The 72,089-nt window shown below is 34.4% G+C and overlaps 4 protein-coding genes and 1 long non-coding RNA gene across 6 annotated transcripts; 3 read left to right on the forward strand and 2 right to left on the reverse strand.

Annotated features, from left to right (window-relative positions):
• The first annotated feature begins 2,857 nt into the window (after positions 1–2,857).
• On the forward strand, positions 2,858–8,735 carry LOC134690653 (protein toll-like). The gene is made up of 2 exons (XM_063550647.1): positions 2,858–2,978; positions 6,453–8,735. The coding sequence occupies exon 2, from the start codon at positions 7,212–7,214 to the stop codon at positions 8,577–8,579; it is 1,368 nt and encodes a 455-aa protein (XP_063406717.1). The 5' UTR covers positions 2,858–2,978; positions 6,453–7,211; the 3' UTR covers positions 8,580–8,735.
• Positions 8,736–10,865: 2,130 nt separating this feature from the next.
• LOC134690654 (putative uncharacterized protein DDB_G0286901) lies at positions 10,866–21,694 on the reverse strand. Its single transcript, XM_063550648.1, has 6 exons — positions 21,518–21,694; positions 17,247–17,330; positions 16,454–16,594; positions 13,296–15,545; positions 11,939–12,031; positions 10,866–10,993 (listed from the first exon to the last, which is right to left on the reverse strand). Exons 1-6 carry the CDS (start codon positions 21,564–21,566, stop codon positions 10,980–10,982), a joined length of 2,631 nt encoding a protein of 876 aa, XP_063406718.1. The 5' UTR covers positions 21,567–21,694; the 3' UTR covers positions 10,866–10,979.
• Positions 21,695–24,719: 3,025 nt separating this feature from the next.
• On the reverse strand, positions 24,720–34,674 carry LOC134691670 (uncharacterized). Its single transcript, XM_063552232.1, has 3 exons — positions 34,359–34,674; positions 26,806–26,955; positions 24,720–25,056 (listed from the first exon to the last, which is right to left on the reverse strand). The coding sequence occupies exons 1-3, from the start codon at positions 34,612–34,614 to the stop codon at positions 24,902–24,904; spliced, it is 561 nt and encodes a 186-aa protein (XP_063408302.1). The 5' UTR covers positions 34,615–34,674; the 3' UTR covers positions 24,720–24,901.
• Positions 34,675–38,083: 3,409 nt separating this feature from the next.
• LOC134690657 (uncharacterized) lies at positions 38,084–52,769 on the forward strand. Its single transcript, XM_063550650.1, has 3 exons — positions 38,084–38,513; positions 46,376–46,531; positions 51,235–52,769. Exons 1-3 carry the CDS (start codon positions 38,321–38,323, stop codon positions 51,369–51,371), a joined length of 486 nt encoding a protein of 161 aa, XP_063406720.1. The 5' UTR covers positions 38,084–38,320; the 3' UTR covers positions 51,372–52,769.
• A 3,789-nt stretch (positions 52,770–56,558) lies between these two features.
• On the forward strand, positions 56,559–61,623 carry LOC134691671 (uncharacterized). Of its 2 annotated transcripts, none has more exons than XR_010102175.1 (4): positions 56,559–56,985; positions 57,504–57,659; positions 58,712–58,862; positions 60,717–61,623. It is a non-coding gene; the product is annotated as an uncharacterized LOC134691671 (long non-coding RNA). The 2 variants fall into 2 exon arrangements; XR_010102176.1 differs by having other exon boundaries at positions 58,712–58,857.
• Positions 61,624–72,089: the final 10,466 nt, after the last annotated feature.

The following is a 72,089-nucleotide window of genomic DNA, read 5'->3' on the forward strand; positions in this document are numbered from 1 at the left end:
TATGATATGTAGACTGTCGAACTGTAGCATAAGATGTATGATCTGTAGACTATTGAACTGTAGTATGAGATGTATGATAAGTAGACTGTTGAACTATAGTATGAGATGTATGTTCTGTAGACTGTAGTACTGTAGTATGAGATGTAGGATATGTAGCCTATTGAACTGTAGTATGAGATGTATGCACTGTAGACTGTTGAACTGTAGTATGAGATGTATGATATGTAGATGGTCGAACTGTAGTATGAGATGTATGAACTGTAAACTGTTGATCTGTAGTATGAGATGTATGATCTGTAGACTGTTAAACTGTAGTATGAGATGTATGATCTGTAGACTATTGAACTGTATTATGAGATGTATGATCCGTAGACTGTTGAACTGTAGTATGAGTTGTATGAACTGTAAACTGTTGAACTTTAGTATGAGATTTATGAACTGAAGTCTGTCGAATTGTAGTATGTGATATATGAATGTAGACTATTTAACAGTAGTATAATATTTATGATTTGTAGACTGTTGAACTGTAGTATGATATTTATGATTTGTAGACTATTGAACTGAAGTATGAGATTTATGATCTGTAGACTGTTGAACTGTAGTATGAGATGTATGAACTGTAGACAATGGCAATGCAGTATGAGATGTATGAATTGTAGACTATTAAACTGTAGTATGAGATGTATGATCTGTTTACGGTTGAACTGTAGTATGAGATGTATGAACTGTAGACTTTTGAACTGAAGTATGAGATGTATAATCTGTAGACTATTTAACTGTAGTATGAGATGTATGATTTGAAGACTGTTATGCTGTAGTATGAGATATATAAACTGTATTATGTTGAACTGCAGTTTCAGATGTATGAACTGTAGACTATAAAACTGTAAAATGAGATGTATGGTCTGAAGTCTATTGAATAGTAGTATGAGATGTATGAACTGTACACTGTTGAACTGTAGTATGAGATGTATGAACTGTCGACTTTTAAACTGAAGTATGAGATGTATAATCTGTAGACTATTTAACTGTAGTATGAGATGTATGATTTGTAGACTGTTAGGCTGTAGTATGAGATGTATAAACTGCATTCTGTTGAACTGCAGTTTCAGATGTATGAACTGTAGACTATAAAACTGTAAAATGAGATGTATGGTCTGAAGTCTATTGAACAGTAGTATGAGATGTATGAACTGTAGACTGCTGAACTATAGTATGAAAAGTATGAACTGTAGTATGATTTGTAGACTATAGAACTGTAGTATAGATGAATTAACTGTAGACTGTTGAACTGTGGTATGAGATGTATGCTCTGTAGACTATTGAACTGTAGAATACTGAACTGTAGTATGAGATGTATGCTCTGTAGACTATTGAACTGACGTATGAGATGTATGAAATGTAAACTGTTGAACTGTAGTATGAGATGTATGAACTGTAGAATGAGATGTATGCTCTGTAGACTATTGAACTGACGTATGAGATGTATGAACTGTAAACTTTTGAACTGTAGTATGAAATGTATGAACTGTAGAATGAGATGTATGAACTGTAGACTATTGAACTGACGTATGAGATGTATGAACTGTAAACTGTTGAACTGTAGTATGAGATGTATGAACTGTAGAATGAGATGTATGCTGTGTAGACTATTGAACTGACGTATGCGATATATGAACTGTAAACTGTTGAACTGTAGTATGAGATGTATGAACTGTGGAATGAGATGTATGCTGTGTAGACTATTGAACTGACGTATGAGATATATGAACTGTAGACTGTTAAACCATTTGTTCACTATTACTCATGATGTTGTTACTGAGAGAGAAAACGAAGAAAAGAAATGTCATGATCTTTACAATTGATATAGTTATTCGTGACCGTCACAATACCGGATCACTATTTAACTATGGCAATTAGTTCACGAGTTGTTTTGAATATGCATTAATAAATATAAAGAGTGTACCCGTCGTATACTTCATATAATCATCCGTTTTTCATTTTAGCAATTCATTAATTAAATAAATATTATATGTGTTAGTTGTATCCGCACTTGAAGTAGTCCTTAACATAAATAAATATTATATTTATCTTAAAGGAAGATTACAAATTGGACGTGTATATTAATGACGAATTCAACACATTGTTATTAATCAATTTAAGTCTTCGCTGCGGGTTTTCAACAAAACACAAAAACATTATTACACTCTTGAAGGTGTCATTTGACAAGATATGCTATGGAAATGAAGACATATACATCATCACGATACATAAGTGTTTTAAAAAAAGTAATTAAAAGACACATCTTGTCTTACCATTTCCCATTGTGATGCATACATGTTGCTCGCACTTGTCCTATATCAATGCGCATGGATACTTCATCAATAGATAGATGCATGTAAAGTTGTGTATTTATATTGGGAACGTTATAGGATTAACAGGAGTAATTCTAAGTTAGAAACTGCCAAATATCCATACATTTCTTTTCACAAAAATAAATGTAAAATGATTTATTTGTCTTTGATTGAATTGTTTCTTATTTGTTAAAATAAACATTTGATTGCCTTCCTGATGCCAATACTACTTACATAATTAAAACAAACGTTTCTCACCGACAAAAGTATGTTACACCCACTTTTAGAAAACAGTACGGGGAATATATAGTGAAAAACAAATTATAAAAAAGGTTTGTAAATGAATTGTGTGGTTTTTTTTCTGGATCTCTATTTTTAAAATAACGTTTGCTTCTCTGTGTTTAAAAAAAACAACATTATGGATGACGTAATGACGTAAATTGAATATAAATAAATATATGTATCTTTTTGTTATTGTAGGCCCGTTTCCTGTGTGTTACATGCAAACTGTCACTCTTTATAATTGTCACTTTCTAATCCACTTTTCAGTCTAGATTTTGTGATTAACACAAAAACACGATACCTTTAATGATTTCGTTTTTGGAGACTAAATTTGTCATGGAGGTAAGACTAGTATTTAGCAGCATTGTCGTCTTTGGAAATAGATAAAGCCTGAACATGTATAGGCCAATTAAACTGTTTAAATTGTCATTTGCATAAAACCTAACAGCTTTAATCTATTAAACAATTAGATATATATGAAGTGACATTTTTCAGAGTAAATGCTAGTTGAAACTATGTTCCATACACACAATAACAAAAGGTATGAATGCCAATGAGACATCTGTCCACACAATGGTTTGATTTATAGACAAAACAGTAAACGACAACACTGAAAAAAATGCCGGTTCTCAAGCAGTTGTTTTGTCTGTTTCGTTGATTGATAGCGTTTGTTTTTGTCAGTTTTTATAAAAAAACCTTTTTGAAACTTCCTTCGAGTTTAGTATTTTTGTTATAAAAATTTTTCATCTACAATTTCAAACTCAATATCAAATTCAAGTATTTATTGAATAGACGATTGTTACAGTCAGATGGACGCTGATATTGTGCAATGTTAAACAAATTAGGTAACGACAAATTGTAGGACCATAGATGTATATATGCGTATTACAAAAACATTTTGTTTGGTTTACATTTGTATATCCTAAAATTAAACTTTATAAACAAAACAACATCATTGTTAAAATTAGAATATGTCATCCTGTTTGAAATGAGTGCAGCCAAACTTCCAAACAGGATATTAATATATATGAAAGAAATAAGTAAATGTTGAAGTAGTGTGTGGTATTCATATCCTTGATTTAATCATTTACTAGTTATGCTTGAATTACGTTCATTAATTCTAAATAGTTATCAAAGGTACCAGTATAATAATTTAGTACGCTATACTCGCGTTTCGTCTACATAAGACTCATCCGTGACGCGCATATCAAAATATTTATAATGCCAAACAAGTACAAAGTTGAAAAGCATTGAGGATCCAAAATTCCAAAAACTTGTGCCAAATACGGCCAAGGTAAAAGAGGGACGAAAGCTACCAAAGGGACAGTCAAACTCATAAATCTAAAACAAACTGACAACGCCATGGCAAAAAAATGAAAAATACAAACAAAAAAACAATATTACACATGACACAACATAGAAAACTAAAGAATAAACAACACGAACCCCACCAAAAACTAGGGGCGATCTCAGGTGCTCCGGAAGGGTAAGCAGATCCTGCTCTACATGTGGCACCCGTCGTGTTGCTTATCTGATTACAAATCCGGTAAATAGTCTAATTCGGTAGGTCACATTCATGAAAGGGTTAGGGTTAGTTGATTGTAGTTACGACGTAAGGAACATATCCGATATAATTTGTGAAACGGTTATTCCATAACGGTCAACCAACTCGTGATGGCGTCCGTAAAATTTACGAAGGGATGTAATCTGTGCCTACGATCAGAAAATCCTTAGTTTTTCGAAAAAATCAAAGTTTTTTTAAATAGGAAATTTATAAAAATTAACGGCCTTATTTATGCACAAAAAATGAACGCAAAACTTATACATGAAACATAAACAAACGACAACCACTGAATTTGTAGGCTCCTGACTTGGGACAGGCACACACATACATAATATGGCGGGGTTAAACATGTTAGCGGGACCCCTACCCTCCCCTTAACTGGGACAGTGGTATAAGAGTACAACATAAGAACAAATTATAAAAATCAGTTAAAAATGGCTTTACCACAGGAAACAGAAATATCAACATCTATGACAAGACAGCTTTGATGTTGATATTTGGCTGTTGTCAAGTAGTTTCATTTGGTGAATATCATCAATACATTTTGTGAATTTCTGATCCTTTAACGAACAAAATAACCATCAAAATAACAGTAGGTTTTGTCAATTTTATCATTTTGAATTTAGACAGAACTTCACTGCATTGCCATACACTTTTCATCACAGTACAGTACAGTAATACATCTGATATCAAAAAGGGTGCAATTGGTGCCTATAGGAGTACCTACTATGTGTTTTAAAAATAAATTGCCGAAACGTACATAAATATTGTCTAGGAGAAAACTGACAGCTTTCATCATCTCGTTACTTTTTATATCGAGCATATACATCTTTTCATTGGAGGAGTGAAGACGACTTTAACCATTCGTAAATGTTACGGACACCATCACGAGTTGAGGATGCAATCAACAGTTTTTCCTATGACGTCATATTTTGAGGGACCATCTATAATTGACCCTTAGTGGTGTTAACGTTAATGAAGATACTTGTATAAAACTAGATATCATTAGAATCAGAATTTTCTCTAGTTTATGATGAAATAAAAATAAATTGTACTTTTAATAGTACCAAAAAGTTTTATCCAGAGAAAATGGGAAAAACATTGCCTAATCTATGCATAAAAAACATGAAATCAGGCCATGTGCACACCCATGCAGACATGATACATGCACATTTTTCATACTCAAAACTATGCATTTCATAGGTTTTTACCTGGTCTTTCTAAAAATTTATGCTTCAGGCTACATTCGCCTGCTCCGAAAAGAGCTACATTGGGTGCAAAATAAAATTAACGGTACTAATTTTCTTGCACCAGATGCGCATTTCGACAATACATGTCTCTTCAGTGATGCTCGTGGCCAAAATATTTGAAATCCAAAGCTTATATAAAAGATGAAGAGCTATAATCCAAAAGGTCCAAAAAGTATAGCCAAATCCATGAAAGAAATCAGAGCTTTGCACGAGGGAGATACATTCCTTAATTTATAATAATTTCTATCATTTTGTAACAGCAAATTTTAATAACACAAAAAATCCGTATTTTCATGCCAGTACCGAAGTACTGGCTACTGGGCTGGTGATACCCTCGGGGACTAATAGTCCACCAGCAGTAAATAAGTTTTGCACTTTTCACTGCCAAAAAAACAGGATGTTTACAGTTTGTCTCCCCTTAAAACATGTGTATTTAATCTAATTTTTAAAAAATATTTTAATCATTCAACCTGTTTTAATTGAAGCTAATAAACTTATTTTTACAATCAAATATAAAAAACATGATACTTTTTTACCAATTATGTTGATAAAAAGGGACTTTCCTCTAAGTCTATTTTTAGTTGGGGAATAACCCCTTGTTTTTTATACGAAACTGTTTATAGCACCTTGATTAACCGTTATGAAATAACCGTTTCACAGATGATATCGGAAATTCTATCATTACCATAATCAGCCTGGATATGCATGCTTCATGTCATGTACATCATGTACATCATCATCCCTTCATTTCTATAAATAGTAAAGTAAATGTAACTTGTTCTTACATTCAAATACAGCTGACAATTGCACACAAATCTGCAAAGCAAAGCATGAAGTATATGCTAATACAAATGAACACGGAACACTTAAGCACAGCAATACTTTTGTATATACGTACATTACTGTAGCCATCAAATAAAGAAATCAGGTACACCTTAAAAAAAAATCGGGACCAAATTGTTGCTCATTTCTTTTAAACTTTTGAATTAATTTTGTTTTCAGATTGCTTTGCTACTACTTTTAGTGATACCATTGACATCAAATGCAACTATAAAGGATAAGATGATTGTACCAGGACATTTTAAGTGGATAACAAAAGCGGTTTCGAGTAAAAACCTTATGTGTCCACTTACTTGTAAGACAACGACTGTACAACTCAGACCATTTGGTGGTTCTCCTATTATCCAATGTTGTACAGACCGATCACTTCCCATTTGGAAGATCGGTAAATTTAGAAGTTCAATCTGTAATCTCAATCTCAATGGCAATGGTAAAACTGGACAGTGCTCTACGAAAACAACATTCTATAAGTTAATTTTCAAAAATACAAACTCTACATTTATTCCAAATGGTTTTATGTATTATAATGAGACCGTTGAAATAGATTTTAGCAACAATGAAATTGAAAATATAACTTGATCAGATTTTGAATGCTTTCCTATTCTCGATACTTTGGATTTGTCAAGTAATAAAATTTCACAATTGGAGAATATAACATTCTTCAAACTACAGAATTTAAGAAAATTAGATTTATCATATAATGTCATACAGTATATAGAACCGAGAACATTTAGTTACCGACCCGGTTCGCTCCTGATTATCAATCTTCGTGGAAACATACTGAAAAGTATTGACGTTACAAATCTATACTTAGGTTACCGGTTTTCTGAAATTGATGTCGCCAGGAATAAAATCTCGAAAATTACAAATCAACTACAGTGGAAGAGTCCAAAATTAATAGGTGGCGGAAGCATAGATTTTATGAATAATAATTTTTCACACTTACCGTATATTAAAAATACAGGAATAACAAGTAAAACAATCTTAAGTGTATCATTCAGATATAGCCTCTATTTGGGAGGCAACCCTTGGTTTTGTGATTGCAAGTTTGCTTGGTTTATTCCGTCATTAAAATTAGCCAGCAAACATTTTAACGTAGGAAGTGACTGGGAATGCAAATATCCAATCAGTCTTAGGGGAGTATTGGCTGTTAATGTACCAGATGACCTTTTTGTATGCAATATATCAGTAGAACAAAAATGCCCACTAAGCTGTAACTGTTTTGAACAACCTTCCAGAAAACGTGTTGTTGTGAATTGTAGTCGTAGTACAAAGTACAAAATTCCAAGTGCATTCCCTCAACAGGATAATTTAGATATTGATCTTAGTCATAACTTTATAACGTTTTTCGAAAAGAGAGCATATTTGAATCGCACAGTCGCGATCAATTTATCATTCAATAAAATTAAAGTTTTAGATCCTCTCGTCTATGGAATTGAAACACTCAAACTTATCAACGTTGAAAACAATCAAATAATAGATCTGCATAGAAATGTACAGTATATGAAAAATGGACGAACAATTGTCATAGGCAACATTACAATTGAGTGTTCCTGTAGAAAGAAATGGATTGCAAATTGGTTGGAATATCAGAACAGGTTACTAGTAAGACATAATCGGATCGTATGTCGACAGAGGAATGATGAGTTAATAACATTATATATGATCAATAACTGTAGTTTTCGAAAGAAGCATTTAGCCTACGAGCAGTATCTAATTGTGGGTTTATTTTTAATTGTACTTATAGCTACATTTACTCGACTTTTTTTCAAATACGAAATATACTTATTTTTAAGGAAATGCAGACATAGATTTAAGTTAAATGTTATCAACCCTGTCGAGCAGTCGTCTACATTTGATATTTATATTTCATTCAGTGAAGACAAAGAAGACATCAGTAAATGGGTGATAGGTGTTTTAACGACACATTTAGAAACACGTGGTTTTAAAATTTGTTTACCGCCTAGAGATTTTGATTTGGGTGGAGTCCATGTTGATCAAATAATGACTCACACCGCCAGTTCAAAGAATTATGTAGTTGTGTTAAGTGATGATTATTTAAAAACACAATACCAAGTTATTGAATGGGGTCATATCTGGAACAATTACAAACGTAACATTAACAGTAACATTTTAGTCATTAATTATGACATGTTACATAGTAAAAACATCAAAGATCAGATATTAAAAGCTTTTCTGAGACTTAATTTTTCCATTGACTTTAGTAACTTTGATAAAAAATTATTGACGAAAATAGAAAACGAACTTAGAGTCAAAGCTCCGTGTTGAAGGCCGTACCTTGACCTATAATGGTTTTCTTTTATAAATTGTTAATTGGATGGAGAGTTGTCTTATTGACACTCATACCACATCTTTATATATCTATTTGGTGTAAGAGATGAAATGTTGTTATATCTTTAACATTTGAAATAAATGTAGCATTTTATTGCCTAAATTATGTTATGAATAGAAAGTGGTTTTATGTTAACGCTAATGAGACAGTTGTTTTTGTTGATTTTTTTTTCATTTTCAATTGTTTATTTTGTTTTTTACATTTATTTTGTTTTATTTTTTATAGTCGATATGATTTAAATGCTGTGGGTTTTTTTCATTTTCAATTGTTTATCTTTTTTACGTTTAGGTTTATTATTTTTTATAATAGATTTGATTTACTTTCATCACTAAAGGCCGTACAGTAACCTAAAACTGTTTTTGATCAACTTTATTTGTTACATAGTAAATAGTTATCTCATTGACAATTTCATCAGATTTTTAAAGACAGATTAGGAACTTTCTTATATGATCTACCGAATGAGACTTTCAACTGAGTTTGTACTAACATTAGCAACACGACGTATCCCACTTGTGGACACAGGTTCTGTTTCCCCTTCAAAAGCACATAAGATCAATCATAGTGTTTAGAAAGTTTCATGTTGCTTAGTCTTTGTTTTTTATGTAATGTTTTTTTGTACTGTTCTTTGTCTGTTTGCCGTTTTCTTCTTTAGCCTTGGAGTTGGCAGTTTGTTTTTTACGTTGTAGTTTTATGGTCACTTTGATATAAAAGAGGGACGAAAGATACCAGAAGGACAGAAAACTCATAAATCGAAAATAAACTGACAACGCCATGGCTAAAAATGTAAAAGACAAACCGACAAAAAATAGTACACATGACACAACATAGAAAAATACAGAACAGGCAACACGAACCCCACCAAAACAATGTGATCTGGAATGGTGAGCAGATCCTCCTCCACATGTGGCATCCTTCGCCTGTTGTTAAGCCTGCTCAGACTATTCTGAGATCTCCAAATATTGTTTAATTAAGCTGATTTTAAATGATTGTTAAATAACCACAAAACACGATCATGTTAACAAATGTCACCGTAAGACCTTTAACAATAAAAACTTAACGTATAGTAAGATATAAAAGTCATCAATTTGACATAAGTAACATCACAGAAATACTGATCTCCGAGGATAATTCAAAACGGAATGCTGCTGTTCAAATGGTAAAATCAAAAGCTCAAACACATCGAACGAATGTAAAACAACTCTCATATTCCTGACTTGGTACAGGCGTTATTTATGTAGAAAATGGGGTTCGAACCTGGTGTTATAGCTAGCTTAACCTCTCACTTGTATGAAAGTCGTATCAAATTCCATTATATCACGATGCGTGAAAAAAAAGATGATTTGTGTAAAAATGTCGAAAACAGAGGTACACAATTGTGTTATAATCTTATTCTCTATAAGACCAAACAAATATTTAACAAATGTGTTTGATTTACAGGCGAACTTGATGCGACTGCCATACAAGTGAAAGGTTTAGATAGCTATCAAACCAGGTTTGATCCACCAGTGTCTACATAAGAAAATGTCTGTAGCAAGTCAGGAAAATGACAGTTGTTATCAACTCATTTAATGTGTTGTATGTTCTATTGATTGTGCATTTGAAGACAAAATTTTCGTTTTGAATTTTCCTCGGAGTTCAGCACTTTTGTGATTTTACTTTTTACTCAAAATATGTTGTAATATACATTGCTAAACATTTTGTGCAAATACAAATAATGTGTAAAGTGGTACTTGAATGTATACGTGATTGTACTCTGAAATCAGAACTTATAACCAAATTAAATGAAATGAAATGTCACAAGGGTTAACCCACGATTTTTTCTTATAATGTCCTGAACAAAAATAAGGAAATGGGAATTGTTATCTTATTGTTCGTTTCTGTGTGTGTTGGTTATTGTCGCTTTGGTTTATTTTTGCAAATTAGTGTTTCTATTGTTTCGTTGTTTTCCTCTTATAGTTGATGTGTGTCCCTCATTTTTAGTTTGTAACCTGGATTAAATTTCTCTTGGACGGTTTATGACTTTTGGTCAGCTGTATACTAATGTTTCCTTTATCTTAAGAATTACATTGTGTTACATTTCTATCTCACAAAACAAACAGTTTGTTGTCTCATTGAAAATCATACCACATCTTCTTTTTTGGTACGAAATCAAACTCCATCGGTTACTTACTCAGATTGAAGCTGTAATAAGGTGTTTTCAAAACTTTTTTTAAAGCAGAGTATACAGTTTATGTTTTTTATTTTATTTTATACATTTTTCATGATAAGTAATTTGTTCACGTCTTTGAATTGTAGACTGGTGACTTGTTGTACAACATGGCCATTACCAATATACATTATGGTTTGGTTGCTGAAAGAAAATAAAACGAAATATAAAAGTTAATATTCTCTTTCAATGATATTATTATTTGTATCCATCAAAGGTTTTTATCACTTAGTATTATTCATTGAAATAGGCCTTTTAATAAAAATAAAAAATAATAATGATAATATTAGTTCACTCTTTTGTGTGTCATATAATTTGAAACATACCACTGGTACATGTGGTATACACAAATTACACAGATTTCGGCCTGGTATTAATAGTAAGGGCTTTTCCAAAACTAATGCTGTGGAGTGGGAAGGAATGCACTTTTATTCAAATTTGATGGGTGGTTGTTATTTAAGAAAGATTGCTTGAACATTTAAGTGAAATATCCTATTTTGAATATATGCATGGGGGGGGGGGGGGGGGTCAAATAAATGTGCCTTCCTTCTACCCCCTATTACATTTAATTTTGGAACATACCTTAGTGTGATGACTTGATTTGTTATGGAAATAAAGACATTGACATCATAATAATACATATTTATTCATATTTTAAAATGTGCAGCGTTTGTGTAGTCATCGATGTATTACCAAAGTATTTATATACATTGGTGCAGTACAAATGTGAAAATGTGTAGGCCTCGTGTTTGTTGTGTGATTCTTTGTTTTAGATGCATTGGCTTCAAACCCGTTTTTTTAACAGAATACATGACTTTATCTGTATCATTAATGACTTTTATGTTATACTTAATCTAAAATATAAAGTTTAACAGTTAATATATATACACATGATACAGTAACACATTGAGGCAGTCACCAAAGGATTATATCAAAGTCTTTTGTCTTTTTTCATGACTGACACTATTTCTGATTCATCATGAAATCATGTTCAATTTCAAGTTTCTTTTCGTGCAAGAATGCACGAATTTGTAAGACAGTACTAAATGATGTTGTTGTTGTTGTTGTTGTAGTAGTATGGCTACTTACCACTACAAATAGAATAGTCACAAATTGGACAGAAATCCATATCATATGACTGACAATCTGCTGGACATGTGGCACCATCATACGGGGGACAGCCTAATGAAATAAAAAAAAATAAAAAAGTATATTCGTTAGAGGTATAAATGACAGTTTCCTATTGTAACATGATTGCTGTTAATTGCATTTAATGTTATGAACTCTAGCTGTTCTATATTGAATGAGTGAGAGAATAAAAAACTAAAGTCTCGTGAAGTGTTGTCAGTCATACCACATCTTTGTTTTCTTGTTAAAGAACTTTTCAGCATTTGATTAGTAAATATGTATTGATACTTTTGATCTGCATTACAAGTAGTGTTCTTGTCTTTTATTTTAAAGTTCATCCTTTGAAATGTAATATAAATGTCACAGTCATAAAGTCTGCAGACCTTAATTATGAGAATGATGGTGAGATCAAAAATATAAAAAAAAGCGCGAAGCCGAATGTTGCACAGGGTATTTAATTATACCAGCCGTTCAGTCGATAAGTGTGACGATTATAAAATTGTGAAGTTAAACTCTCTTTATGTTTGGAATTTTTAAAAGTATGGAAGAACCTCCGAAACAAAAGATTTTTTTTTGCTTTAGCCGGCATGCATTTCATTGGTATGTTTCACCTTATTATTATAACCTTTAATATGAATTCTCAAGAGAAGTTACATTATCTACAAAAAAAAGTATCAGCAAATACGTCTAAGAGATGAAATTGTAACTGATAAATTTTTATTTTAATAATCTATCTTTTGATTTTATAAAAAAAAAAAAAAAAAAAATGCGTCATCATCTTACATTTTCTAAATGTTGTGCTGTTTTCACACTTCTTGAGCGGTGTGATAAGAATATTTCTCCTCACTAGTGAAAAATCTGTTCTCGGCAAATGATTAGTTTAAATTTAATTGTGACGTTAAATTTTCTTGGTTTCTTCTGATATTCCCTATTGTGACGTCACGAAAAAAGGCGCCAATGTCTGTGATGTCACATATAAATCACACAACTGTCTTCAAATATTTGATAATGAAGGGTAAAAATCATTCTACCTCTACATTTCGTGTATTACAGTATTTCTCCACTCTCAACAGTTAAATTTTTAAATATTTAAAAAGCTCGGCAAGCCTCGCACTTTAAATATTAAAACTTAACTATCTCAGCTGGAGAACTATTGTAACACACTTGTTGCAGTTGTGGAATCTATATTTTAATTTATCGATATGTTTGATACATCATATTGTTACTATCAGCTAATTTTGACAAAAAGTGTCTTTCGGTATCTCATTTAAATATTTCTTAAAATATTCAAAAACCTTATTTTCACATGTATACTGACCTGGTGTTGTTGTTTTGAGGATAGTGTTTGCCATCGGTGTCGTAACTTTATGTTTGACTACTGCGTCAGTATTTGTAACGACTGTAGGTGGCGTTGGCCCGGCGGTGTTGCCAGGCATTGTGGGGGGTGTCGGTCCAGCAGTACTTCCTGGCATTGTAGGTGGCGTAGGTCCAGCACGTGTTGTTTGAGCATGCGTAGTTGGAGGTATCGTTGGAGGAGTTGGTCCTGGACGATGTGTTTTCACCAATTTATGTGTTGTAGATGGTGCTTTGGTCGTTGGTGGGATGGTTGGAGGTGTTGGACCAGGACGATGTGTTTTCACCATTTTATGTGTTGTAGATGGTGCCTTGGTAGTTGGGGGTATAGTTGGTGGAGTTGGACCAGGTCGGTGAGTTCTATGAATTTTATGTGCTGTAGATGGCGCTTTGGTCGTTGGTGGGATGGTTGGAGGTGTTGGACCAGGGCGGTGAGTTCTATGATTTTTATGAACGGCTGTTGTTGGTTTTGGTGTTGTGCTAGTAGGCTTGTTGGTCGTTGGTTTTGGTCTCTGAGTTGTTATTATTTTCTGTACAGGCTTGGTCCTGTGGATATGATGATGATGGGGTGTAGGTGTTGGTTTTTGGGTCGTTGTCGGTTTTTGTGTAGTTGTAGGTTTTTGGGTCGTTGTCGGTTTTGGAGTAGTTGTAGGCTTTGTGGTCGTTGTCGGTTTTGGTGTAGTTGTGGGTCTTTGGGTTGTAGTCGGTTTCGGTGTAGTCATACGTTTAGAAGTATGGATTTTAACAGCTGATGTTGACGCATGAGCACTGCTTGATGATTGTTTGTTTGAATTGTTACTATTATTAGCTGTATTTGAACTTTGGTTGGTATTTTGATTAGATGTACTATTCTTTGAAGCTGCATTTTGATTTGCTGTATTTGAATTAGAATTTACGTTCTGTGCGGTTTGTTTGTTGTTATTTGACATTTGATTTGCTGTATTGCTGGTATTTGTATTCGTTGTCGAAGAATTTTTATTAGATGAGTTTGCTGAATTCGCAGTATTTGTGATAGAAGAAGAATTGCTTGTATTTGTACTGTTCTTGCCAGAACTGCTGTTGCTTTGGTTGCCTGGATTGGAATTTGTATTTTTGGCTCCACTATTGTTCGTGCTTGATTGCGAAGCATTGTTGCTGCTACCGGAATTTTTAGCTGACGAATTGAGTTTACCAGAGTTATTAGCATTAGACTGTGTAGTACTGTTGCTACTATTTGAGTTATTACTTGAAGAGGTCTGCTTTCCAGCGTTATTTCCCTTATTTCCATTGTTATTCAGACTGTTGTTAGTAGTACTACTGTGTGTTTCAGTGTGTGTACTAGTATGTGAACTGGTATTGTTTCCTCCCTTTCCACCATGACCATTCGTGCCATTAGTATTTGTATTGCTGTCAGTAGAACTGCTACTGCTGCTGCTTGAACTACTACTTGAGCTACTTGAACTAGATGAATTTTTACCTCCATGACCCCCTGCGCCACCAGTGTGTGTTTCTGTGTGTGTATTACTTGTATGAGACTCCGTATGTATGGTACCCCCATTAGACCCATTAGTATGTCCTTTAGTGCCATTATGACCACTGGTTCCATTGTTATTAGTAGTAGTACTTGTTTGACTACCATTTTGGTCGGTATTAGTTACAGTATGTGTATTGTTGTTTCCATTACCCCCATTGCCGCCGGTGTGTTTCCCACCGTTAGTATGGGTTTCAGTATGTGAACTGCTGGTATGTGTCTCAGTATGAGTTGTTGTTCCATTATTCCCATTGCCATTCTTAGTACCCGAAGTTCCGCCATTATTCGAGGAAGAGCTGGAAGAGCTATGACTCTCGGAATGCGAGCTGCTAGATTGAGAAGATGAATTCCCATTGCCACCAACTCCGCCAGATACAGTGTTAGAAGAGGAACTATTATTGCTACTTGTGTTGGCCATATTCGCTTTCGAGTTACTTTGGTTTTGCTTGCTTCCATTGTCATGTGTATTCATATCTTTTGTCGTGTATTGTGTTTTGGTTGTTGCTTGCATCGTCGTCGTCGGCATTGTTGTTGTTTCGGTCGTAGTCGACATTGTTGTTGTAACGGTCGTCGTCGGCAGTGTTGTTGTGATGGTCGTCGTCGGTATTGTTGTCATCTCCGTCGTTGTCGGTACGGCTGTAGTTTCTGTCGTCGTTGGTAATTCTGTTATCGGTGCAATTGTCGTAGTTTGATCATTTTCTCTACCTTATAAAAATAGAATAAATCTAATAATTTAAAATTATGATATCACAGATTATATCTGACCATATCTCTTTCTGGTGATATTTACATAACAATTTATAAAACACAATACTCAATTATGTATTCTGTTATCTATCATTGTATATGTTAATATCTTTGCCTTACTCTTGATCTTTCTTTTCATTGATTTGTTCCAGTTTTAAAATGTATATCTTTTGGTCTATTCATTCCTTTTACTTTCTGTTCTGTAATTAGTTCATCTTTTATTCATTTCGTTCAATATTAAACTAATATTCATTATACAAAGAATTCATTTCTTTGTTACCAGTTCTTAAACGTTATCACTGGTTATGTGCAGTTTGTTATAGTTTGTTAACACAGGCACTTGTCTCCAAAACAAAATTCCTATATACCTTAATATAACATTAAGGTATATAGGAAAAAAAATTGGAGACAAGTGCCTGTGTTTGTTAAACGTTATTTGTAAGTAGACAGAAATGCATCGTTTAATCAGTGTTTACTGTCTCTGTTTGGACTGTCACAAAATGTATGCACGTGTTGTTGTTATTTAAACTTATTTTACGGAATAACGCATCTTTAGAAGAGTTACAGACACAGAAGACATCGTTCCTCTATGCATATTTAATTTCCTTGTCAGTTCGTCGTCTAGATCTTCATCAGATGAATGTATGAGGATACTGCATGATGTTAAAGCCTTTTTTTTAAATAACAGCAATGAAAGAAAGGAGGGTATGCCGTAATACCTAAATTAGAGTAATTTTAGACATTATTTTGAGTAATGACAATCGAAAACATACCTCTTATTTAGTAAGAAAGGGCTTGTAAGCCTGTTTAGACAAAAAAAATATAACAGATTCACAGAGTAATCTACCCCTTAAATAACTACTTACCGATTGATTCTTTACACTTCATGCATCCTTTAAGAGGGTCAATGGTGACGTTCTTTGCTCCACATCTGAACATGGTAACAAGAGAGTTCATTTCACAAGGACTATTCATCATATTTATCAGGGATAACAATTGTACAATATCTGAAATGAAGAGCAAACATTAAAACACAAAAAAAAACGGTTGTCAAAGTTTTCATTTGTTAAAAATTGTACCTGACTATTTCTTTGAGTTAAATTCCCAGTTACCGTCCTCCAATTAAATCTGTGTGTGTGTCGGGGGATTAAATAATGCAATTGCTTTTATTTAACTAGATGTCATGCTGTAAAATTGTTTGATTAAAAATGATCCAACCACTTTGAATGCGGCTGTTTTTATTTAATGTTTTCACTGCTTAGTGTTCAATGCTAGATCTCTGACCAGACATTAATGAAATAGTTTGTCTCTAAATAAACAGATGGTCAATTATGTCATTGTACTGTCACTACCATGGTAATTACATTTATTAATGTTGACTTCTTTTTCATTTGTTTGTTTAAATGTGTAGGTTAAAGCAGGAAATTGGAAACCTCAGGTAACGGATAAGGCAGGTTGCACTGTAGTAAGTCAATGATCTATAAATGTTTTTAATTGTGAAACAAATGTTATTTACAGTGTAGGTAATTTGTATCTAATTTTTATTTTTTTATTTTCACTGCTAATTTCAGCGGTATTTTGGCTTAGATACGTATCAAGTCTTAGAATGAGAACACGTTTAAATGTTCTGACCAGAGATCAATATAACAATAAACGTACTATTATTATTATTGTTGCATCCACATCCACATCCTCCTTCGGGTTTCATCAGGTGACATAGTACGTTTCCACATAAATCCACTTCTGAAAAATAAAGATATACATCAGGTGACATAATACATTATTATACTGCATTATAAAATGCCATACGTTCATCGTCTTATTAATCAGGAAAGACAAAATCTTAATTTGACCATGATATTTGATTACAGATTAATGTCTATCACGAGTACTATTGATTTACTGATAAAAGTAAAATGTGGATCAAGAATACTTGAAAATATATCGGTACAGATAAGCTAGTCAGTTTGTCGTGGACCACAGAAACTGATAGGAACAAAATATGCATTACGAATACTTGAACATTTATCGGTAAAGATAAGTGGTCAGTTTGCCTTGGACCACATCAGCTGATGAATGTAAAATAACCATCACGAAAAGCAACAAAAGTGAAGTGGAATGTTTACATTTTTATCACCAATATAAATGTTGACAGAATTAGAGAAAATGACGTTATATTGACAGACAGTCACAGATACGTGGAAATATCTTTATCTATATTTGTTCCCACAAATCATAATCTTTCAGTCAGTTTAATTGAAGTCTGTAGCTGGCATGTCAGTTAACTGCTAGTAGTCTGTTGTTATTTATGTATTATTGTCATTTTGTTTATTTTCTTATGTTACATCTTCTGACATCAGACTCGGACTTCTCTTGAACTGAATTTTAATGTGCGTATTGTTATGCTTTTACTTTTCTACATTGGTTAGAGGTATAGGGGGAGGGTTGAGATCTCACAAACATGTTTAACCCCGCCGCATTTTTGCGCCTGTCCCAAGTCAGGAGCCTCTGGCCTTTGTTAGCCTTGTATTATTTTAATTTTAGTTTCTTGTGTACAATTTGGAAATTAGTATGGCGTTCATTATCACTGAACTAGTATATATTTGTTTAGGGGCCAGCTGAAGGACGCCTCCGGATGCGGGAATTTCTCGCTACATTGAAGACCTGTTGGTGACCTTCTGCTGTTGTTTTTTTATTTGGTCGGGTTGTTGTCTCTTTGACACATTCCCCATTTCCATTCTCAATTTTATTTTTATTGTTCCAACCTGTCTCTTTGCACTCATGATGTACATCTAAACTTAACATTGGTTGTCGTTTGTTTATGTGGTTCATAAGTGTTTCACGTTTCTTGTTTTATATAGATTATACCGTTGGTTTTCCCGCTGGAATGGTTTAACACTGGTAATTTTTGGGCTCTTTATAGCTTGCTGTTCGGTGTGAGCCTAGGTTCCGTGTTGGATAAAATTGAAAATGGAAATGGGGAATGTGTCAAAGTGAAAACAACCCGACCACAAAGCAGACATCAGCAGAAGGTCACCAACAGGTCTTCAATGCAGCGAGAAATTCTGCCTTCACCTATAATGGTTTACTTTTATAAAAGTATTGTTGCACAAAATGTTGGTTATCGTTCAATCTCGAATTGTTCATGAAAGATGCTGCTTTTTGCTGAAAATTTTTGGTTGATGATTTTTGTTATAGTTCAAACGTTGCATACCCATATTATTTGCTAAATAGTGGCGGTCTGTCTGAATTGTACTAGACCGATTCTCAGAGCTGAATTTGTCACACTGATTTAGACACGTTTTAAGTTTGGTTTTTTTTTTTTTTAACTTTCGGTGTAAAGCGTTGCCTGACCTTTCACGATCAAGTTTGATGAAAATTCAATAAAATTCAAAGTTTTCATGAACAAATTAACGCTGTTATGGGAAGAACATACTTTTATTTTACTGTACTATCAGATTCACCAAAGATTAAATTTCAAATATAATCATGATATATTGTAATATGACCATTATAGGTACAAACAGCGTGTTTTTTTACTAATTTTTCCATAAAACATGCATTGCGCCTTTTGTGTTTTTTTTCGTAAAGTGCTGCATATTTTCTGTAAATTAATGGACAGTAATGTTAAGGAAGTTAAACCATTTTGACAGACGTATTTTTGTGTTCGGATGTGTTCCGAGTTTTGAAAATTAAGCGATTTTTTAAAGATTCTGACCTAGAATTTACATTAAAATTCTTTCACGATCCGGTACCAGAGCTTTCACGATCGTCTCGCAATACTTGACCACCGTTAGATATTCTTTCACGATCATTTCTCTACTTTAACCAAATGACATCCGTGCTGATAGTAACTTCGGAACGGCTTATATCTGCGTAAATCCAGACCAAAGGAAGAGACTGGTCCATTGAGCCGTATTAAACTCTGAGACAAATTAATACAAAGTTTAAAATATTTGTGATATGAGGTATAAATGTAATACCGTGCATTAGCTGATTTCGGCATATCAACAAAGTAACACAAATAAAATCGTTCTTGTTATTGTTTTAGCCTTCTGAAGGGATAAAAATGAAGAAAAAAAATATAAGTTCAAGAGTTAAATAATAACTGCAAACCCGTGATTTACAATATTTGGCCAATTTCGTTAAAAAAAAATACATCATCAGATAAAATTTGTTTTATTTAATATAAAAAAGAAGATGTGGAAGTATTGCCAATGAGACAATCCCATACCGCATAGTCAGCTATAAAAGTCCCCGATGAGACAATGTAAAACAATTCAAACGAGAAAACAAACGGCCTTATTTATGTAAAAAAATGAAGTCAAATTTATATCAGATTAAAATATTTTTGCTCTGCTTGGTTCAAATTCAGTTAGATTTTGGAGGAGAACCTCTTTCCTTTATTCAAAATAAGCTATTTTTGGAAGGCATGCGCGAAATCACCGGACATTGGAGGAACTCTCAGAATAGGGTTTCCTAATTTTGGACACGCATTACACAAAACCTTGAGGGTGACCCCATACAAACAGAAGATTTTATAAAATAAAAGTATGTTATGAATGTGTTCACACAATATTATCCATTTACTGGTTTTATCTGTTGAATGAAGTGAAGTCTATAAGTTACAGGTTTAAACATATTTTATTTGCGTAAATGTGCAAAAGGGATGAGACACAAGTTAATCAAACTTATAAAGTCTTAGTATAAAGTCTTAGGTGTGCGGATACACCGGACTGCACCGTAGTGTTGTGTACTTCCTTTTAAATTTGTCTTTGAAACAATTTTTTCCATAGAAAACGCCATTCATTAAAAATATCCAAATTTTGAGATCGTTATCAAAAAGTGACTCATACGATTTCGCGCATGCTAAGTCGACGTTTGGGTGTTGTTGGTTTTTTTCAACATATTTTAATTGAGTTTTACTGATAATTGCTAATAAATTTCTGCAACTTAAGTATATCAACAGATTTTGGTGTAGCGTAGCGTCAACGAGAAATTCAAGAGGTGTTTTAGGACAGGTGCAAACAACTGCTGCGGGTTTAAACGTTTTAATGGTACCAAACATTCATCCTTATCTGTATAAAAAATAGTGTAAACCTCACAACATAGAAAGACACACTCTAAAATATCAATGGAAATGGCTTAATTGAGTCAAAAGACAAATTAACACAAGTGAATGAATAAATTTGATTTATGATACAAAATCAAAATGAAGAGAAAGATTAAAAGGGTGTGGGTGTGTATCTTGGGGGGTGGGGGCATATAATTATTCTTATTCTAAAACCAACTATGTTTCCCATATCACTTTTCGAGACACGAATCGGGCTATACATCAAATCATCATACATGTAGATATCAGGATTGAAATTTTGTATTTGCGCGAGACACGCGTTTTGTCTACTAAAGACTCAACAGTGACGCTGGAATAAATTTTTTTTAAAAGGCCAAATTAAGTACGAAGTTGAACAGCATGTAGGACGAAAAAGTTCTTAAAAGATTTGCCAAATAGAGATAATATAATCAATTTAAGAGGTAGGAAAGGCCTTATTATTTCAAAAAACAAAGTTTTCTAAACAGTTGATTTATAATTATGACCATATCTATGATAGCAATGATAATTCATGTCAACGCAGAACACAACACAGAAGTGTTGACTACTTGGCTATAATACCGTATAGCGGGTTATTTTCGCGGAGTAAAATTGCTAGCTTATTTTCGCGGATGGAAACAAAATCGCCAAAATATATTCCGCAAAATTAAAAATGTACATGCAAAGGTATTGATAAAAGTTTTGAATCCGCCAAAAATAATAGCAACTAAAATATTACGTATACCTTATGCAATGAAAATCGCGAAATTTTACCCCCGACAAAATAACCCACTATACGGTATCCATAATCTCTTTTTAAAATTATGTTTTTTCTTACCTTGCAACAACAATCCCGAAAAGAGAACAATTGCCAAAATCAACTTCATTGTTTCGATTTTTTGCAAAAACTGGTCTCTTGTTGGTCCAAGTATCACTTGATGTTTGACCCATTCACGTTTGTATCTCTATAAATATATCTCTAATGTTGACCGCAGTGTCGTAACGTTCAACAGGTGCGTGTAAAGATACAGAGGTGTATCTCTTATTGTCTCTGGAAATACAGCGGGTATCTGTATGTTATCAATAAGTACTTCTATAGTACTTATGTGTACTTTTATAGTTAGAGATGTTAGGTCAGAAGGTGACCAAGGACAAAAAAATACTACATTACAAAAGTCAAAAGGCATAAATTAACCTGAACATGTTTTGTAAAGGAGAATAAAATTGAGAATGGAAAAGGCTTTTTTACGACTTCCAGGTCAAAAACTCTTTATATATATTAACACAACATTACGAGATTTGTTTTTTAAACACCAGGATAAAATTATTTGTTTTCCATTATTCTCACACAGACATGTTTTGCATTTTTATTTTCCTTTATTTTTTGGCATTTAATTTTTATACAAAATACATTATATCTCAATATTTAGTTCAAATATTAACAATAAGAAGTGAGGGGAAGCATAAATACCCTTTTTTATTATAAAATCGTATTGACAAGAGCAAAAACAAATGTATGTACCTGTCCCAAGTCAGGAGCCTGCAATTCAGTGGTTGTCGTTTGTTTATGTGTTACATAAAATTGAAAATGGAAATAGGGAATGTGTCAAAGATACAACAACCCGACCCTAGAACAGACAACAGCAGAAGGTCACAAACAGGTCCGCAATGCTACACATATACAAATATAAACCAGTTGTTGGCATGACACGGGTTATGTTCTTCTGATATATGTTATAATTGTATGATACTAAACCCCTCACGGGGAGGATTGTGCCTGATATTCATATGATGAAGACATAACTTTTCAATCAGTTTTAAGTTTGAAATTTGGAGCAGGCATGTCAGTTAACTGCTAGTAGTCTGATGTTATTTATGTATTATTGTCATTTTGTTTATGTTCTTTGGTAACATCTTCTGACATCACACTCGGACTTCTCTTAAACTGAATTTTTATAGCTGGCTATGCGGTATGGGCTTTGATCAGTTTTAAAGGCCGTAAGGTGACCTATAGTTGATAATTTCTGTGTCGTTTTTGTCTCTTGTGGAGAGTCGTCTCATTGGCAATCATACCATATCCTCTTTTATAACTAATAAGTTAAAGTACTAAAGCATATTACTAAGAGAGTACAAACTCGAACAGCCATCTCCTCTGTAAAAAAACATACACACAAAACCAAAGACATACAACAACAAAATACACGTATTCCAGATAGCCAGAAATGGTACAAACACAGACATACAATATATAGAAATAAAAAACACTCAATTTGCTTATATGTCTATATACACGAGACGCGCAACTGTCGTACCAATTTAAAAGTATCATATATATATATATATGTGGTGTAAGTGCCAATGAGACAAAACTCCATCCAAATAACAATTTATAATTGTAAATTATTAAAGGTCAATGTACGGCCTTCAACACGGAGCCTTGGCTCACACCGAACAACAAGCTATATAAAGGGCCTCAAAATTACTAGTGTAAAGCCATTCAAACGGAAAACCCAACGGTCTAATCTATATAAAAAACGAGAAATATCTTTGTTTCATAGTTTTCTTCTCGGTCGTATAATTTTTGAATGAAAAGGAGCTGTTATGTGCTGTGGTATAACACAACTCACTGTGCACAGAAGAAAAGGTCTCCAGTCAGTTTAAATACATTATAAAAAAACAATTTAAATATGTATACATTGTTTTTTAGCCGTGGCGTTGTCAGCTCATTTTCGATCTATGAATTTAACTGTCCCTCTGATATCTTTCGCCTTCCTTTTAATGATTTCCAATGCGACAACTTTCCACCCAAATACCGATAAAGTGTAAGTAAGCAATTATAGGCAACCGCATGGCCGTCTATAAACCGACATGCAAATTATGTAGCAATTTAAATGTGAAAACATACGTCCCAATGTATAACAAAAGACACGTAACGACAACCAATGAACTACAGGCTCCAAACTTCAGATAATATTATAAAGAATGCGGAGGATAAAACATGTATGTTAGTGCTTAACTCTCCCTCAACCTGGGGTACTATTGTTACAGCACAACGTAAAAACAAACTACGCATCAGCAAGGGAAAAACAAAACATAATAAACAATTCCGAAAACACAACATTAAAAACAATTCAGAAAACACAACATTAAAAACAATTCAGAAAACACAACATAATAAAAAATTAAAAAAACACAACAGTAAAAACAATTCATAAAACACAACATTAAAAACAATTCAGAAAACACAACATTAAAAACAATTCAGAAAACACAACATTGAAGACTGAAGACTGAGCAAAACATATCCTACCAAACACCAAACATCAAACACCAAACACCGAACATCAAAATAGAACAAATGACAGAGTTCAAAAACCTGGACAAAATATGGTGGGTTAAGTGTTTTGTTTGTTAGTATCTTTATTGATACCGATGAGTGTTTTTCTTTATCATGTAAGGAGTTAACCTTATATATGACCCTGGAAAAATATTTAACCCTCTAAAGACACAGATATCAAAAATTAAACGAGATAATTTGAACAGATATAGTTACGACTTAGGATTTTCTTATCCCAGGCATAGATTACTTTTAAAAGTCGTATTTGACACAACCTTTTGCAATTTTGGGGTTGCAATGCTCTTCAACTTTGTAGTTGTTTTTAGTTTTTTTTGGAATATTTTGTATCTGAGCGGCACTCATGAGTCTTATGTACACGAAACGCGCGTCTGGCGTATCATGTTATAGCCTGTTATCTTTCCAAATTAGGTAAAATGTCAAACAAAGGTGTAGAAACCGAAAAAATGAGATATATTTTTAAATAGCCAGTCAAGGTCGTTAAAAACTTCAATATTTTAATTTAAAATGTAACTTATATCACAGTATCTTATGTGTCATTTCGCCGTTTTAGAATCTTATGCATTCTGGGTAATCAAAAGCGTACAGCATAGGTTGTGATTGGTTTAAAACGTTCTTACAATGGAAATTCAACCAATGATGTTACGTTATTTGTATTTAAGTGTTCGAACAATGAGATTACCCATAGTCCTTTATAATTTTATTGATCACATGTTAGCTGTACATATTCTAGGCGCCAAACCATAAGCACTTGTAAGGTTTATATTAGGAATGTTTTATCTGAGACAAGTGCCTGTGCGCTAAACACATTTCGAGAGTTCTAAGTTACTAGTATTGTCTCTCTCTCTTTTAGAAACGCTCAATTCGTCAAACGTCCTTTCTTCCCGTAATAAATGCAATCAATAGCAGTAAACCGGAAATGACGTGGACCGCACCACTAACCGTCACCATGACGAACGACCATGCTAGTCCCTCTTTTATAATGGCGCCATATATCATAATAGATAGAAATGTACATCCAGCTGTAATGAAGAAAAAAAATCACAATGTAAATATTTTTTGCAAACTCATCATGTGATCTTTAGTGAAAGTGTCTATTGGGCAATTATACCACATCTTCTTGTAATTACAGACAGGGAATATTTCTTACACGTTTCTGTGTGTGTTGCATTGTCGTTTGGTTTTTTATTGCACTTCAGTGTTTATGTGTGTGTTACTTGTCGTTTGGATTTTATGCTGCTTTTCAGTGTTTCTCTTGTTTCATTGTTTTCTTCTTATAGTTGATGTGTTTCCTTCAGTTTTAGTTTGTAACCAGCATTTTTATCTTTCAATGTATTTATGACTTTCAAACAGCGGTATACTACTGTTGCCTTTATTTACATATGCGATTATTTGAGGCAAATATACGATCATTTATAATAGAATATATGCATTTGCAAAACTATAACACTTAGGCATATAACTGCACTTTTAAATAGCAGTCTACCATTTATTATAAAAATCGCCATAAAGTATATTAATGATTTTTTTATTGAGAACATCTGTATAACTTGTGTTTCTTTTAACATACTTACGGGGCGCCGAATGGGATTCTTGTGGTTTTGTACAAAATTCAATTCTGTCATAATAAAATCATTTTTGTCTTACAAAACTATGTGCTACAGACTAGTTTTGTGAGAACTTCAATTTTGAGATGACAAAATTCATTTGTGTAGACAAAATTGTAAAAAGGTATGCAGATATAAACATATTTGCATACAAAATTGACTTTTGTTACCTGATATGGAAATTAAATCACAAAAGTCAATTGTGTGAGGTAAGATTCAATTTTGTGAGACAAAATTAAGTTTTGTGAGACAAAATTGACTTTTGTGAGACAAAATTCAAGTTTGTGAGACAAAATTCAATTGTGTGAGACAAAATTCAATTTTGTCAATTTTGTTGAGACAAAAGTAAATTTTGTTAATTTTGTTTAGACAAAAGTCATTTTTGTCAATTTTGTTGAGACAAAAATCAATTTTGTCAATTTTGTCAATTTTGTTGAGACAAAAGTCATTTTTGTTAATTTTGTTGAGACAAAAGTCAATTTTGTCAATTTTGTTGAGACAAAAGTCAATTTTGTCAATTTTGTTGAGACAAAACTCAATTTTGTCTCACATTGGTCAATTTTGTTGAGACAAAAGTCAATTTTGTCAATTTTGTTGAGACAAAAGTCAATTTTGTCAATTCTGTCTCACAAAAGTCATTTTTGTGTAACAAAAGTCGATTTTGTATGCAAATTAGTTCACAGAAACCAAACTAAACTAATTTGAATACAAAATTCACTTTTGTCGCCCAATTTTCAAATAAGGTAACAATAGTCAAGTCTGTGTAACAAAAATGAATTTTGTCATGACAAAAGTGACTTTTGTCCGCTTTTAGATAATTTTGTATGACAAAATTTTAAATTAGTAGTATGATACAAATTTTGTTAAACTGAACTCATTTTTGTTGAACAAAAGTCACTTTTGTCCGTACAAAACCACAAGAGTCCCATTCGGCGTCCCGTAATACCACCTAGTTTTTGTTTGTGTCCTTTTTTTTTCTCATGATATTTATAGTCTTTTTATTTTCTTCGCTGCAAAAACCACTGTCACTCTAATATAATTATAATCAATTTAACTATTGTTAGTTTATTGTTTTAATTATTTATGCCATCACAATTTGATGTAAATGTGTTTGTGCTAATAAATATTGTCTATTGTCTATCTTATGGTATAAACTGTACTTACTAACAATAAACGAGGCTATGGCCGAGGTCAGATAGAGATATTTATTTGCTGATAGTTTCTCTATAAGCATAAACAAGATGAGTGATACAGTCGCTATAAAGGATGACATAACACCGAGGCAGGCGAAAAATCTCACTGCTTGCATCCAATCTGAAAATATAAAATGTCAATATTCCTAAAGTTGTTGTATCCTTACAAGAAACGGTAATACAATTTAAAATTGAGAATGCAAATGGAGAATGTGTCAAAGAGACAACAACCCGACCCAATAAAAAAACACCAAAAAACAACAGCAGCAGAAGGTCACCAACAGGTCTTCAATGTAGCGAGAAATTCCCGCACCCGGAGGCGTCCTTCAGCTGGTCCCTAAACAAATATATACTAGTTCAGTGATAATGAACGCCATACTAATTTCCAAATTGTACACAAGAAACTAAAATTAAAATAATACAAGACTAACAAAGGCAAGATGCTCCTGACTTGGGACAGGCGCAAAAATGCGGCGGGGTTAAACATGCATGCAGCTCATGAAGTTGCCAGACAAAACATAAAGACTAGCCAACTTAGAAGTAAGAGGGATTATGATTTGAGGGTAAATCTACGCCCGTACAATGTAGGAGAATTGGTGTACCAATTGGACACTGCCACAACCCCGGGGAAATGTACGAAACTTTTTCCTGTATGGAAGGGCCCCGGAATTGTGTTTCAGAAGCCTTAGGTCTCCGCATACTTGTACAAGGTGAAGATGAAAAAGTCGTTAGTAACAGCCAATCACGATAGGTTAAAGATCTGTTAAGATCGAGTACTCCCTCCTTGGTTAGTTAAGGAAAAGAAGAGATTGGCACAGGGGAACGAAGGGGTAGAGAAGAATACCTTAGATAACCCAGAACAAAACCCTAAACAAACCCTAAACAAACCCAGGATGATAATCCACCCTCACCAGACCCATTACAAGATTCAGACGTAGGGCAAGGTGGGGAGGGCACTGAAATATCTCCAACTCAGAGCATAGAGGGGAAACCGTCAGGGGTACATAATTTTGAACCCAGCCTTTTAAGCTCTCAGGAAGAAATGTACTGCATCTGCAGGGGCCCAGATATAGGGGATTTTATGATTGGGTGCGACGGGTGCACCGAATGGTTTCATGGGAGGTGTGTGGGTATTTCACCGCAAGATGTTGAAGAACTAGGGGAATACCTATGCAAAACATGCAAAGATGTCCAGGTAACAAAGGGTGTGACCTCAACTCCCATTAAACTCCGTAGGAGCGTACGCAACCGGCGTCCTACAAAAGAGTGAGGTGGTGGTTGATGAGACAGAAATAATAGGGGGGTTGGGTAAGGGAACTTTGGGTTGGGTAGGGGAACTTGCTTACTCGTTTGAGGTGATGAGTAAGGTTGGGTATACCTGTATTTTTCAGAACTTCAAGTAAAATGAGCAGTGCAAGCGACGAAGGGAGTTCCAAAAGAAATAATGATTGGAAGTTTGGGAGAGAACAAGCTGAGAAAAAGAAGAAAGATGCAGGGCACAGAGGGGCAGGGTCCAGACGACCCGCCTCAACACAGAGACTTTCCAGGAGAGATCTTGACCGTACTGGTAGGAGGGCGAGAATCTTTAGAGAACAGTCCCAGAGCCCCGAAGAGAATAGCCGGGGAAGGAAAAGGGGTAAGGCTCCTGAAAGATGGTCCGAGGCACGTTTGGCCAGGACCTCGTCATGTAGTGAGTGGACAGACACTCAAAGGGATTTGGAGAGAGACGGATCACCGCCAAGAAGGGTCATGATGAAATTCGTGTGTATTCCCAAGGATCACGAGGGAAAGGCAAGACATGCAGAATCAAGGCCCAAGTCCCCTGTCCAGCGTTGGGTAACAGTTGATCGCGAGGACCCTACAAGGACGATGAGACCTGCAGGTGGTTTTTCTAAGTCAGGCTCTAACTCAGTCAAGCAGAGAGCCAAAAACCCAGAGAAGAGGGTAAAGGAAAACTGGAAAAGAGCTGAGCGTAGGCGAAGGGCATTACTTAGAGAAGAAAAGGGGCCAAGTCAAAAGTCCCAGAAAAACAGTCAGGAAAACAGACGGACCATGGGGCAGCCTTATGGGAATAGTAGACCTTCAATTCTAAGCCCAGCACTGTCCCGTAGAGACGAGGACAAACCAGCCAGCCAGGAGACGGGTGGATTTATGTTGTGTCCGGTTGATGGCTGCAATGTTAGGACCCAACATAGAACCCAAAATCAGGGGGAACACCTTGTGGAAATTTTTCAGGAACTGTCTGGAGGGCTTAGATCTAACCTTTTGGTTAGAGCTCGGTTTGAGGCCCTCCAGACACAGTCAAAAATGATTCTTGGAAGAGTGGACATTTGGGGTTTAGCTGCCTGGGTCAATAGACAGATTAAAAACTGGCCCAGGACCGTTGAGGAAGTGGAGATTGGACCAAAGAGGGAAGTATGTGCTGCTGGTAGATGGACTTTGCCATCTCCGTTTACACTAGTGCATGTTAATTCTCCAGGGGTATTGATCCACTGGAGGATACAAATCCTATTATGTCCTGGATTGGAGAAAGAAGAAGTCAGGAGCTTCGGGAGATGTACCCGGTGGGATCTATCTTGTCACAGGGGAGAATTGGGCCACCATTGAACCACAGTCAAGCTTCTGCTAGTATGGGAACATCCCAAAGGTTCGAAAACAAAGACAAATCTTCCGGGTAGGCCTAATCTTAGGCAGTACATGGAGATGAGGCTGCCAGGTAGCCAGCTATATGCCATTGATGTGAGGGGAGGAGTAATCAATTTCTGTGACCCCAGAACATGGCCATCAGATGAAGAGCTCGAGGTGCAAGACCAGAACTGGGTGGTTGCTATGGGGTGCATCCGAAGAAGGCCCGGGAACTGGATGATGCAAGGTCTTTCAGACTTAAGACCCTTCTGAAGACCGGAAAATTAAGGGTACTTGGAGAGGTTGGTCTGGATTTCTCGACGGGAGCCCCTCAGCCTCAAATCCAGATCAGCACCTTAAGATGGATACTGGCAATGGCATCACAGGGAGGTGTTCCTGTGGTACTCCATGTAAGAGGGGGCAAGGACGATGTTCATAGTGCCCAGGCCCATATCCAGTGTATGAGGCAGTGTAGGGCTATTTTGAACAAGGGTCATCCTATCCATCTACATTGTTTTGATGGAGGCTGGGAACAAGCACAACTATGGATGGATAATTTCCCAGGGGTGCATTTTGGATTCACAGGGTCAGTAAACGAATTCAGTGAAGACCAGAAGTTGGCTGTAGTGAGGATACCCCGGTTTGCCTCCTCCTAGAATCAGATCCTCCATACTTTAGACCCGCTTGGGTGCCACGAGCAGGGTATGGTCACCCCAAGTATCTGGCAGAGGTGGCCAGAGGCATAGCCGCAATCAAGAAGGGGGCGACGGTGGATGGGGCCCTCCAAGAGGGTGGTATGAATGCCCTTGGGTATTATGACCTAAGTACGGGGCGCCGAATGGGACTCTTGTGGTTTTGTACTCAAAATTCAATTTTGTTCGGACAAAAGTGACTTTTGTTCAACAAAAATGAGTTCAGTTTAACAAAATTTGTATCATACTACAAATTTGAAATTTTGTCATACAAAATTATCTATCAGCGGACAAAAGTCACTTTTGTCATGACAAAATTCATTTTTGTTACACAGACTTGACTTTTGTTACCTAATTTGAAAATTGAGCGACAAAAGTCAATTTTGTATTTAAATTAGTTTAGTTTGGTTTCTGTGAACTAATTTGCATACAAAATCGACTTTTGTTACACAAAAGTGACTTTTGTTACACAAAAGTGACTTTTGTTACACAAAAATGACTTTTGTTACACAAAAATGACTTTTGTTACACAAAATTGACTTTTGTTACACAAAATTGACTTTTGTTACACAAAATTGACTTTTGTGAGACAAAATTGACAAAATTGACTTTTGTCTCAACAAAATTGACAAAATTGAATTTTGTCTTAACAAAATTGACAAAATTGAATTTTGTCTCAACAAAATTAACAAAATTGAATTTTGTCTCAACAAAATTGATTTTTGTCTCACGAAAGTCAATTTTGTCTCATCAAAGTCAATTTTGTTGTTACAAAATTAAATTTTGTCGTCACAAAAATGAATTTTGTCGTCACAAAATTGACTTTTGTCTCAATAAAATTGACAAAATTGACTTTTGTCTCAACAAAATTGACAAAATTGACTTTTGTCTCAACAAAATTAACAAAATTGACTTTTGTCTCAACAAAAATGACAAAATTGAATTTTGTCTCAACAAAAATGACAAAATTGAATTTTGTCTCAACAAAAATGACAAAATTGAATTTTGTCTCACAAAAGTCAATTTTGTCTCACAAAAGTCAATTTTGTCTCACATAAGTCAATTTTGTCTCACAAAAGTCAATTTTGTCTCACAAAAGTCAATTTTGTCTCACAAAAGTCAATTTTGTCTCACAAAAGTCAATTTTGTCTCACAAAAGTTAATTTTGTTTCACAAAAGTCAATTTTGTCTCACAAAATTGAATCTTACCGTACACAATTGACTTTTGTGATTTAATTTCCATATCAGGTAACAAAAGTCAATTTTGTATGCAAATATGTTTATACTTGCATACCTTTAAGACAAAATTGACTTTTGTCATGACAAATATGTGAATTTTGTCTACAAAAATTAATTTTGTCATGACAAAAATGAATTTTGTCTACACAAATGAATTTTGTCATCACAAAATTGAAGTTCTCACAAAACAAGTCTGTAGCACATAGTTTTGTAAGACAAAAATGATTTTGTTATGACAGAATTGAATTTTGTACAAAACCACAAGAGTCCCATTCGGCGCCCCGTACTAAGTGTGTAGTGTGACAGTTATTATAGACAAAATAATGAAGTGTTTGTTCTTTTACACCGTTGACTGCTAAGATGCCACTTCAGCATTTAAGGATCTTTCAGGGAACGATCTTCAGAATTTGTACTTATACTTTTACTCACTTTTGAACATATGAAAATTATTTTATTCCCTGTCTGTTTTGATTATACACCTTAATTATCGCTATTTGTCCGCCATTACTGGATATGACACAAGTTCCCGTAAAATCTTGACGTCATAAAACAAAATATCTGACGCCACAATAGAAAAGTGATTGTTGTATGCGTCAAAAGTTCAAGCGACCGGGTCAGCCAGGATTAGCGATAAGGTGTATTATATCGCTCGGGCAAAAATAATCACGGATATAATGCCTAACCTATAGTTGAAAAAAAAAAAAGTATAGCTTGCATTAAATATTTCTTAAATAAATTTCGGATGTATATTCTGCTTTATTCAAAGTTATTTTCATATTGTTGTCAATTAAATTCTGTAGGCTTGACTCCTTACTAATATTTTAATTTACATCTCAGTTATATATATGACATTTTTAACGCCTTCACGTTTATTAAAAAAACAAATAAGTATATTGATGTAAATTGATAAAGTAAACCAGTGTAAGTTGAATAATATAGCAAAACTACATTTGATGTATAACATGCCGTTGTCCCCTTTTTTCTTTATTTATTTCACGAGAATGAGGCAATGGTGCTTTTCTCAAAAAGACTCTTCGGTACCGTCAGCCCAGTAGTCCGAGATATGATATTGAAATATTATTTTACCATCAAACGGTCCCAAAATCCTCACACAAAGTTGAATTTGGACTACTTAAATGTTTAGCAGTGGCGGATCTAAAAGGGGAAAAGAGGGTAGGGGATGGAAACCTTCATGTTTACGATCAATGCTTTTTAATGGGACATATGATTGGAACGTTTTCTTTTAATCTTGCCCCCCTCAAAACCCCCATTTCCTCTTGCTTATAAATGGCTGGATTCTTTTTCTTCTTATAGCTCTTAAATTGCTTCAGTACATCGCTGTCGTTTAACGGGGTTACATGTACCAACAAAGGCGATAACAAGTAATGCTGCCACATCACGTACATTTACAATTATAGTTCATACAACCGAAAATTCTATAAAATTGAGTCGGTTATGTGGACATCATCTTCGCTAGCATAGGCGTTTACGATCCACTTTCCTCCTCTTGGTCGTAACTTGATGACATTTGCATTACAGTAATAGCAATTATGCAGTCTTGTGTTACTGTGTATCATATTTCATCTCCATTTCGTGTTTTTTGTACATAAATTAGGCTGTATTGTACTCGTTTGAATTTTTTTTACATTGTGTTACGCCGGGCCTTCCATAATAGCTTGCTATACGGTATAATTGGTTTTGATCATTGTTGAAGGCCTACGTCGACCTACGTCGATTGTTTCAGGCCTACGTCGACATTTCGTCGATTGTTGAAGGCCTACGCCGACCTACGTCCGTTGGTAAAGCATACGTCGACCTACGTCCATTGCTGAAGGCCTACGTCGATTGTTGAAGGCCTACATCGACCTACGTCCATTGTTTGAGGCCTACGTCGAACTACGTACATTGTTGAAGGCCTACGTCGATTGTTGAAGGACTACGTCGACTTACGTCAATTGTTGAAGGCCTATGTCAACATACGTCCATTGTTGAAGACCTACGTCGATTGTTGAATGCCTACGTCGACCTACGTCGATTGTTGAAGGCCTACGTCGACCTACGTCGATTGTTGAAGGCCTACGTCGACCTACGAACCGCCCTCGCGTCAATCAAAAAGATGAATAATAATACACAAGACACAAGTCAACGTAGAAAATTAAAGACGGCTAAGCAACACATATCTCCGGTGCATCTGAGGGATAAGCAGATCCTGCTCCACATGTGGCACCAGTCTTATATACAAAGTGTAACCTTTCCACACACAATTTTACCATTATTTCGCACAAAGCATAACCTTCTTGCACACTGAGTGTAACATTGTTTCACACAAAGCGTAACACACAAATTTTTTGAAAGTTTTACTTTATTTTTTACACAAAGTGTATCCTTCTGATATTTTATACAATGTGTATCATTCTTTTACACAAGGTGTAACCTTCCTACACACAAAATGTAGTCACCTTAGATCACCTTACACATGGTGTAACCTAAATAATAATTAAAGTCCCTCCACCTCTTCATACCTCTTCCCGCCAAATCAATATCTGCACAGATACTACTTATATCAATAATTAAAGTCCCTCCACCTCTTCATACCTCTTCCCGCCAAATCAATATCTGCACAGATACTACTTATATCAATAATTAAAGTCCCTCCACCTCTTCATACCTCTTCCCGACAAATCAATATCTGCACAGATACTACTTATATCAATAATTAAAGTCCCTCCACCTCTTCATACCTCTTCCCGCCAAATCAATATCTGCACAGATACTACTTATATCAATAATTAAAGTCCCTCCACCTCTTCATACCTCTTCCCGACAAATCAATATCTGCACAGATACTACATTTGTACTTATATCAATAAGTAAAGTCCCTCCACCTCTTCATACCTCTTTCCGCCAAATCAATATCTGCACAGATACTACTTATATCAATAATTAAAGTCCCTCCACCTCTTCATACCTCTTCCCGCCAAATCAATATCTGCACAGATACTATTAATGCATCTTCTCCAGAGTCCTTCGTCAAATCCTTGAATCAGCAAACCAACTTCGTTCCTCGACTCAGCAACATATTCAAAATGTATAGCTCTCCAGTAAGGAGTCGATAATCCTATTACTAGAATAAGGAAACCACATATTTGAAATATCAAAGATATCTTCACAAAACTTTGTACTTTCTCATGGTCGGCCATTTTGTTTCGGACAATTGTAAACATAGATTTATGAATAATAATGCAATTATTAGTACATGCATTGTCATGAGGCGTGATATGAATACAAAAAACTAATATATTGTCTAATAATTGTGTATATGTAAGTTACAGCCCCGAGGGCATTAACGTGTCTTGTCATTGGTTAATACTAATTATAAACACAATATCTATAGAAATCAATTTTATTGTGACAGTTATTAAATACTATAGAATATATAAAGAAACGTGATGTTTATTACCGTCGCCTGTGATTATTATGATCGACCAAGTTAGAGCCAAACCACATTAGAATTTAACAAGTATTTGGTAAAAAAGGTTCATTTCTATAAACATTCCTGTGGACTTCAATTCTTGCAGGTTCTGACCACTTTGATTTGCATTCAACATTAAACACAGAAATGAAAGTAGATGTGCATTGTATCTGTCAATGAGTCATTAGGGAGCAATCATTTAACTTCTGAGTCATTAGGGAGCAACCATTTAACTTCAAAAGGATGTGTGGAATATTTTTTATATGAGTCCGATTAACTCGGAACTGAGTTATTTATTTATACTTACTTATTTTAAAACCGATTTATTTAGTTTTTCCAAGTTCAATGTAGGATAAAAAAAACTTAATTCATATAGTTTTTTCAATGACTCTCTAACCCCCTCCTTAACTTGATTTGGGAAAAATTGATTCCACCTGAATAAGGATATATATAAAAATCACTGTCAATTAAACAAAATTTGCAGCAATTTTTACCCCCTCCCCCCCAAACTATTTAAATTAAGTTTTTGTTTATCCTTCATTGATTTTTTTTATGTCGTCCTTACAAGTGACTAGAAACCTTTGTCGAAAGTGTGCACCCTACTCATTAGCGTATGTAATAAATTGACAATGATTAGTCTACATGTATACTATAAACAAAATTAATTATACAAAAATTAAAAAAAATAAATGACGTAGAATATAATATTTGTATTGACATAACTTAATTATTTAAAGTATCAAAGCATGACACTTTCGATAAGCGGAAACACATCGATATGATTAATATTCTGTGGTTAATTATGCCTCATAATACATAGATCATATGAGGTCAAATGATACTGGGAGGGACGGAAGGGGTCAGGAAATAAATAGCCATTGTTTAGACGGAATCAAACAATATCTTAACCGGTATAAAACTATATCCTTGTATAATAGATATTATAGGAAGATGTGGTATGAGTGCCACTGATGAGACAACTCTCCATCTAAATACCAATTTAAAAAGTAGACTATTGTTTAAGTTTGACCAATAATGCATCAATGATACTTTATAGGTTACATATTGATATAGTTAAGAGAATAAATGCATGCATAAATAAGAGTGGGTCCATAATACACGGATGCCCCAATTGCACTATCATTTGATATCTTCAGTGGACCATGTAATAAGGGTAAAAACTCTAATTTGGCATTAAGATTAGAAAGATCCTATCAAAGGAAACATGTGTACTAAGTTAAAAGTTGATTGAACTTCAACTTCATCAAGATTTCAAGATTCAAGATTCTTTATTTCTTATAAAACCAAGTTAATAGATAGATAGATACTTTTACATATAATAACATACAGATTCATCAAAAACTACCTTGACCAAAAACTTAAACCTGAAGCGGGACAGACGAACAGACAAACGGACCCACAGAACAGAAAATATAATGTGACTTTTGTCCCTCTTCTATCGTAGATGAGGCATTATTTATATTACAGTGGTGGTATCCCCTTATATAGACTTGCTACATTGATATCAGTTCCCTTTTCAATTTTATAATTTTACTCGAAGAGATTCATGTTGACAGAAGAATTTCTACAACGTCAAGTGCAATCAATATATAGAATAGAATATATAGAATATTTTTATTTACCAAATTAGGGCCCCAGAAGGGCATATGATACAGACAATATTATTATAAATAATAACATATGCAATACACACACAGTAAAAGATATGTAACAAGTGTTATAAAAATAATAAAATAAAATAATATACCAATAAAATATATATAACTGTCATTACTAAAATCAGCCAAATCATTTTTATTTTATTATTCAAGCTATGATGGTAAGATGTAGTGGTTGTTTTAAATCATGTCTTTGAACTTCAGTGTCCTAATTGTCTTTAAAATTATTTACACCAGAATGTTGTTTACTAAGGTAAAATTGCTGAAAGACCCCCTATTAATTATAGAAATCTATCATTTAACATTAATCCTTTTTTTATATTGTTTGGAGATATAAAAGTAAAATAAATTACACGATAAATAACATTGCCCCCCTCCTCCATCAAGGCTGTTTGTATCTACAGAATTCATTCGCCAGCATCACAATTGAGGTTCCAAATGGGGTTTATAGAAATATTGGGGTTAAACTGCCCAATACTTTGAAATCTAAATATTAAGGCACATCTCTTTTTTCTATTTCTATTTTTTCTTTTTGTTTTACCTATTTTTCTCTAAAACAAAATATGTTACTTTAGTTAACTCTTCGGCATAAAAAAGTAACACTACTACTTCTCCAATTAAACACTTTTTTTCATTACAAACAGTGAAGAAAAAAAGAAAACAACACAGTTTTACAATAACTGTAAGTACATGTAGTACGACCAGGACAGAACCCCATAACTGTAAGTACATGTAGTACGACCAGTACAGAACCCCATAACTGTAAGTACATGTAGTACGACCAGGACAGAACCCCATAACTGTAAGTACATGTAGTACGACCAGGACAGAACCCCATAACTGTAAGTACATGTAGTACGACCAGGACAGAACCCCATAACTGTAAGTACATGTAGTACGACCAGGACATAACTCCATAACTGTAAGTACATGTAGTACGACCAGGACAGAACCCCATAACTGTAAGTACATGTAGTATGACCAGGACAGAACCCCATAACTGTAAGTACATGTAGTATGACCAGGACAGAACCCCATAACTGTAAGTACATGTAGTACGACCAGGACAGAACCCCATAATTCAAATGACATCTGTGGCCTTTGTTAGTCTTGTATTTTTTTAAATTTAGTTTCTTGTGTACAATTTGGAAATTAGTATGGCGTTCATTATCACTGGACTAGTATATATTTGTTTAGGGGCCAGCTGAAGGACGCCTCCGGGTGCGGGAATTTCTCGCTACATTGAAGACCTGTTGGTGACCTTCTGCTGTTGTTTTTTTATTTGGTCGGGTTGTTGTCTCTTTGACACATTCTCAATTTTATAAAATACGCTGAGAAAATACGTGTGATAGAGGGATAATTTGCAATTATTTTCTTTTAACGTTTCCTTTTATCTCCAGACAGACCAGATTTTTAGATAAATACTTTTCCAAACAAATAGTCTTCTAAACTTCGATAGATTGTTAAGAATGAATAATGAAATTTGACCTAACAAATATATATCATCAGCTACCTTTTGATGCCTCTCTCTATTAACATTGTACGCGTACAACAACACTAGTACCTTTGAATGCCTCTCTCTATATATATATTAACATCGTTCAACAAACACTGAAATCTGGGTCGAAATTAATGTGATTTTTGTAGCTGTGTGTAGGCTGTCGATACGTTGTATATTGGGGCGTCGGCTTCACATCGCTGTGTCAGAGAAGTGTAATTGTGTGATATTACAATATAAATCGATTTGTATAATTCATAATCAGTTTTACATCCGACAACATGGGTCTCAGTGATGCAGCTTTGGCGATTAAATTAGCTCTAATTTTTATAATCGTCGGATTTCTCCTTCATATAATTGGATTTGGAGCACCTTACTGGTCAGATAATATAGCATTTAACAGAGGATTATGGCAGTCATGTAGCAAAATTACAGATTCTTGTAGCTCTGTAAACACGGATGTCAATTTTGGATGTGAGTATATGTAGATTGGTCAAAGTTTAGGGGGTCCGGGGTTAGATTACCCCTTGCTTGTAGATTGGTCAATGTTTAGGGAGTCCCGGGTTTGTATTACCCCTTACTTGTAGATCGGTCAATGTTGAGGGGGTCCCGGGTTTATATTACCCCTTACTTGTAGATTGGTCAATGTAGAGGGTGTCCCGGGTTATATTACCCCTTACTTGTAGATTGGTCAATGTAGAGGGTGTCCCGGGTTTATATTACCCCTTACTTGTAGATTGGTCAATGTTTAGGGTGTCCCGGGTTTATATTACCCCTTACTTGTAGATTGGTCAATGTTTAGGGTATCCCGGATTTATATTTTATGTGGCCTTCTTGTCTGCGTCAGACACGAGGAGGACTGTGTAAATACCACAGCTCCTTGAGTACCGCCCCTTGGTGTCTGTTGCAGTAGGGAAACCTACACTATTCTCAATACCTGTTTACTGCAGTATATGTTATTTGCTGTGAATATACATAAACTTTTTCATTTGTGTTTGTTTTTCTGCATCAGATACGAGGAGGATTGTTAGAGCTTTAAAGATCACAATCCTAGAGCATCGTCCCTTGGTGTCTTTTGCAGCTAAACAATCATTTATTTTATATTTTATATTTATACATTTTCAGCAAAATATTATAAAATCAAGTGAGAAAAAAAATAAATAAATGGGGTTTGCCACATCTCTGGAGTAGCAACTCTCAAATACTTTTTTATTTAACAAATAATACCTGTATGACTATTTCAATAGTTTATATTACAATGTTATGTAAAATACTGTATGTTATATCAATCATATATGTTATGTGTATATGCCCCCCTGGGGACCTAATTTGGAAAATAAAACTTATCTTATCTTATCTTATCTTATCTATATTACCCCTTACTTGTAGATTGGTCAATGTTGAGGGGGTCCCGGGGTTATATTACCCCTTACTTGTAGATTGGTCAATGTTTAGGGTGTCCCGGATTTATATTACCCCTTACTTGTAGATTGGACAATGTTTAGGGAGTCCCGGGTTTATATTACCCCTTTCTTGTAGATTGGTCAATGTTGAGGGGGTCCCGGGGTTATATAACCCCTTACTTGTAGATTGGTCAATGTTGAGGGGGTCCCGGGCTTATATTACCCCTTACTTGTAGATTGGTCAATGTTGGAGGGGTCCCGGGGTTATATTAACCCTTACTTGTAGATCGGTCAATGTTTAGGGAGTCCCGTGTTTATTTTACTCCGTAATATAGATTGGTCAATGTTTAGGGTGTCCCGTGTTTATAAGATAAGATAAGATAAGATAAATTTTATTTTCCAAATTAGGTCCCCAGGGGGGCATATACACATAACATATATGATTGATACAACATACAGTATTTTACATAACATTGTAAAATAAACTATTGAAATAGTCATACAGGTATTATTTGTTAAATAAAAAAGTATTTGAGAGTTGCTGCTCCAGAGATGTGGCAAACCCCATTTATTTTTTTAATTTTTTTTTTTTTTTTTTTTTCTCACTTGATTTTATAATATTTTGCTGAAAATGTATAAATATAAAATATAAAATAAATGATTGTTTAGCTGCAACAGACACCAAGGGACGATGCTCTAGGATTGTGTTTATATTACCCCTTACTTGTAGATTGGTCAATGTTTAGGGTGTCCCGGGTTTATATTACCCCTTACGTGTAGATTGGTCAATGTTTAGGGAGTCCTGTGTTTATATTACCCCTTACGTGTATATTGGACAATGTTGAGGGGGTCCCGGGGTTATATTACCCCTTACTTGTAGATTGGTCAATGTAGAGGGTGTCCCGGGTTTATATTACCCCTTACTTGTATATTGGACAATGTTTAGGGTGTCCCGGGGTTATATTACCCCTTACTTGTAGATTGGACAATGTTTAGGGAGTCCCTTGTTTATATTACCCCTTACTTGTATATTGAACAATGTTTAGGGTGTCCCGGGGTTATATTACCCCTTACTTGTAGATTGGTCAATGTAGAGGGTGTCCCGGATTTATATTACCTCTAACTTGTAGATTGGTCAATGTTTAGGGGGTCCCGGGTTTATATTACCCCTTACTTGTAGATTGGTCAATGTTGAGGGGGTCCAGGGTTTATATTACCCCTTACTTGTAGATTGGTCAATGTTTAGGGTGTCCCGGGTTTATATTACCCCTTACTTGTAGATTGGTCAATGTTTAGGGTGTCCCGGGGTTATATTACCCCTTACTTGTAGATTGGTCAATGTAGAGGGAGTCCCTTGTTTATATTACCCCTTACTTGTATATTGGACAATGTTTAGGGTGTCCCGGGGTTATATTACCCCTTACTTGTAGATTGGTCAATGTTGAGGGGGTCCCGGGGTTATATAACCCCTTACTTGTAGATTGGACAATGTTTAGGGAGTCCCTTGTTTATATTACCCCTTACTTGTATATTGGACAATGTTTAGGGTGTCCCGGGGTTATATTACCCCTTACTTGTAGATTGGTCAATGTAGAGGGTGTCCCGGATTTATATTACCCCTTACTTGTAGATTGGTCAATGTTTAGGGTGTCCCGGGGTTATATTACCCCTTACTTGTAGATTGGTCAATGTAGAGGGAGTCCCTTGTTTATATTACCCCTTACTTGTATATTGGACAATGTTTAGGGTGTCCCGGGGTTATATTACCCCTTACTTGTAGATTGGTCAATGTTGAGGGGGTCCCGGGGTTATATAACCCCTTACTTGTAGATTGGACAATGTTTAGGGAGTCCCTTGTTTATATTACCCCTTACTTGTATATTGGACAATGTTTAGGGTGTCCCGGGGTTATATTACCCCTTACTTGTAGATTGGTCAATGTAGAGGGTGTCCCGGATTTATATTACCCCTAACTTGTAGATTGGTCAATGTAGAGGGAGTCCCGGGTTTATATTACCCCTTACTTGTAGATTGTTCAATGTTTAGGGAGTCCCTTGTTTATATTACCCCTTACTTGTATATTGGACAATGTTTAGGGTGTCCCGGGGTTATATTACCCCTTACTTGTAGATTGGTCAATGTTTAGGGTGTCCCGGGTTTATATTACCCCTTACTTGTAGATTGGTCAATGTAGAGGGTGTCCCGGGGTTATATTACCCCTTACTTGTAGATTGGTCAATGTAGAGGGTGTCCCGGGGTTATATTACCCCTTACTTGTAGATTGGTCAATGTTTAGGGAGTCCCGGGTTTATATTACCCCTTACTTGTAGATTGGTCAATGTTTAGGGTGTCCCGGGTTTATATTACCCCTTACTTGTAGATTGGTCAATGTAGAGGGTGTCCCGGGTTTATATTACCCCTTACTTGTAGATTGGTCAATGTAGAGGGTGTCCCGGGGTTATATTACCCCTTACTTGTAGATTGGTCAATGTAGAGGGTGTCCCGGGGTTATATTACCCCTTACTTGTAGATTGGTCAATGTTTAGGGAGTCCCGGGTTTATATTACCCCTTACTTGTAGATTGGTCAATGTAGAGGGTGTCCCGGGTTTATATTACCCCTTACTTGTAGATTGGTCAATGTTGAGGGGGTCCCGGGGTTATATTACCCCTTACTTGTAGATTGGTCAATGTTTAGGGTGTCCCGGGGTTATATTACCCCTTACTTGTAGATTGGTCAATGTAGAGGGAGTCCCTTGTTTATATTACCCCTTACTTGTATATTGGACAATGTTTAGGGTGTCCCGGGGTTATATTACCCCTTACTTGTAGATTGGTCAATGTTGAGGGGGTCCCGGGGTTATATAACCCCTTACTTGTAGATTGGACAATGTTTAGGGAGTCCCTTGTTTATATTACCCCTTACTTGTATATTGGACAATGTTTAGGGTGTCCCGGGGTTATATTACCCCTTACTTGTAGATTGGTCAATGTAGAGGGTGTCCCGGATTTATATTACCCCTAACTTGTAGATTGGTCAATGTAGAGGGTGTCCCGGGGTTATATTACCCCTTACTTGTAGATTGGTCAATGTAGAGGGTGTCCCGGGGTTATATTACCCCTTACTTGTAGATTGGTCAATGTTTAGGGAGTCCCGGGTTTATATTACCCCTTACTTGTAGATTGGTCAATGTTTAGGGTGTCCCGGGTTTATATTACCCCTTACTTGTAGATTGGTCAATGTAGAGGGTGTCCCGGGTTATATTACCCCTTACTTGTAGATTGGTCAATGTAGAGGGTGTCCCGGGTTTATATTACCCCTTACTTGTAGATTGGTCAATGTTGAGGGGGTCCCGGGGTTATATTACCCCTTACTTGTATATTGGACAATGTTAAGGGTGTCCCGGGTTTATATTACCCCTTACTTGTAGATTGGTCAATGTAGAGGGTGTCCCGGGTTTATATTACCCCTTACTTGTAGATTGGTCAATGTAGAGGGTGTTCCGGGTTTATATTACCCCTTACTTGTAGATTGGTCAATGTAGAGGGTGTCGCGGGTTTATATTACCCCTTACTTGTAGATTGGTCAATGTAGAGGGAGTCCCGGGTTTATATTACCCCTTAATTGTAGATTGGTCAATGTTTAGGGTGTCCCGTGTTTATATTACCCCTTACTTGTAGATTGGTCAATGTTTAGGGGGTCCCGGGTTTATATTACCCCTTACTTGTAGATCGGACAATGTTTAGGGTGTCCCGGGTTTATATTACCCCTTACTTGTAGATTGGTCAATGTAGAGGGTGTTCCGGGTTTATATTACTTTCTCATTGGCAATCATACACATCTTCTTTTTAATATTAATCTAATCATCGTTGGTCAACCTTTCACCATTTATTTGAAGTTTGGCAAATATAGACCCGCAGCTACATGTAAGGTGCACTTTTAGATGGTGATGTAAATGGACGTGACTAATTGCCCCTGTATTCATCAGTACGAGTGGTTTAAATTACACCTTTATAAATAATAACATCCGAATCAGAAGTGCTATATACTTATGTATGGTATTATAAGTGACATTATCTATATTTAATCTATAATGTATTCTGATTTCTCGTTGCACTGAAGACCTGTTGGTGACCTTCCGCTGTTGTCTGCTATATGGTCGGGTTGTTATCTCTTTGGCACATTCCACATTTCCATTCTCAATTTTATATGATAACTTGTTATATCCCCCTTCGCTCTCTCTCTCTCTCTCTCTCCTTGAAAATTTTCGAGCTACGTTCCTGTCTGGTAAATATTCATGAACCGAATAAATATTATGGTCAGCTCAATATGTTTACTAGTATATAATAAACTGTCACTTTATTTTTCACGCCTTGTTTGAGCTGTTTTTGTCCTTGATTTCTTTGTCATGTTAATGAGTGTTATTTTTATTGCAAATGTTTGATATACTAATCAGTGAATTTATTTTGCCCATTTATACGGGTCTTCTATCATGTCTATTAGAAATCAAATTGATCTTTATCTAAAGTTGATTTTGTAATAAGATATAAATGATGTAGCCTGAGATTGTGACCTTTTCCAGAATTCCCGCCGAGGTTTATCGGAATAAGTTATAATACATGAACGTCTGTACAATATTTATAATGATATATTTCGCTACAAATCTAAAATCCATTCAATGCATATCTTCACACATGTTTTCACGTTGTTATTTTTATAATGGAGTTAAGCCCAGCACAAGGTCATTACGCTGCAGATCGTTGTTCCCATGATAACTGAAACATTTATTTGTGTAGATAAGGGATGCATGACAACTTCTTGAATATTTTTGTTATGTACAATACATGTCATGTTAGTTGATAATGTATTGTGTGTAGTGTGTAGTTCGGAATGATTGATGAGCAACACAGGGGCGTGCACTTGTTTTTCTACAACTTTTAACTTAATTTTGATAAAAAGGCGAAGTTTGGTGTGGGTGTGAAATGAATCAGCGGATTAAATTAAATATGTCGTTTAATTTATTTAAAACAGATGAAAAAGAGGGGATAATTGAGAAAAATAGGTAAAAAAAGAAAGAGAATTACCGGACTAGTGGCGGATCCAGAAATGTTCATAAGTGAGGGGCCCACTGACTGACCTAGGAGGGGTCCCGCTCCAGTCACGCTTCAGTGATTCCATATATAAGCAAACAATTTTTTCCCAAAAAGGAGGGGGCCCTTCCCCCCCCCCCTTATCCGCCCCTCAAATAATTCGATGGTTAAATGCAAAAATAAAGAACAGAATGGAAAATAAAATAAAGAGTTAAAGGAACCTCATCCAGAACTTCGCGTAGCTCTTTCAGTTCAAATATGGTATGTATGGTGTCATAATCTCTGTCTAATTTTATTTGAAGCCGTTTTTCTTTATTCCTTATTTTCTTGATTTTTACAACTGCTTAATCATATTAATAAAACAATTCATATTCTCTATTGTGTTGTCCTATTTTTCAGAGCTGTACATTATTACTTGTTGAATTGGAAGCAATATAATCGACAGGGAGGGCTTGGGGTGGTGGAGGGGGACGTCCGGCTATCCAATTGATTCAGATCAACATGATCTATTCGAAAACTGTATATTTTATCTCACAGAAAAATCATCATCCTTTTACCATGTTTATTACAATTACTAGCTATTAGACATACAATCATTGACAATTGACATTTACAGTAGATGTTATCGCCATGAATCATCCATAATAATTATATCACAAGATAAGGACATAGTTTTTACAGACAACTTAACACGAGATGAATATGAATGATCATGTGACATGTACAATTCATTGTTATATTATCATCTGAATCACAGGCGGATCCAAAAGGGGGGGGGGGGCTTGGGGGCCCGCCCCCCCCCCTTTCGTGAGAAAAATTTGGTTGATTATATAGGGAATCATTGAAGCATGATTGGAGCGACCCCCCTTAGGTCAGTCAGCGGGCCCCCCTTAGGAAATATTCTGGATCCGCCACTGTATGTGCAAAACCTCTTATACGAAGACTTTGTATTATAAATTGTAAATACTAAGAGGTTGGGGCAGCCACTCTCTAAAACAAAACTGAGCGATTATCCTTAAATTCTTTTTAACTATTTTGGAATACAAAAATGTATATAGGTGTAAGCATGTATGATTAAATTGCGACACTGCAGCTATTCGCAACTTAAAGGAAATTAGCTACGAAGCGGTATAAGAATGTGAATGATAAAGCGTAACTTCTTTTTTTGATGCCCCCGCCGTCACGGAGAGAGTATCAAGTTTACCCGTGTCCGTCTGTACGTACTTATGCACGGCCAAAAATTGGGGTTCCGTCCTCTCACTTTAGTTTGCCGCAACTAAATGTTACAGTTATGAAACTTATTATACAAAAAGCTTGTTACCACAAAACATAGATTAAATTTGAGTATAACGGTCAAGGCCACGTGAAAATTATCAACATACAAACAATGAATCTATCATGGCTTTCGTGAATTATTTGGAAAATATGGATGTATATAAAAACAAAACATATGAGGCGAAGATTAAGTCTAATCAGAACGTCTCTATTATTCTATATGTTATACAGAGGACTAAATGATCAACTTATCGTAAGCTTTAATTTTTATTTACTTATTTTCTTCAGTCATGTCAGCACTGGCCCGTCATTTACTATAATGGTTACCCCTCATATATCATCAGGGGCGGATCCAGCCATTCAAAAAAGGGGGTCCAACTATATGTCCCCATTAATCGACCTAAAAAGGGGGGAGTTCCAATCCCCGGACCCTCTCCCTGTGGATCCGCCACTGATCATGTAAATGTATACACCGATGTCTCCATACAGCTTTGCATATATACATATATATAGATTTCACATAGCAACATGATCCTCTCTAGATAATTGAGTGATTTTATCTATTTCAGTTGGAGACTATTTAACGGCCACGAAGACCTTCGAATGTTTCGGATTAATTGGATCTATTGCCTGTTTAGTACTCATTGGAATATTTATCTGCGTAGGGAGATGTTCCGGAAGTAAATGCATTGCCGTTTTCAATGTCATCGCATTATTAGGGACTGGTAAGTCTAATACGAATAGATTCATGTATATTCACTCATGCCTAAAGAAATAAAAAATTGTGAAGAAAAAGTCACTTTAACAGTTATCCAATAGAACAACACAAACAAATGAAAGACATTTAACGGACAAAAATGTTCAACGAAAGACAATTTCTATGTATCTAAAACGGAAGCAATCAAAAATATGCTAACAACAATCATTTCTATACATTACGATTCAATTAAGATATACTAACAACAATCATTTATATACATAAATGTCCATATTAAGATATACTAACAACAAATCATTTCTATACATAAATGTCCATATTAAGATATACTAACAACAAATCATTTCTATACATAAATGTCCATATTAAGATATACTAACAACAATCATTTCTATACATAAATGTCCATATTAAGATATACTAACAACAATCATTTCTATACATAAATGTCCATATTAAGATATACTAACAACAATCATTTCTATACATAAATGTCCATATTAAGATATACTAACAACAATCATTTCTATACATAAATGTCCATATTAAGAAATACTAACAACAATCATTTCTATACATAAATGTCCATATTAAGATATACTAACAACAATCATTTCTATACATAAATGTCCATATTAAGATATACTAACAACAATCATTTCTATACATAAATGTCCATATTAAGATATACTAACAACAATCATTTCTATACATAAATGTCCATATTAAGATACACTAACAACAATCATTTCTATACATAAATGTCCATATTAAGATATACTAACAACAATCATTTCTATAAACAATCATTTCTATACATGAATGTCCATATTAAGATATACTAACAACAATCTCGACAATCATGACTATATCAAACATTAGAAAGAATGGGAAAATAACTGTCATATTTTTGGCTTGGTATATCATGTACATTCATTTTCCAAATAAATGCACTAATACGTTGGATAAGCTGACCGGAATAGAGGGCACAAGGTCGGACTTCAATTAAAAAAAATATACTAAACATCTTAAGGCTTTTATAGTGTATTTTTCTTTGAATATATAAGATCTTCACTTAACATGCTTAAGCACTTACAATGTACATCTAATAAGCAATAATATGTTCGCCCTATCAGTACATTTCACGAGAGAGAAAAAAAAACACCAGTATAAGTAGATTTAATTGCATATCTAAATTCATCATCCTTTTGAAGTTTTCAACCCTAGTCTTTAAGTTTCGTATAAACTGCATCCTGTGATGTAATATTCAACCTTTTGTATTATTTCTTGTCAAATATAAACGCCAATGAGACTCTATCAAAACTTTAGCCTACAACAAATGTACAAGGAACTGACGACACTCGGTTTTATATTCTATTCTGGTAACTATTACATCATCCAATGTTAAACCTACAACAAATATACAAAGAACTGACGACACTCGGTTTTATATTCTATTCTGGTAACTATTACATCATCCAATTTTAATCCTACAACAAATGTACAAGGAACAGACGACACTCGGTTTTATATTCTATTCTGGTAACTATTACATCATCCAATGTTAAGCCTACAACAAATGTACAAGGAACTGACGACACTCGGTTTTATATTCTATTCTGGTAACTATTACATCATCCAATGTTAAACCTACAACAAATATACAAAGAACTGACGACACTCGGTTTTATATTCTATTCTGGTAACTATTACATCATCCAATGTTAATCCTACAACAAATGTACAAGGAACAGACGACACTCGGTTTTATATTCTATTCTGGTAACTATTACATCATCCAATGTTAAGCCTACAACAAATGTACAAGGAACTGACGACACTCGGTTTTATATTCTATTCTGGTAACTATTACATCATCCAATGTTAAGCCTACAACAAATGTACAAGGAACTGACGACACTCGGTTTTATATTCTATTCTGGTAACTATTACATCATCCAATGTTAAGCCTACAACAAATGTACAAGGAACTGACGACACTCGGTTTTATATTCTATTCTGGTAATGATTACATCATCCAATGTTAAGCCTACAACAAATGTACAAGGAACTGACGACACTCGGTTTTATATTCTATTCTGGTAACTATTACATCATCCAATGTTAAGCCTACAACAAATGTACAAGGAACTGACGACACTCGGTTTTATATTCTATTCTGGTAACTATTACATCATCCAATGTTAAGCCTACAACAAATGTACAAGGAACTGACGACACTCGGTTTTATATTCTATTCTGGTAACTATTACATCATCCAATGTTAAGCCTACAACAAATGTACAAGGAACTGACGACACTCGGTTTTATATTCTATTCTGGTAACTATTACATCATCCAATGTTAAGCCTACAACAAATGTACAAGGAACTGACGACACTCGGTTTTATATTCTATTCTGGTAATGATTACATCATCCAATGTTAAGCCTACAACACATGTACAAGGAACTGACGACACTCGGTTTTATATTCTATTCTGGTAACTATTACATCATTCAATGTTAAGCCTACAACAAATGTACAAGGAACAGACGACACTCGGTTTTATATTCTATTCTGGTAATGATTACATCATCCAATGTTAAGCCTACAACAAATATACAAGGAACTGACGACACTCGGTTTTATATTCTATTCTGGTAATGATTACATCATCCAATGTTAAGCCTACAACAAATGTACAAGGAACTGACGACACTCGGTTATATATTCTATTCTGGTAACTATTACATCATCCAATGTTAAGCCTACAACAATGGTACAAGGAACTGACGACACTCGGTTTTATATTCTATTCTGGTAACTATTACATCATCCAATGTTAAGCCTACAACAAATATACAAGGAACTGACGACACTCGGTTTTATATTCTATTCTGGTAATGATTACATCATCCAATGTTAAGCCTACAACAAATGTACAAGGAACTGACGACACTCGGTTTTATATTCTATTCTGGTAACTATTACATCATCCAATGTTAAGCCTACAACAAATGTACAAGGAACTGACGACACTCGGTTTTATATTCTATTCTGGTAACTATTGCATCATCCAATGTTAAGCCTACAACAAATGTACAAGGAACTGACGACACTCGGTTTTATATTCTATTCTGGTAACTATTACATCATCCAATGTTAAGCCTACAACAAATGTACAAGGAACTGACGACACTCGGTTTTATATTCTATTCTGGTAACTATTACATCATCCAATGTTAAGCCTACAACAAATATACAAGGAACTGACGACACTCGGTTTTATATTCTATTCTGGTAATGATTACATCATCCAATGTTAAGCCTACAACAAATGTACAAGGAACTGACGACACTCGGTTTTATATTCTATTCTGGTAATTATTACATCATCCAATGTTAAGCCTACAACAAATGTACAAGGAACTGACGACACTCGGTTTTATATTCTATTCTGGTAACTATTACATCATCCAATGTTAAGCCTACAACAAATGTACAAGGAACTGACGACACTCGGTTTTATATTCTATTCTGGTAATGATTACATCATCCAATGTTAAGCCTACAACAAATGTACAAGGAACTGACGACACTCGGTTTTATATTCTATTTTGGTAATTATTACATCATCCAATGTTAAGCCTACAACAAATGTACAAGGAACTGACGACACTCGGTTTTATATTCTATTCTGGTAACTATTACATCATCCAATGTTAAGCCTACAACAAATGTACAAGGAACTGACGACACTCGGTTTTATATTCTATTCTGGTAACTATTACATCATCCAATGATATGTAAGCCATCACATTTTTTAAGCTGTGTATAATTACTCCGATAAAACTCGAGTATCCCGAAAAAGAAAATAGAGAGAAGAACGGGATAAAGCATTTGTATTTTAATCAGATTCAACTAACTGTATTGTTCATGCTTTCATACAAAAAATCGTTATAAATATACTCGATATAAAAAAGATGTGATTGCAATTGAGACAACTCTCCACATGAGACCAAAATGACACAGAAATTAACAACTATAGGTCACAGTACGGCCTTCAACAATGAGCAAAACCCATATCGCACAATCAGCTATAAAAGGCCCCAAAATGACAATGTAAAACAGTTCAAACGAAAAAAGTAACTGCCAAACTTTTATATATATATACATTAAAAAAATGAACGAAAAACAAATATGTAACACATAAATCAACGACAACCACTGAATTACAGGCTCCTGCTCCTTAGGGCATACCAAAACACTGAATTAATGCCAAATGACTTATCAAAAATAAATCTATGTACTGGACTCCTTTTTTTCTACATATATTGCATGTATATGTCCATGATCCAGTAGTTTTAGGGTCGGATCAACGATTTATATACGACCTTAAAATTTGAAAATGTTTGGTCGTATATTGGTATGATGTTGGCGTCGTCGTCGTCCTCATCCGAAGACATTTGGTTTTCGCACTATAACCAATTGGATCATACTTCACATTCATATGTCGTGGAAAAAAACATGATATATTTTAAATTTGGGTGATCAAATTGGAGTGTACGCTATCACAATACATCCAGTTTGGTTGTAAAATTTATATTTTTCAAATTATACTTATCATGCGTGTATATGTTTTATTAATGTTTTATAATTATAATTCTGTTTACTTTGTGAGATTTAAGTCTGTTTATTCTCTTTGCAGGTGCTTGCATTCTGATTGCCATCATAATTTTTGCTTCCGAGTCTAACAACTTAGCCTGGGCATTTGGTCTGGCCACTACTGGAGGTGTTTGTTTCGCTCTTGCCGGAATATTCATGATCGTGTCTATGTGCCAGTAAGCACGTGACTAAGTATGGAAGACAGACATTATCATGTTAATGGTATTCACGTGACAAATTTAATTTCTGAGGATAAAAAAATAGAAATAGTTATAGTTATAAATATTACAAATAATGCTTACAATCAAAACGCTCTTCAAATATTTGGCCTTTTCAGAATCTAAAGCATCATGTGTAATTTCATTGTTCGTACCCTATTTAAAGTGAAAATAACGTCACGTCATTGGTTGAATTTCCATAGTTTGTAACGTTTTAAACCAATCAAAACGCTTTGGTGTACGCTTTTGAAAATATTTCCCAGGAAGCATTTGTTTTTAAAAGATGCCACTTTCCCACATAAGATGAATGATCGGTGCTTCACAAACTATTGTTGATTTGCATAATTCTAATTTTTTCTCTCCAGAAAACTGTATATATTTTGTATGTATAAATGATACATACTTATCAATGCATATATAGCTACAAGTTGTCATGCCATATAACTGTATACTATTTTGAGAATATATAATACTATTGAATACTATTTGCAGCATTTGAGTGCAATACTCAGTTCATTACCTCATTCATGTGTAACACGTGCTTTAATGTGTGTATACTGTGTATACACCATGTACACTCAGCGTATGTACAGGGTAACAGGTTGTATTACTGACATCACATTAATGGAACTACTGTTCTTTACTCTCTACTATTTTATCAAGTACGCAAAGGAACCAGATTTCAAATCTTCACAATGCTCTTCTCTCCGTCAAATAAGAGTCCACCCTATTTGTCATGTGTTTATCACAAACTTGTTATTTCCTAGACATTCTGTATGTTTAAATAGATCGTTTCAAACTGAATTTTTTAAGATTTAAAAGAATATTCAGGGGAAATATTATTTATTTCTGTTTTGAACTAATTGAAAATGATAATTAAACAAAATGATTTATTAACTAGCAATAGCCCTTGACGTCTCTCTAATTTTTCAACCTCATCTAAATATACAAATGTATGCATTTTTGTTTTGTTCTACATGAGTTATACACTCAGGCGTGTTTGTGAACGTTCTCTTGTTAAAACTAGTTTTTATAACTAAAAACATTATACTGCTCCTAATGTACGATTGAGAGCATGTTGGATGGAACGAACGAAAAAGAAAGGAAACCAGCTGAAATGATGTGTTTTTATATAGAAAATGTATATTAAAAAGGGGGATTGGCCCAAACGCCCTTGTTATATTTGCGAATGTTGGTATATCGTTGTATTTTTTATTATACTTTTTAGTGTGAAATATAGTGAACAATATTTTTTTATTATACATATATATATGCAATCGTGTTTTATTATTTTATGTAGGCATTTATTATATATGCATATTACTTTTTCTTACTTTAAAATAAAGGCTGATTAACCAAATGTTTTTATTTACTGTAAACCATTTTGGTAAAAACAAAGGGATAGTCAAATATCACACCAGTAAGGGAAAACATCGAAAAGCACCAACTAGGACTACACTGTGGTGCTCCGGAAGGGAAGGAGTTAAACACTTATAATGGCTTTATACTGTATGGATATTCTCATTATTCGAACAGCCGGGTTTAAATAATGTGACGTCATTGGTTGAATTCTAATTGTTTAGTACATTTTAAACGAATCCGTAAGTTTTGTTGTACGTTTTTAAAAATATTACCCGTAATGCATTAAATTTTGAAACAGATATTCAGTTTTCTAACTGCGTAGTAAGTGCAGTTTCACCAAGAACACCTTTCAATGATGACAAATGAGATGGTCACAACTCACCTATCCCACATGGAATTCTTAAATTCGACAGTAGAACCCTTCCTAATGTGTAAATACGCAGAATCATTAGTTTTGATATCTCTTACAAGGCTATATCACCAATCACGTGATACGGGAAAAAAATCCTTGCAACAACCATTGTCTAGGACTGTCGGTTGCCTAATACAATGAAAAATGTATGCCCCCATCGAACATACCTTCATGTGTTCAGTGAAAGTAGAAATTCACGCCTTTTATGAAGATTTACAAGTTATTTTGCAAAACCAACCAATGACACCAATTGAAATGTTACATAAGTTTATCCTATCATAGATATAAGATGTGTTATGAGTGTCAATGAGACGACTCTCCATCCAAGTCACAATTTGTAAAAGTAAACCATTATATGTCAAAGTACGGTTTTCAGACGGAGCCTTGGCTCACACCGAACAGCAAGCTACATGTATAAAGGGCCCCAAAAATGTTTAGTGTAAAACCATTCAAAAGGGAAAACAAACGGTCTGATCTATATAAAAAACGAAAAACGATTTTGAAATAAAGAAAATATGTACAACATCAACAAACGACAACTATAGTACTGAACATTAGATATTAGTATAAATATTTATCTACCATTTCCATTTGTCAAGGTAGATTGCAACATGTCAAGTTGCCGTAGTTCGACAATCAGTGGACGTGATAGATTAAATAAGATACACGCTCGACAATCAGTGGACGTGATAGAATGAATAAGATACACGCTCGACAATCAGTGGACGTGATAGATTGAATAAGATACACGCTCGACAATCAGTGGACGTGATAGATTGAATAAGATACACGCTCGACAATCAGTGGACGTGATAGATTGAATAAGATACACGCTCGACAATCAGTGGACGTGATATATTAAATAAGATACACGCTCGACAATCAGTGCACGTGCTAGATTAAATAAAATACACACTCGACAATCAGTGGACGTGATAGATTAAATAAGATACACGCTCAACAATCAGTGGACGTAATAGATTAAATAAGATACACGCTCAACAATCAGTGGACGTAATAGATTAAATAAGATACACGCTCGACAATCAGTGGACGTAATAGATTGAATAAGATACACGCTCGACAATCAGTGGACGTAATAGATTGAATAAAATACACGCTCGACAATCAGTGGACGTAATAGATTGAATAAGATACACGCTCGACAATCAGTGGACGTAATAGATTAAATAAGATACACGCTCAACAATCAGTGGACGTAATAGATTAAACAAGATACACGCTCAACAATCATTGGACGTAATAGATTAAATAAGATACACGCTCAACAATCATTGGACGTAATAGATTAAATAAGATACACGCTCAACAATCAGTGGACGTAATAGATTAAATAAGATACACGCTCAATTAAAAAAAAAACTACATTCTTATTTATCTGGTGACGGGACTTAGGGGTATATACAACCGTCATTTGGTCCATCTTGGGTTAGGGTTAGGGTTATATAGGGTTAGGGCACAACTGGACAGAGGTAGAGTGCCGACTACAAACACAAAGTCAATAGTAGGTTGTTGCAAGGATAATTTGCTTTACAACCTCGTTATCAAGTGCAAGTCAATATGCCCATGCTTCATTCATATCGATTCCTGATCATTCCTTTTACCGAACATACATATTGTAGTTTATGTTAAACCTATTCTCTATACTATGCGTCAATCCATAGAAAAATCAAAACCACGTTATGACAAGCTAGGATACTTCAACAACCCTATAATTTTGTTTTCCATCCGACAGTATGCTACGTTCTTTTTTTTTAATTTTTTTTTTTACCTTAGGCTGTATATGTTACACCAAACTCCGAAACAGTGGCGACGGTGCTTCGCTATAGTAGTAAAGAGGACGTAACCGCTATTTCGGAGTTCGATGTTACACATGAAACCAAATCAATCTATAGTTGATCTTCTTGCAATAACAGCACACGGAATTGTTAACTGTCGTGAAAGTTAGTTGTTTTAAGCGGAAAATGATTGAGATACCTTTCTCTTGAAGGTTTGGAATGTACTCAGTTCATTTATATATTTTGGAGTTTAGTATGACGCCAATTATCACCGAAGAAGTACAGAGTTTTGTGTAGGGGCCAGCTGAAGCCTCGGGGCTGAAGCACGCCTCTGGGTGTGTGATTTTACTCGCTGTGTAAAAGAACCCATTGGTAGCTAGTCTTCGGTTGTTGTCTGCAAGATACTTTATTCTCTAAAAATCAAAACCAAGTTTACAGAGAAACATACAATATAAATAAAAACACAATAGCTGAGATCACAAATGCAGTACAATCTTACAAAAAAACTAGTTCAAAATTATGTTGCTCTTTGGTCGTGTTGTTGTCTCTTTGCTACACTCCCCATTTGCATTCTCAATTTTATAAGTTGATGTTTAAAAAATCAAAAATTAAAACTATTAGTCGGAAGAGGATTGGCGCCTCTTTAAATTGGCAATAGAATAAATGAATACTTTATATTGTTAATATAGTCGGATTTATGTATACTATTATCAGCTCTTTGATCGGTTTGTTGTTTCTTTTACATATTCAACATTTCCAATCTCAAATTCATAAAATCAGGGTATAATTAGCATCATCTAAATAGGCAATGTATATATAATACATTATTATTTGTCAGGGGGATATTTCTTGACTTTTCACTGAATTTATTCATCATACATTTCAGGGTTATTATTGTGTGTGCTGGACTGCAATGAGCGTTTCACTTCCTTTCACTGAAATGTTCGATTGTTGACCGTTTACAAAAATGGGCATTTCTTGACCTTTCAATGAGATGGGTGTGTGTTGATCTCACAATATTTAAGCTGCTTAATTGTTTTCAGTTTTCCTCGTATGACTAGCTACTCGTTTGATTTTACACTGACAGTCACACAATTGTAAGTTGACCTTACATTTATATAACTGCTTCTAGACATTAACCTGACTTTCATTGCGAACGCCTAAAACAAAAATATAAAAATCAAGGATGGTCAAGGATTACTTTGTATATAAATACAAGAACAGAGATATCAGATAAAAACATGAACAAAACTTTACAGTTAACCCATCATCGGCCTCATTTAAATTGTATAAATTCCAGCCGGTGAAGTTGACCGTACGATGACCTATCATTGTTAGTTTCTGTGTCATTTGCATGGTCTCATGTGGAAAGTTGTCTCAATGACAATCATACCGCATCTTCTTTTTGCATAATTAGAGTTCGGCATTACGTTAAGATCTTCTCTTGTTTTACAATGCATTTGTAATTATATTATTTAGCACGTATACCTCCTATTAGTACCATTGAGACGTTAAGAATCTACACCTATAGCTCAGTGTAGCTCGTTCAGGTCAATGAAGGCCGTGCAGACGATAGTTTGTACACTATGTATGTAATGCAGTACTGTGTTCTAAATTTAACTTGCTGTAACATACATTGTAAGATATCGTTGCAATTATGATGCAGTTTTAGACTGTTTTTTTTATATTAAATATTGATCTTACGTCACAGAATCGCAGGATTTCCCAGAATTGTCGTGTGTGGTGAGGTACTTGTTGTAAACAGTGATCGACCATAAACCTCCAGTCATACCACTGGAAAACATGGGGCTCACAGATGTAGCTTTCACCATAAAATTAGCTTTTTATTTTACATTATTTGGATTTGTTCTCCATACAATAAATAGGCTTTGGAGCACCCTACTGGGCTACAGGATATAACAGACATGCTGGACTGTGGCAATTTTGCTCTAGATCTACAGGAGTATGTGTTACCATAGATATATCTTTAATGAACCGTACACGTAAGTAGATTTATTCTCCATACAATAGAATGTGGCGCCCCAACTGGATATAACAGACATGCTGGACTATGGCAATATTGCTCTAGGTCTACATGAGTATGTGTTACCATAGATATGTCTGCAATGGGCCGTACGAGTAAGTATAGATTTATCAAGGGCGGATACAGGATTTTGGTGAAGAGGTATGGGACTCCATAAATTAGAGTAAATAGCGCCCAGCAAAGCTATTCGAACACTATATAGGACAATTTTATGCCAAAAATCATACAGATGGAGAAAAAACATGTTATAATGACTTATTTTGGCGATCAAAGAGGGGATAACGAACGCCCTTTACGCCTCTTAGATCCGCCAATGGCGATAATGTATGGGTTATCCTCAAATGTTATTTAAACTGTACAAAAGTGAAGATGTAACCGTGCTTCCTGGCGTCAATTTTATCTTTGAAAATGAGAATATAATCAATGAAAGATCCTGACTGTTATCGCTTTTTATTTTCATGTCCATTCTTTTTTCAGAGGTTGACAAATTCTTAGCAGTACAAGTGCTGGAATGTTTTGGATTGGTCGGATCTATAGTCTGTTTGATATCTATTTGTATTTTGATATTTGGTGGAAGGTGTTCCCAAAATAGATTCATCACCATCTGTAATATATTCTTATTCTTAGCAACTGGTAAGTACAATACATACTTTGATAGAGAGGTTTCGACTGACACAACTTAAACAAGTCTTAGAGTCAGTTCCCTTTTATAGTCATGTTATATGGGTTAAGGTCTCAATAAATAGCTACTTCCATTTAACTGCCCTGTTAGATGGTAAGATTTCGACTGACATAGTTTAAACAAGAATTACTGCCCTTTTACCGCCATGTTGGAGGGTAAGATTTCGACTGACACAGTTTAAACAAGAGTTAATTCGCTTTTACCGCCATGTTGGAGGGTAAGATTTCGACTGACACAGTTTAAACAAGAGTTACTTCAATGTTACTGCCATGTTGGAAGGTAACATTTCGACTGACACAGTTTGAACAAGAGATCCTTCCATTTTACTGCAATTTTGAAGGGTAATATTTCGACTGACACAATTCAAACAAGAGTTTCTTCCCTTTTACCGCCATGTTGAAGGATAAAGTTACGACTAACACAATTTAAACAAGAGTAATTTCTCTTTTTCCGGCATAGGTTAGAGGTTGATGTGCACAAATTCCTTCATAATTCAGCAAAATATATTTTTTGAACTGACTTATAAGTGTTTTCTGTGTACGTTTTGGTGTTGTAATACCAGTTTTGCTCTAGTTGCGTGTCGGTCAGCTTTTATTGGTAGAAGCCGGATTGACCGACCTTAGGAAAACCTGTCAATCAATGTCGAGGGCCCTTTTTTTAACATGTAAATAAGGCTGTAGTCGAGCATGTAGGTCTTGAAAAAACCCAACTGAGGTATTTAGGAGCAGAGTACTTTTACGATTCAAATTCACAGTAGTTACTACACATACCACTCGGCCTTCGTTGCCCATTTATTTAACCTGAAAATAAGCACTAAACTTCTCATGGTTTTGTGTTTCGTGAATTCTATTAGTTGCATTTCTTTAGATTTGCTATATATTGTCAAAACATTTTTGTTATTACTGTTTTTAAGAAATTTTGAGTTATTATTTATTTACAGGTACTGTAATCGTGATTGCTACTATAATGTTCGCCACCATGATAAGTGATATCTTATTTACAGGTACTGTAATCGTGATTGCCACTATAATGTTCGCCACCATGATAAGTGATTTAGATTGGGCATTTGGTCTGGCCACTGTTGGTGGAGTTTGTTTAAGTCTTGCCGGAATATGTCACGTCGTTTTCCTTTGCCAATACGAATAACAAGTAAGGTATGAATGAATAGAAGAAAGACAACTCGAAATTGTTTTTTTGTAAAAAAAATCCCACAAATAAAGTAAACATTTTTTTTTTTAAATTCCACACGTACTACACAATGGCTAGACACAGGATACGAGACACAATTTTTTTTCATAAATGTAAACTATTATACATGTATAGTAAATGCACTCCATTAAAACCATAATCGTTTCATACCCGTAGAGCCTTAAAGAAAAAACGTAAAGTAGAGGAACAATAACACAATGTCATTTTACAGAAAAATAAAGATTCTAATATGACCTCGTTATTACGTTTTGTAAACACAGCCGTGTTCTAATTAGCACAAAATAGGTTTGATACATGCGCACACATTTAACGTTTATCTTTTCGTTAATTGCATTGTTATTGCAACAAAATATACACAATTTAGCAGCTTACATAAACTTTTAATATGAGGCAGGCATAACCTGTAAATGGGGACGAAGTCTGTATGCATTATTTTTTGTAACTTTAATATTTGTTAAAAAAATAAAACGGAAATACCGTAACGTTTCCGATTTTAGTTCTGTTGTTAGGGATTTTAGTTGTGACGTTATTTAAATTATGACGTCATATGCAATGTAAACAAAGAAACGCTTTCATCAGGTAACGTTTTTTCATATCAAAGAATTATTTAAAAAAATGAAAATTGGTATTGCGTTCCCTCCTTTTTATACTAGACTGATAAATATATATTTTACTCAAAGATTCATAACGAGACCGGAAAAAGGAAGTATATTGTAGATTTCTGCGCCGGTCCGGGATTTCAAAACATGACATAAAAAAAAGTTAACGATTTTGAGTTCATTAGTACAATGAAAAATTCGGGAAATTTTCCCGATTTTTTTTTTTTTTTTTTGATTTTTCTACCGTAATTGGGGACTCCGTCCCCATAATATTATATATTGTTTATCAAACAAGATATATTTACCCAGGGGCGGATCCAGCCATTTTAAAAAGGGGGAGGGTTCCAATTATATGTCCCCATTCGAATGCATTGATCGGCCCAAAAAAAGGGGGTTCCAAAGATTGCAATTTCTGGGTATACGCCATCGACACTGTAATTTTGTAATTGTACCCATTTTGGGAAATGACTGAAAGAGGATTTTTTTTAATTGAAAAGGACGAACGTAACCCACCGAAAAATCAGAAGTGAGGTAAGATGCTTTGGAAGAGTAAACTTTTCCTGTTTTACTATATCATTTGTCTTGATGGAATATTATTTTCTGCATAAGTTAGGTCGTTAAGAGTTTCTCGTTTAAATTGTTTTTTTCAGTTACATTTTTCATTTCTGGAAATTTTATTGCCGACTATGCGGTATAGGCTTTGCCCAATGTTGAAGGCTGTACGGTCTGTGTAAGTTTGGTCTCTTGTCGATAGTTGTTTCATTGCCAATCATATCGAATCTTCTATTGTATATGACATTCGTTTCGATTATACGTTTTCGATGAAGAAAGTGAGAATATGCAAACTGTTGGATGGATTAGGGCAAATCTAGCGCACATAACAATGTTATGTAAAGCCTAAAAACTTTGAAGAATTTTGTTTACCATATATAATAAAAGGAAAGTTGTTAGATTGTAAATATGACAATCATTTAAAAAAATAAGGCCTGTACGATCTTAAACAATACTCTTTACTGCAATTACAGTATACAGTTGTAAAAGGGTACCAAACCAAGTCGGAGAAAGGTAGACAACTCTGAAAAAGATTTTTATTAATTTTTTTTATACTGATATTCATTTGCAGATTATTTTCTTTTTTTGGCAAAAGTTTACTTTGTACGAATTCACGATCAAGTAAACTTTTAATTATATATTTTTTAGGTAATTTGTTTGGTTGGTATCATTCTTCAGACAAGTTTGCTGTTTGGCGGAATTAAATAAACGATTACAATATATTCATATGGAAGACGAAAGACGTATACTCCGGGGAGTATCAAGCATCATGAGTCGGAAACCTTCAAAGGACAAAAGACGGAAAGAAAACGGTCGACAAAACTCGACGAAACCTCTTATTCTTAAAACCAGTCAGCGATCCCCGAGCTTCTAGACTCTCAAGGATACGTTAATTCTAGAAAAGAAAAACATTCATACAAACCAGTACATGTACAATGTAAGATTGAGTAATAGCATTCAGTTTTTTTTTTTTTGGGGGGGGGACTCAGTCTTGCTCGTGTGGATAGTTGTCTACCACATCTCCTTATTTTTACATACAAACTCAACAAAGTCAAATATATATAATATTTCGTCATTTTGCTGATTTTAGTTTTCATATCAACTTTAATGTATAAAATGCCTTTAGACTGCTCATACTGACGGAGGATCATAAAATGCCTTTAGACTGCTTATACTGACGGAGGATCATTTGTTATCTGAAATATTTATTGACTTTTGTATTTATTGTTTTATTTTTGTATAATTGTTTTGGTGTTATTGCAAACATTTTAGACTATTTTTTTATCACTTATATCTGACACCCTAATAAGAAGAATTATAGACTTTCTTTACTAATGTAGGACTCTGAACCGTAATGACCACGCTGATTTCAATCTCCCATACAGACAGAGTTGTCGTCCTGTCCCCAAGGTTGCAGTATTGTAATTGACTGCCCAATAGGCTGACATGCAAAACATCTGATCTTTGAAAATAAAAAGATAAAAAATGCTACATAGAAAAAACAATTCATGTTCATATCATGTATGTACTAATGTGAAATTGTGATTTAATCGAAAAAAGGGGGTCTTGCCACGAAGAATAAAAAGTTACGCAATCCTGAAGTCAAAACATTTTTTTCTGCTTTCTGTTTGCTATTTTTACTAGGCCACACCACTCCCAGTAAACATGATATCCTTTCACTTTCTTGGATTGATATCCCCAAAAGATGCAAGATTATTTGTTAAGTCAATATATAAGTTTCAATTCAGCATAAGTCTAAAATCAAACAGAACAAATTTCAGAAAAAAATGCACTCCATGTTCATGCACCGGACACTGGAGTTGTAATACAAGACTGGTACCCTAATCATTGAGGAGAAAAGTACGACAACTCTGTATGTATGTGAGATTGCGCTGATGTACGATCGTTTTTTCATCACACTGAAGTTCTATCTTGTTGAAGTACGATGGTGGTAACGTTAATGTGCTGCAAAGTATCAACAATAAGAAGTGATATAGTTGCTAAAGATATAACTCTTCTCGAGAAACCAAATGACACAGACATTAACAATTAACAACTATAGGTCACTGTACTGTGTCTAACAACAAGCAAGGCCTATTCCACAGAGTCATAGTTGTTATAAAATGCATCGAAATGACAAATGTTTTATAAACAATTCAAACGATAAAACTAATGGCATTATTTGTGTACAAAATAATGAACACAAAACAAATATGTAGCATAGCAAAAACGGCAACCACTGAGTTACACGCTCCTGACTGGTGACAGGCACATGCATACAGAATGTGGCAGGGATGAAATTGTTAGCGGGATCCCAACCCTCACCCTAAAATTGGACCGGGGTGTAGCCGAACAACATAAAAAAGAACTATAAAAATCTGTTGAAATGCCTTAAATCATCAGATATATACAAATAGGAATATATCTAACAAAAACACAGAATGGACGTGGCCGGGTACCTGTTCAACCCAACAACAAAAAGACACTTAGAACAGATCTTAGACATTATGTAATGTCAAGAGACAGGTATATCGATACATTGATCTATGATAGCGGATATGTATATAATGAATATATAATATTTAGTTTACTTTTGATTAACTGATAACAAACTCAATAATACCAATAAAAACAATTTTCAAAAGAATAGTTACAGTGTTGAATTGGAAATCTTTTAGAACATGTAAAATAATCTTATATAAAGGATTGATAATTCTACAAAGATCGTTTTTTAAATTTCTGGGCAAGGTAATCAATATCTCCGTAAGAATGTGCCTCCCTGTCTGCCATAGGTTTTCTATAGATACAAACAAACTGTTTTTCGTTCATTTTTTTAAATAAATAAGGCCGTTAGTTTTCTCGTTTGAATTGTTTTACATTGTCTTATCGGGGCCTTTTTATAGCTGACTATGCGATATGGATTTGGCTCATTGTTGAAGGCCGTACGATGACCTATAGTTGCTAATGTCTGTGTCATTTTGGTCTTTTGTGGATAGTTGTCTCATTAGCAATCATACCACATCTTCGTTTTTATATATGCAAAACCAAATCTTTATATCTTTGAATGAATTTAGTAAAGGCTTGAAGTAATTTGCGGTAATGAAATAGCTGACCAAATGGTTGACATTGCTAGTATATGAAAATGACATCTGCAATATATTATATTCCAAATGACCTATATGTTACCAGAGACATATAATATGTATTATATGTCTCTGATGTTACCAATTATAAGACACTTTACGACCTTCATCAATGATACACACACATCTGAAGGCATTCTTTCGTATCACAATTGAAATTACACACGCTCCTCCTTAAAATTAAATTCTTTCAAAACATCAATTTTCCTCGACATCTAACTTGTACAAAGTTTTCTTTAAATTGAACAGAAAACGAAAAACACAAAAAGAATAATCATGATTTTGATAGAATTTCGATATTTAAATCAAAGTACTGAAATACTATACATCGGATGACCGCAAGTTCTTGTTGATGGTCCGACAAGCACTTGTTTCAGAAAAAAATACACATCTCTATATAAAAAAGAAGATGTGGTATGATTGCCAATGAGACAACTATCCACAAAAGACCAAAATGACACAAACATTAAAAACTATACGTCACCTTACGACCTTCAGCAATGATCTCTATAGCTGAAAGTGAGATTAATGTACATATATAATTCTTATCTGGGACAAGTTCGTGCCTGTTCGAACCAGAAAACATTGAAAAAAATACCCTATTCTATACACACTCAGTAAATGTATACCTTGTTCTATACCGTATAAAACAGACGCAGCTCTAGCCCCGGGTTCTGGATTCAGTTTCACAAAAAAAACTTACGACTAAGATTAATCGTAAGTATACTGAATTATTCATGACTTACGACCAATCTTAGTTGTAAAATCTTTTTGAGAAATTGACTCCTGGAGTGTATCTTAAACAATTAAATAAGCCATCCTGTTCTAGACAAATACTTTGTTTAAAAAGCGACCATGTTTAATACCATAGAGGTTCATTTATTTACAGATTTAATTTATTTATCTGATCCTTGATATATATGTGTATGCCCCATCTACTAGCTGTATGCCCCATCTACTATAGTAGAGGGGCATTATGTTGTATGGTCTGTGCGTACTTTCGTTGGTTCGTTGGTTCTTTTTTTCGTCTGTTCGTCCGTCTGTTCGTCCGTCTGTTCCGCTTCAGGTTAAAGTTTTTTGGTCACGGTAGTATTTTATGAAACTTGAAACTTTGTACACATGATCCTTATTCTATGATCTTCCTAATTTTAATGCCAAATTAGAGTTTTTAACCCACAGTACAGTCCACTGAACAAAGAAAATGCTAGTGCTAGTGGGGAATCAGTGTACCATGGACACGTACTTGTTCATATATAAAATGACACATTTTGTGTTGCATATATATTTAAGGTGGTACCTAACACTACAGGGAGACAACTCTGTAAAATCATTAAGCTTCTTGATGATCAAAATTAGTGTTTGTCAAACTGCTATATAACCAGTGTATTTTTTCTGTTTGTTCAAATTTTTTGAAATTTTGATATTTTTGTCAAAGGGTCAAAGTAAATACTTTCACAAAATTTTATGAAAATTAAACGAGCCAAATTGATTTTAGTGTAAGTGTTAGGTACCACCTTAATATAGTTTTGAAATCTACAAACCTGTCGTATGTGGCACTTAACATTTTATCGCAATGGAATAGTCGACTTTGTTTTTGGACAAGAATTTTTAAACTTGATTTTACACTTGTTTTCATCTATAAATAAACTGTATCATTTGTCTTATTTGGGTTATGATTTTAACAATACGCATTGTTTATACTAAAAACACTTGATACAAGTATCAATAGTACGATTATATCGACTGGATAACATACACTTGTCTTCAGTGTGGTCAATGTTCATAAATTTTAAATAGTAAAACCATTGTCAATAATATAATAATGTTTGTATCTAACTGCAGTGTCTGACATAAATAATTTATTCAATGCCCTATACATTTTCACAATTTTGTTTTTTGAGAGCCTCATTTGCGGACTTACAAGGGAATTTATGATAGATTAGTTGATTTCTCGTTGAGTATAGGTGCAAACTGTCCAGACCAATTATTAATTGAAATATAAGTGACAAATAACTTGTGACATGTTTCGTCTGTTTTTCGGGGTTTTATGTGATGACGTTGAAATTTAGTTTCGAATTATAAGCGTGAAATTTCCTAAGTGCCTTCCGCATGTCTTTTAAATGTTACCCGTATTTGCTTTTGGATGACTTTCCGACTTGTATCATGTAAGGATATGACAATGGTTCTCCGTGTGCGGTCTTGATTTTGCAATTTGATTTCCGATTTAAATAAAAAAAATTACGGAAATTTTGTTATTTTACTTTTTTGCACCCTATGTCACAAGACAACAGTTGACGACTATATATTACTTAAACAGCTGATCATGATAACGCTATATCGACGCGAGGCCACTAAGGAAATATGGATCATGTCCTTTCAACATATGACAGACTGGATGGGAATTCAGTCATTTCTGTATTCTTTAAATTTTGTGATCATTTATATTCCCCCCCGTTTCGTCTAAATAATTTTAAAATCAAAAAATGTAGTATACTTGTAATTGCCAACGAGATAACTTTCCACCAAACGAAGTTGATGTAATCAATTATTACTAATAAACCCCAGTACGACTTTCAACAACGTGGAAAACCGATATCTCGTATTTCGCTATAAAAGGACTGACTCGTAAATATGAAACATCAAACCGAAAAAAAAACCTGACGGCCTAATCAAATCATGGAAATGTTAATTGTCAGTAAGAACATTACAAAGATAGCAAAGCAAAATACACATCAAGTTAAGAGAAAATATCTACGGGTCTAGATTTGCTTTTCAATAAATGGAAACCATGCAAACCAAATGTTTTGATAGAAACGATACGGAAACATGTTTCCTGAGAATATGTAATATTTGTAGGAAACACATCTTTTAGTGTTAAATCTATTATTGTGTGAAGCGGAAATTTTTCTCAAAAGTTCCTGCAATCATCATTTGCTAAAGGTGTCATATTTTCTGGAAATCATTCGTTAAACGTTACGCACGCTGTTCATACAACCTCTGGGATTTAAAACAGAATCTTCGAAATTCCATCGCAAAACAAAAAAAAAAAAATTCGGCAAACACGTTCCAAGATGAAAATAAATTCAGAACATGTTTTTAATCATATTGTTTTAGCTCTTGGTCATATACTTAGTTATATCTAAAATATTTGACGATTTAAACAACAAAGTTATGCAAAAAACGGATGTCCAACGTTACATTTTCAAACAACTGTTTTAACTTTTATGTATAGTGATGCTATTTCTTATTCTCTGATCTTCTCGAAACTTGGCGGGAACAGCGACGTGTGTTGGTTCTTTGTGATGTTAAAGCCGTTTTTTTGTCAATTTTTTTTTGACTCGGTGACAGCAGATTAAGCTGAAACAAGAAATATGTCCAACGACGTTTTTCGTTGACTTAACGACAAAAAGTGAATTCTATGAGTATACATAGAAGAAAATGTCTAAAAAAGGTAAGATAATAATAACATCTTCCGATAGAACAAATACTTGCCTCCTTGTTCGTGAGTTAAAAAATTGTACATTTTAAAAAATCTTCTCTACGCAGTCGTTTTTCCACCGGTAGCCGTTTTGTCCCACTTGATATTTCATTTGTTAAAGCTCTAAATGTGTTTTTTTTTACCTGATATTTCAATAAGTTGTTTATAATTTATTAAAACAAAAGTTAGATACACGAAGAGAACAAAATCACAAGAATCTTTTTTTATTTACTACATATTTGAGTCTAAAAGTGATAAAATGATACGAACATTTACAAAATGGTAGCCATTTTGTCCCAACGTCGGAAAACGTCAAAAATCCGAAAAAGCTTATTTCCGACGTAACAAGTTTGTGCTCAATTTTTTTCAATTAAATGTTCCAGATAATTACAACAAATCCTGTGTTGAAATTTAAAACAAAATATATTGATGGTAGTCGGAAAAAGGAATGGTGCTTTCTGCCAAAAGAAAATAAACTTCATTTCTTTAAGCGATTCATTTAATAAAAGATAAAATGATAAAAAAAAATATCTCGTTACATGAACTATATTTTTTTTAGTTTTTGCATCTAGACCAGAAAAGGCTGCGTACTACAGGGATATAAATAACCAACAACACAAAACAACCCGAATGAAACTTACAAATTCGACGTTAAAGTTTCGAAAAATCCTCTTTGACGTCGCATTTTCAGTGTAACGTTAAGTTGTAGGAACATCGTGATAAACTGATACGTGTAGTGAAACAAAAACTTGATGAAAAATTGCTCAAATGACTTTATCAATATGATGGAACTAAAGATAACTGTCATGCTTAAGGGAGGTTCATATGCCTTTCTGTGTTTCTTTGATCCATATGACGTGGCTTTGACTTATACATCCCGTCATTATGTTATTGTGCTTTTGTAAATTTTGTATTCCTATCTTTTATTTTGCTAATGTGCTTTGTCTATATGCTTTTTTGTGTTTCTTTGTTGCATATTTGTTTTAATAGTGGTTAAGATTATAACACAGATGGGCAATGTTGACTGCTGTGTCCCTATTTTTCTATCCCAAGTTCATGTATTTGGTTTTGATGTTATATTTGTTATTCTCATCGGATTTTGTCTAATGCTTAGTCCGTTTCTGTGTGTTACATTTTAATGTTGTGTCGTTGTTCTCCTCTTATATTTAATACGTTCCCATCAGTTTTAGTTTGTTACCCCAGTTTTGTTTTTTTGTTCATAGATTCACGTGTTTTGAACAGCGGTATGCTACTATTGCCTTTATTTGACATTTTTACCAATTGTGTCTATTTGTTTTGTTCACACGTTAGTCAATATAACGGAATTTGACGCGACTGTCATACAAGGGAGAGGTTTTGGTTAGTTATAAAATTAGGTTTAATCCCCACCATTTTCTACAAAGAAAATGTCTGAACCAAGTCAGGAATATGACAGTTGTTATCCATTCGTCTGATGTGTTTGAGCTTTTGATTTTGCCATTTGATTAGGGACTCTCCGTTTTGAATTTTCCTCGGAGTTCAGTATTTTGTGATTTTACGTTTAAGACAGCTATTACACTTGATAACTTTGGCAGTTGTTTTTCAATCATACTGTTGTTGATTAAGTCAAGCAATTGATTTGTCAGGTTTAATGGACTCTCCTTTTATTTACCTTGACGTTTTGGCATTTTTGTGAATACAATGATCTATTTATCAAAAAGTGTTGCATTTTAAGATTTACTTAAATGATAATGAACTTAACCCTTTACGCATTACGTGGACTTTTCAGTTTTTTTAGGAAATTTTGGTCGATGCCTATGCTGGTGGAGATTTATGTTCTAAAATTTTAACCCTGGTATCTATGATTTTAATTGATGTAAATATGAATATTTATATCACTGATACTATTTTTTCTGTTCATTGATAGTATATTTTCTGTACGTTGATACTACAATTTTGATGATACATTTTAATACCAATGAAAAGAAATTGGGTATCTCACCATGACACATAATCAGAACATGCACAGCCAAAACACAAAAGAAAAGGATTAACGCTTTTTTTGCTGATTTTCCTCTCAAAGTCACAGTGAGGCCTTTAACGACGAGCTAATAACTCTCACATAACTGCAAGTACACGGCGGCTTCTTGTATCGATCTAAGTATTTGCTTAATGACGACCACATTGCGAATGAAATAACAAAGCGATGATGTAAAAAAATAAATCTGTCAAAGAAATAAAATTTTAATTGCCATTTTAAGCATTTTTTAATAAACCGTTAGTAAGATAAGATAAGATAAGAAAACTTTATTTTGATTCGGCATAAGTACAAATAAGCAACACAAGCTCTAAGGAGCTTTTGACCGAATATAAAAACATATAAATAACATACAAACAGTGCATTTTGACATATAAAACAACCTGTAATACAAAGTTGAAATCTCACATACTCACAAGTATCGAAATAGCACCATCACATTGTATTGCAATGTTAAAAAATAGGCAGAAAATTTCATTAAATTGGTTCATCCGAATGGAAACATTGGTAACAACAAAGTTTTAGACTCTTTCTAAATTCCACGTCCATTACACTGTATACTATTGGATTAATGAAAAACGATACCATGTATAATCTATAAACAGAGACCTTTGCTAGAATGTTCTGGTCGGTAAACTCTGTCAATAATGAATGTTTATACCAGAAATAGTCGTCATCAACATCGAAAAATGACATCACGACCCGTGGTAAATATGTGACCAGGACAATTATCGACACTAAAATAAACATACAGTTGATCCGTTTATATTTCTGGTTCTTAGCCCTCATTTTCTTGTATGCCCTGTTAGTAGTTCCATAATTCATTGTTGTCACTGAAGCATCGTCGGCGGTAATATCATTGGTCGATGAAGAAGGCAATGTATAAAACAAGGATCGACCATTGGTCACGGAACTTTCGTCCATTGTGTCATTTGCGAGGTCCACATTAATTGTTGCTTTCCGTCGTGTGTGTTTAGAATTGTTTATTTTCTTTGCGACTTTCGCGAGTTTTAAGCCACATTTAAAATAAAGTACAACAATAGTTATGACAATCAGTCCATGCAATAAGTTTTCAATGATTCTATAAACAAGCAGCCATATTTCCTGACCGTTCATATATCTTCTGCATTCGTTAAACACAATTCCTTTGCCAGTTTCAGTTTTGTGTTCCTTAATGCCTGCAAAAAGGGCAAATGGAACAGATTCAAACAACACAAACATTACTGCACATATAATGAATAAATAGTTTGTAAATCTCGATATTTCTTGTTTAAACGGCCGACATATCCGAACAAATCTTTGACATGCGATGGCGACCAGAAACGTGACTGAAGTTGACAGGACAAATTTCGTCACAATCCACACTGCTTTACAGGCATATTTGTCCGGCCACGTGAACCAATGAAAATTCTCTATCACTGATATACTGGTGCAGACAACGCTACCGACAAAATCCGAAAGAGCCAGAAAAGGAATGAACATTCGGAAATTTTCAGATGAGTTTAGTTTATGCCAATGAATGTGCATCACAACTGTGTTCCCGATCATAGCTAAACAGCATCCAATGATCAACAGTATTGTATTCGGCAACAGAACATTAGCCATCTTCATGTCATAAACTTTTAAAGAATACAAAGAATCCGAAGAATTTAAAGAATTCGAAGAATCCAAAGTATCCGTTGAATTGTTCATTTTGGTCACAGTCATGGAACTTAATTAATGTGTACGTTTTCAAAAAATATTATTATTATCAAACAATGTATCACTGTGTATCAATCGTATTCATAATGAGAAAAACACTATATATATATACGGCGCACTCATTGAAACTACATTGCTAAACTTCCTTCTTTGATAATTAAAAATAGATCATGTGAATATAATGGTCATTACTAGAACAAGGATATAAGTTTTTGAGAAATCAATTTTTTAAATTTTATTACCAATCAAGTCTTTTTAGCCAAAATTTGAGAAAATGGTTGATGGATACAAAAAAATGATTTTACCAGAAACATGTACATTTATCATGCTTTTTTTCTTTTCTAATTTCTTAAAAAAAAATTTTTCAATCATTTATAACAAGGAAGTTGAGAAAAATCACAAATTTACAAAATTGATAACAAGGTAAGTTTGACACAAAAAAGCATCAAAATATGATAAAACTTTCTTATATTAACACCTACCTATAGTTTTTTAATTCAAATTTATACAGATTGGTCCCCTTCATCTTTGTGGAATTTATGACAAAAAGTTTAAATGTGGAAATGTGAATTTTGTTTTATGATGATAGCACAAAAATAGGTAAAAATGGATGAACAATGGGAAATTCATCACAATTGGGTACTTTCAAAGGACCGTAACAAAAAAAGAAGTGCACCACCATGTGATTTTTTCACCACCAATTATATTTTTACAGTTATATAACCCCCCCCCCCCCCCCCCAAAAAAAAAAACCACCCAAAAAAACAGGTTTTAGAAAAAAAGTTTAATTCTAGAAATTTTTGGCTCCTCAGAGGTGTACATCCTTAGAGTTAAAAGTCAAATCAAAAAGATACTGAACTCCACGGAAAATTCAAAGCGGAAAGTCCCCAATCAAATGGCAAAATCAAAGGATAAAACTCACCAAACGAATGGACAACAACTGTCAAATTTCTGACTTTGAACAGGCATTGTCAAATGTAGAAAATGGTGGATTGAATCTGGTTAAAACCAATTAAGAAGTCAGATGTTTTTTGTAGAAAGAAAATACACTTTTGAATTTCATGGAATTGAATTAGTGTCAAAGATTTGGGTTGCGTTCAATAAATGTTTAAGACAAATAAGAATAATCCAACATATGAGAAACAATAATATATAGCGATGTCACCAAGTACCACTTGATATCCGGAATTAAAGGTCAAAGGTCATGTCCGTATATGCTTTTCTAAAAGTCAGTCAATTTTAACAAGGAAGGATGCACACATTTCAAATTTTTTCCTTGGTTTATATATGAATATAATCTGTCCGATTTATTTTTATAATTCAGTTATCTAATAAAATTGAGAATGGATATGGGGAATGTGTCAAAGAGACAACAATCCGACCATAGAAAAAAACAACAACAGAAGGTCACCAACAGGTCTTTGATGTAGCGAGAAATTCTCGCACCCGGAGGCGTCCTTCAGTTGGCCCCTACACAAATATATTCTAGTTCAGTGATAATGAACGCCATACTAATTTCCAAATTGTACACAAGAAACCAAAATTAAAATAATACAAGACTAACAATGGCCAGAGGCTCCTGACTTGGAACAGGCGCAAAAATGCGGCGGGGTTAAACATGTTTGTGAGATCTCCCCCTATACCTCTAGCCAATGTAGAAAAGTAAATATAATATATTAGAT

This window comes from Mytilus trossulus, chromosome 11 (assembly GCF_036588685.1).
Source record: "Mytilus trossulus isolate FHL-02 chromosome 11, PNRI_Mtr1.1.1.hap1, whole genome shotgun sequence".
NCBI lineage: Eukaryota > Metazoa > Mollusca > Bivalvia > Mytilida > Mytilidae > Mytilus > Mytilus trossulus.

Excerpts from the sequence above, each read along its gene's own strand:
- LOC134690653 (XM_063550647.1), top strand. The coding sequence starts at position 7,212 with ATGAATAATAATTTTTCACACTTACCGTATATTAAAAATACAGGAATA.
- LOC134690654 (XM_063550648.1), bottom strand. The coding sequence starts at position 21,566 with ATGAAGTTGATTTTGGCAATTGTTCTCTTTTCGGGATTGTTGTTGCAA. Across the intron at positions 15,546-16,453 it reads GAAGTGTAAAGAATCAATCG|GTAGAGAAAATGATCAAACT; the intron begins GTAAGTAGTTAT and ends TATTTTTATAAG. Across the intron at positions 12,032-13,295 it reads CCTCAAAACAACAACACCAG|GCTGTCCCCCGTATGATGGT; the intron begins GTCAGTATACAT and ends TTATTTCATTAG.
- LOC134691670 (XM_063552232.1), bottom strand. The coding sequence starts at position 34,614 with ATGTTTACAATTGTCCGAAACAAAATGGCCGACCATGAGAAAGTACAA. Across the intron at positions 26,956-34,358 it reads TATTGATTTGGCGGGAAGAG|ATTGGATGCAAGCAGTGAGA; the intron begins GTATGAAGAGGT and ends TTATATTTTCAG. Across the intron at positions 25,057-26,805 it reads CATAGCCTCGTTTATTGTTA|CTGGATGTACATTTCTATCT; the intron begins GTAAGTACAGTT and ends TCTTCATTACAG.
- LOC134690657 (XM_063550650.1), top strand. The coding sequence starts at position 38,321 with ATGGGTCTCAGTGATGCAGCTTTGGCGATTAAATTAGCTCTAATTTTT. Across the intron at positions 38,514-46,375 it reads CACGGATGTCAATTTTGGAT|TTGGAGACTATTTAACGGCC; the intron begins GTGAGTATATGT and ends TATCTATTTCAG. Across the intron at positions 46,532-51,234 it reads CATCGCATTATTAGGGACTG|GTGCTTGCATTCTGATTGCC; the intron begins GTAAGTCTAATA and ends TTCTCTTTGCAG.